Below are 72089 nucleotides of genomic sequence, written 5' to 3'. Positions count from 1 at the left end.
TGTCCATGTTCAATGTCCTGGTGTTGATTGTGTAGGGGTAGTAAGAGTCAGAAGGGAGATCAAGGTCATGGGCAATGGGGCAGTCAGGTGGAGCTGGCACAGCCATGGGGGGAGCATGAACTGAATAGACTAAGTGTACCATCCAACAGAACATAATGCTCATGCTGGGCAAATAAAATACCACCAAGGAGGACCAGCCCTTCCCCTGACAACAAAACAATGGGGCAGGAACACCTGGTCCCAAGCAGAGATTCGGCCAGGCCTGGGCTCTACGGGACCCATGGGCCAGGAGGCTGGCCTCGTTGGGCAGAGCGTGCAAACCCTGCATAGTCTTGTTTCCTTTCCTGCAACCTACCAGCCAGGCCAAGTGTACATTTTCAGGCTAATGATCTATGAGGTTGCCAAACTAAACTTCATTTTCTGTTTGAAAGATTTTTCTAGTTTGGGACCAAGCACAAGGCTTGGCAATTTTACCCAGAGTTCTTCTTACACGTGCAGTAATAACAATTAACCAAAAGCAACCATGTGCCTTAGGGCATCCAAGCCCCTAGAATGTGCAAACGAGTCCCAAGGCAGGCGGGGAGTCAGGCGGGGGCACATCTGCTCATTTTCCTTTCCAAAATCATTGCAGTGCTAAGATCCCTCCTATGCTTGCCAGGAAAGCGCTGCCGGGTAACTGGTTGCTGCCAGCAGTGGCCGCACATGGCTCCCTAAGTAGCAATTCAGGGTGATGTCCCATTTGCCAAAGAACAGTTACATACATTGACTAGTAGTACACTTCAGACTTCTGCGGTTTGTGTGTACTTAAATAAAAATTACAGCCCACTCTTGGAAAGCATAATGAAAACTTGGTCTTTTTTAAGGGTTCTAAGCTATTTAATTGGTCCAAATAACATCTGTCCCTGAACCTTATACCATTACCCACCGAGTCACGGAGGAGATGCAGGTAATGCGGTTACTGCCTCCACCAGAGAGTGACATCACTGACACCTTGCTAAGTGGGTCCTTCTGTTCTTCTCCAGTGTCAATCCCTAGTTGCTTCCTTTCACAAAGCTTCTTATCCAACACACTATCGTTGTCATTAGTCAACTAATTAAAATGCCTATTAACATGGAGAATCGTAAAAAAGATTAATACTTACAACCAACATTTGACTTTAACCTAAAAACAAATGTACATTAATTTGCCAGGTTTTCCTTGTGCCAACAATCCCCAATCCTTCTCTGACCAAAGTCAACTAGAAAAGAAAGAGAAACTTAAAACACTTCCCCAAACCTAAGTTCCTTGACTGATTATAAAATAATCCTGGGCTTAAAAGTCAGCTGAGAGATTAGCTCATTCCACTCCTTTAATAGAACTGAAAATAATGTAAAATTGTTATCATTTTACAGAAGAGAAAAATGAAGTCAGACCAAGTATGTTAGCAAATCTGAGAGAGCTGTGAGTGCTTGCAACAAAGGGGTTGCCGATGTTAAATAAGCTCATCTGCTCTCTGGAACCCCAGACAGATTCAGGAATTAGACGCCCCGCCGCTGGAGAGTCATTGAAGGTGGGAGGCAGGGCACTGAATCAATCAGGAAGATTGATTAGATGTCATAAAAGAGGCGGTCAGACTTCCCAACTTGTCCAGCGGGGTAAGTGGTCCCCATGCCCACTCCCACCAGGATATGCAGGGGTCTTATTTGGCAGATGACATGGACAAGAATGGCTCCAGGCTCAAGGCTACCAGGGAGGTCGGAGGGCAGGGGCTGATGCCCTGCTGACATCAGGGCAAGGAGTAAAAAGCCCAGATGCTGGGCCCAAAGACCCCACCACCACGCTTGGGCAGAGCTCAGGCAGTCATCACCAGGCAGGAGACTGGAGCGAGACCGGAGGTATAATGTGTGCAAAGCCGCAGAGGCTGAGACCGACCGAACTGCAAACAACCAGGCAGGGAGAGCATGAGCCCTGAGCAGGGTGGTGGGCAGAGTCCCAGTGGCGGTGGGAGACCAGAAAGCTCTAAAAAATTTAAATGGCATGGCCATACCAGCACTGGAACAGGGTCGCTCTGGCAGCAGAGGAGCTCTCAATAATGAAGGAGGTAACACTGGGAATGAATGGTTGGGTCCAGGTGAGGGTGACAGCTCCTGAAGAAAGGCATATGCAGGAGGGAGAATAGGTTTGAGATGGAGAGGATGCACAGGAAAAGTTAAAATTAACAGAGTCAGACTGTCTCTCACTGACCTCTTGGTTCAAAAGGTAGGAGCCCAAGTTCCCAATGTTACCCCTTTAACCTCGCCAATTAATAGACCCAGAAAGACCTGGCTAAGTGAATGGAAAGAAATATTGCAAGTTGAGCCATGTGGTTGCTGTGAGATTTTAAACCAGTTGCCCATTTCTTGCCAGGAAATGTAATCTCATTTTGGGTTAGATGGATCCGCCAGGAAATACTCCAGTGTGCAGTGAAGCTGTGGAGTAGAGGTCAATTTTACAATTATGAAATAGCTAGTTTTCCAGAAACACCAGCAGTCACCCGTCTACATCCTCAAAGGGCAGCTATGAATATCACACCTGTGCAGCCTGTCGCTGGGGGACACATTGGGGATGATAATTCACGAATGTTGGGAATGCGAGGGTACGTCGGGTACACAGCCAAGTGTGTGCTGTGAGCTGGACAAGATGGGAGACGAAGTGGAGGCTCCTCTACAAACCTCGTCAGCTAGGGCTGGGCATCAAAATTACACTTGTGCCTCTACCACAGCCCTCATTGGATTTTCTCATGGCCTGGGCAGTTCTTGGACCATCATGGTCTACAAAACTGGCACTCTCCCCAAGAGAACTAAGTCTCCTTTACTTCTTCTACTTGGCACTGACGATGACTTTAGCTGTGACAGAGCAAATGCCAAAATATGAATGCCATCTGGGCTTTAACAGTTACTAACTAGAGCAATAGTTCAACAACGCCTTTCGACTAGGGGGAAATAACGGAGCTAGTGTCTTTAGCCAGTCTCAAATCAGTCCTACCCCTGACTCAGGCAAGGCTTAAAAGGGGCTGGGACTAGGAAGAGGCAATTCACCTGGGATGCAAACCATGAGGGGATCCCAGAAAACTCAGTGATCAAGATATAGAATATTTCCAATATTTCTAAATATTTAGAATATTTCCAATATTGCAAAAATTAAAATGAACATAGAAAAATCCATGATGAATAAAATATCAAAATTGTATACACAAAGATGCCCTGCCAAGCCATTCTGGAACCTGAAGCAAAGGAAAAAAATCAGTAATGCTGGTTGTTTACTTATTTAAAATTTGCAGATTTTGCTCATCATTGCATTCATTTGGATTTTTTAAAAATATAACATTAAAACATTTTAATCTTGAATACTGACTCTTTGGACACCTTCTTAAATCTCGTGCCAGAGACAAACAACCCACTCTTGGCCCAGCTTCGCAGGAAGTAATTTGAATAGTTTTACACGTGTTCACTTACAGCTTCGGACACCCCACCTCACCCCAACACACACACACACATACGCGCGCACACACACACACGCACGTATGGACATATACACGAAGGGGTTCGGAGAAATTAAAAGCCAGTCTTTGGAAATTGAAGCAGACATCCCGTCCATGCAAACAACTTTTCTCACTTCTTTTTTCAAGAGTGTTGCTGTTCACCTTTAAATACACACCTGAGATCAGCATTCGTAACAGAGCTGTGCACTCGGGTTGTGCTCACACACAGAAAGGAGGAAAATCAATTTCAATCCCCGAAGGACAGAATTACTGGTGCAGAAGGTCACTAAATGCTAGCACTTGCTCAGTGGGCTTGGAACAAGATCCTTGTTCTCATTGCTTCGCTGCACTTCTAGCAGAGTGGGGGAGGGAGGCCTGAAGACTGGCTCTCACCAGGGAAGAGAGCGATGTCGCTTGTACAAGCCACAGGATAAACACTTAAAACAGCGAAGGGGACACGGCAAACACATGCACGAGCAATGTGGAGTCCCAGACTGACGTTCGCACTCGCACCTAACACTCTGGAGAAATTGGCCAAGATTGGCCCAACCAACTGAAAATATTATTGCTGTAATTCTTTCGAGGTCACTTGTCAGACTGGGTTGTCTACTCCTGAAGGGCTTGCTGCACAAATCGGCCTTCCCACAGAGACAGAACTCAGGGCTGTGTCTCGGGGGAACCTCTCAGGCCCGGTTGCCATTTTGCTCACGCTCTTCCCTGCCAAGAGCATCTGATTCAGGCCATGTGAGGTCTGCAGTGGACATGGGCCGAGCCCGGATCCTGTGCCAGTGGTCACGTAGCCTGAGTCCTTCCAGATGTCGGCACACTGGTGCCATCTCTGCCACCTCAGAGATGACTGCAAATATTTGATTGGAAAGCACAACAATGGTAACATGATCAGAAGCACGGAGGGGCAGTAGTCAGGAGAAGGTGGCCAGGCTTCTTCTGCACACATGTTCCCAGAAGCACACGCATTCTTCGCCCAGTACGAGGAGGAGGGTTCAGCGGTAAAAGCCAGAGCATGGAAATCAAACAGATCTGCAGATGTGAGTCCGGATCCTGCTCCACACATTCGCCATGGGGCCTTGGGACATTATCTGACCTCTCTGAGGTTCAGTTACCTAATCCATAAAGTGGGGAAAAGCTGACGGATGCAAAGTGCCTGGTGCGAAGCCCACGATCCCCACGTGTGTACTGTGCCCTTTCCCCAGCAAAGACCTGCCACATAGGACCTCTTCTCCCCTTCTCTGCACCAATCCCTTTTCTGTGCCCAGAACCGCCAGGCTGCTCTTTCTTCCTGTTCATTATGGTTGAGGCTTGACCTAGCCTTCTCTTTACTAAGCATCTGGCATGGGGGACAATGGGATTTTTATGAGAATAAAGGAGCCAGGTGAGAGCATCCCATTCCCAGCTTGCATGATTTAGGCAAGGAGGCAGGGAGAAGAAGAGGAAACTAAGGCACATCTCTTCCTCTCCTCTCTCCTCTCTCCTCTGCTCCTACCCAGTCCTGAGGACCAGAGCAACCATGAGAGCGGGCCTACTGGGCTGCATCCCAGTCGACCTGCTGCTATTCTGAACTAGCTCTCAGGAGGGCCATGAAGGACACGCAGAGACTGAAGCTGAAGGAGGTGGCTGGACACTTTCTCCCACATCCTTGTGGGGAAGGGAGGTTATAGGAGCCCGAAGGAATGAAAACACTGCCCCAAGCGACAGGCTCATCAGGAACTCTAGTGCACATGAGCAGAACATAGGCTGACCTTGTTATTTGAACAAAAAGATTTATGCGGTGGGAAAGGAAATTTGAAATTACAGACGCCCCCCGCCACCCCAAATCTAAGCTATATGGCCATCAACCTCCACAGGCTTCCTAGGGAAGATTACCGGGAGACTGAACCCGATGGGTCAGGCCCATCCTGGGATTAAGAGTCACAAAGACGACAGAGAAAGGCTGTACAACCTGCGAAGTCTCATATGGGCGGGGCATCTTCCTGTAGTGACAACAGTTGTGTCTGGTCCCTGCTGTGGTTTTTGGCTAACGTTGGGGGCAAGATGTTTTTGAATAGGGCACTGGGGTGGTGGAAAATGCCCCAATTCCAGGAACTGAAAGCAACAACAAGAAGTTATTATGTAGGGAGGTTTTATTGGCAAGAGGGGCCTTTATGACTCCCAGGGGCCCAGCGGCTGCAGTCTTGGGAGCAGCAAGTCAGCTTCTTGCGGCCTGAGCAGGAGGGATGGGGGAAGCAGTTGCTTAGCCAGTCCACCAGGTGGCAGCACAGAGAGCAGCAGTGGCCGGACCAAGAAGACAATATTGACGGCGGCCAAGGGCCAAGGAGAGCCTCGGAGGCCCACAGGAACCGCCGGTGCGCGGGATACCAGCCCTACTTGGTGGGGAAATGCAGTGTCAAGGATAATTTTATTTTTAACAGGGTTGTTACTCATTCCTTGGTCATGAAGAGCCTGGAGAAATAAAATTATACTCAAAACTTGTTAGGATTTGTTCAAAAAAATGAAAGCATAATGAGTTATTTGGCAAAGATCATTTCTGTCTGGGTAAATTCGGGTTAAAAAACATAATGGGGGTTCAGAGGTCACTTTTTTTTTTGAGACAGGGGTCTCACTCTGCCACCCAGGCTGGAGTGCAGTGGTATGATCATAGTTCATTATGACTGTTACTTACAGCTCACTGCAGCCCCAACCTCCCGGGCTCAAGGGATCCTCCTGCCTCAGCCTCTCAAGTAGCTGGGACAACAGGCACATGCCACCCTGCCTGGCTAATTTATTATTATTATTATTTGTAGAGACGGGATCTTGCCATGGTGCCAGGCTGGTCTTGAACTCCTGGCCCCAAGTGATCCTCCCACTTCAACCTCCCAAAGTGCTGGGATTACAGGCATGAACCACCATGCCCAGCCCAGAAATCACTTTCAAAGAAAGTAAGGTTGCTGATTTCACCTCCTTTGGGTTCAGCTGAGGCTGATGTTTGGCCTTGTCTGAGAGGAGTGACTTCTTGCTTTCTTTATATTGCTTTGCTCTTAGCCTGTGAAGAGGATCCATCCACAGCTCGAGCTGCCTCCCTGTTGCTCCCCATTTCTGGTTCCCCAGGAGATGAACCCTACCTTGGAGAGAAGAGGCAGAGAAGGAAGAAGCCCCACTGCATACGGTGGGCCCACTGTGGCCAGGCTGCTGCTGCTGCCAGGAGCTCTCGGGGGTGACCCTAGACAAGGAGAATCTTCCCAGGGAGATCCTGGGAGGGGCTAACTAAAGCCATGTAGAGTAGGAAGCAACTTCTCGCCAAGCCACAGTCCAATGGCAGGCTCAATTATGCAGCCTCCTTCAATGGAGCCATCTCCCCTAGCCTCGCCTTCTGCCCCTACTCCAGCTTGCCGGGCCTATGTTATTCGCTTCCATGCTCCAAAAGAACAAAACTACTTATTGAGCAGAAGCAAATGCTACTGATAATTTAACACGTACTGCACACCACACCTCTACACAAATATCAACGCATTTAGTTCTCACAACAAATCTATGAGAATATCATACCCACTTACCAGATGAGTAAATTGAGTCACCTGGATTCTAATTCACATTGAGTGACTCCAAAGACTATTTTTTTCACACCAGTGTGTAAGCCATCATCTTTCTATCGTTTTATGTGTTACCCCCTCTGGGGACCGTTTGCATTTTTTTTAAAAGGAGCCTGAAAGGGGTAAGACTAAAGATGAATATCACATATAATCTCCTGCCACGAATGTCTGCAACCTCACCCATGCCAGATGAATGGTATTTCCAGACTTTGGGTCTTAATGTCTATAGATTTTTTTCCTTTTGCTACACTTGATCTAGCACCATTGGCTTCTGGGTGCATTCTTTGATTTTCTGATTTATTGTAGGGATCAAGAAATGCAATGTGTTAAATACATTTGCACAAGTGCAATTCAACATGTTAAGACAGGATTGACCTGCCAAAACATCTAAGTGTCTGAGAACCATCAACACCTGCAATGCCAGAGGACCGCTGTGATGTCCCTGTCATCACCATTGCACTCTGACCTCATCTCCAGCTGGAGCACACCACAGCCACAGCCCAATCCCTCCAGGAAATCTTCCTTCAGTTATCAAGATGGTAGTATGTGTTTTTAAGTGAATGATCATTTTAACAATCCTGCATTTGAAAGCTTTCCAATATTCAGACCATTATATTAGTTTCTAGGGCTGCCATGACAAAGTACCTGAAACTGGATGGCTTAGAACAACAGGAATATATTCTCCCTTAGTGCTAGAGGCCAGAAGTCTGAAATCAAGGAGTCAGCAAAGGCCATGCTCCCTCTGAATCTGTTCCAGGCCCCTCTCTTAGCTTCTCGTGGTTGCCAACAATCCTCGACATTTCTTGGCTTGCAGATGTATCATTCCAATCTCTGCCTCTGTCTTCACAAGGCCTCCTCTTCTCTGTGTGTCTGTCTCCACATTTCACTCTTGTTATAAAGACACCCATCCCAATCCAGAATGATCTCATCCTAACTTGACTACATTTGCAAAGACGTTGTTTCTAAATAAGGTCACATTCACAGGTACCAGGGATTAGGACTTCCTCACATCTTTTCTTGAGACACAATTTAATCTACAACAACTACCTTTTCCAGGCATCAATAATCAATCACGGCCTATTCTGGTGGGCACACTAGATACAGCGATCCTCCAGGCAGCCGGCCTGGCTCTACCTACCAGCAATCAGAGCTGACGCCTGCGGTGAAGCCGATTTGCCATCACAATTCTCACTAAAAGAATGAGTGTGAAACGACAGGAATCTAACATGTGACGAGCCTGTTGGGGAGATCGTGCCAGCATCCTTCAAGCCTGGGTGCGGGTGGCCAGTCCACTGTATGCATAAGGTGAGTCCTGCTGGGGAGGGAGTCATCACACCGTCTCTTTGGTCTGGCAGGGGCTATGTACGCCTGACCACAGCCCTGGGTTCACAAGGGAGACATTCCTGCTGCCTTTTCTGAGTTCTCAATCCACATGCATTGTAGTATGGCCTGGTTCCAACTTCACTCCACGCATACATTTCTCCTTCCTATACTCCCTGCAAATTGGAAATAGTGATACACAGCCATCTCACAAGGCTGTTGGGCAATTTAATTAATGTTTATAAAGCACTCTGAGGTCTTCAGATAAAAACTGCTGTGTAAGTGCAAAATTGTTATTAGTTCTCAGCCTCCTGTCCCTTGACTTCTGACATGGGCTTTTGTTGTTCCTGAATGGGAGCCGTTTTATGGGCTGTCCAGCTGGCTCTTTTGGGTACATAGGCAAGTACATACACATTTGCAGATTTTTTTCCCCTTTGAAAAAAGCATTCCAACTCTGTGGGACGTCTCAAAGCTTTTCAATGTCTGAATTTATCTCTACTTGTCTCTACTAAGTACTGTAATCTACAAGAGTAGATTGTAAACAGGCTACTTTTGCAGAGTGGGGGAGGTGGGGGGAAATGGTCAATTTGAAGAAATAGCTCCTCTTATAATGAAGAATAAAACAATATCTCCTTCTCATGCAGAATCTAAATGAACCACTAAGTGGGGTCTCTCTCCCTTGCCCAGAGGGATACCGTACGTGTTTATGCATTGAAAAGAAGAAAAGAATAGAAGATGTGCTTCCAGTGCCCATGTTTTGCCGCCTTCCTTCACCCTAACTTCTCAGGAACCATGGAAACAAATACACCCCACCTAGATGATGTTTTCCTGATAGTCCTTTGTTACCTCACTGTGCGCTGCCTGGGATCCCATGGGGAGAATGAAATAAAAAAGTGGAAAAGAAGAAAGATATGCCTACAAGTGAAATGTCTTGTCTCTGAAGGACAGAGTGGGGCTCGTGTGTGATTTATCAAGCTCCAGGGTCAATAAACAATGTTATATTCCTTTTCCTTTTCCCTAAGACATATTCATACCCATCCCATGTCACTCAGGCACAACCCGTCACGTTCCCTTGAAGGTATCTTTTGGTTGATCATTATGCTGTTAGCAGTGTTTGTTAGCCAATTGCTGGAAGATTTTATTTTATTTTATTTTATTTTATTTATTTATTTATTTGAGATGGAGTCTTGCTCTGTTGCCCAGGCTGGAGTGCAGTGGCGATCTCACTGCAAGCTCCGCCTCCCGGGTTCACGCCATTCTCCTGCCTCAGCCTCCCAAGTAGCTGGGACTACATGCACCCGCCACCACGCCCGGCTAATTTTTTTGTATTTTTAGTAGAGACGGGGTTTCACCAGTTAGCCAGGATGGTCTCGATCTCCTGACTTCGTGATCCGCCTGCCTCAGCCTCCCAAAGTGCTGAGTTTTAAAAAATAATAACAAAAACATACAAGCAGCAGCTAGGATCATAAGAAAACCCAAGGCTGGCAATTGAAAAGACAGGTGCAGGAGTCAGCTGGGGCCCAGCCCTCCTCTTCTCTTCCATTAATGCGGTGCTTCTTCAGGCTTCCCCTCAGTCTCCTATGCGGTCCTCCCACCTCCCATCTCTTCCAGCTCTTTCATCCTTTGTTTTCCTGGTTATTATCCTAAAATTGGATCTGACAATGTGGCTCCCAAACTCAGAATCCTTTGACACTACCAGTGTACAAACTCTACAATATCCATCTTCCCTTACTGCCTTCTCCCTCCTCCACCTGAGCGGAAGCCACTCCATGCCCACCTAAACTCCCATACGACCCTCTGTTCAGCCTGCTCTCTCTTTTCTTGCCTTAGAGACTATGCCCTCACCATTCTCACTGCTCTTTCCATTGCTACCATTCAAAATTAAGTCCAAGCTCACATGGAATCAGCTCTGCAAGGCCTCCTAAGGTGCTCCCAAAAGAATCCAGACATTGCCACAGCTCTTTTTCTGTGTTCCCAGTAATCTTCATATTTCATATATCGCTCTCATGTTTAGTAAAACAAGTAACAATGCACATGGCTCTGAGCTCACTTCTCTTTCCAGTTGGTTGTAAGCTCCTTGAAAGAATGTGTCCCACTAGGTTAAGTATTGCACAGTGTCTACAACAGTATTGTATCTGGAGTACATACTCAGCCAACATAACTTGTGTTTAATTTTACCCATTCAACACACACACACCACAGAATGCCAGGTGGTAGAATCTTAATTTCGTACATACTTTAAATGTACTTTAAAGGTGAACATTAAAAACTGCACACATCTAGTCTTGAGAAGACAATAAATAGCAATAGTAGACCGCGACCAAATAACCGACTGCATTCAACCAACCAATTGATCCCATCTGCCTCTGCAGACAATCGGTTACAAAATTATGGGGGACAATAGCTGGTGAATTAAGCACATAGCTCGTATCCTAAGATTTTTAGGCCTTTGGCTATTTTGACATAGGAAAGATGAGGTATTAAACAATGATCCAGTTAATGCCACCAAATAAAGTTGCCAGTGAGGAAAGAGCTGGGAACCAGATTGAATTATTCCAGACTCTCGACTCTCACTGTGCTGTGAGGTTGAATACATAGCCCTTGCTTTGCTGTCTCTATATCCAGAAGTCGCTGTTATATCTCTTCCCTTGCAACCCCAGCAAATAATCGGGCTCTGCTGGATTCCATGAGTGTGGCTCAGTATATTCTATGAGGAAATCTCCTAAGTATTATTATAAATATGAAAAAAAACACAGGCTTTCTTTTGGAAGAATGTGGAGCTGATAGCCACATCTGCATCTGTGTCCTGGGACATCCCAAGGCAAAATTACTATAACTGTAGAACTCATTTCGTAGACAAGGGGTAACCTTGAATACAAAGCTTTCCCTGGCAGTGGAGATGAAGAATAAATAGGGTCCGTGATCATCTGCCTTCCTCCAAAACATCTTCATAGGCCTCAATCGAGGCAGTTGAGACCAGTTCACTCTCCTTGACAAATTCTGTCCTCCATTCTCTTCTATACCCCCTTCTTTCTCCATGTCTCTCTCTCTCTCTCTCACACACACACACACACACAATTTTTTTTTTTTTTTTGAGATGAAGTCTCTGTCACCCAGGCTGGAGTGTAGTGGCACAATCTCGGCTCGCTGCAGCCTCCGCCTCCCAAGTTCAAGCGATTATTCTGCCTCAGTCTCCTGAGTAGCTGGGACTACAGGCACGCACCACCACACCCGGCCAATTTTTGTATTTTTAGTAGGGACAGGTTTCATTATACTGGCCACGCTAGCCTCGAACTCCTGACCTCATGATCCACCCGCCTTGGCCTCCCAAAGTGCTGGAATTACAGGTGTGAGCCACCACGCCTGGCCACGCACAAACTTTTTCTTACACCAAAGACAAGGTCTGAAACGTTGAGACCACCTGCTCTCAAATTTCCATCATGTTTCCAGCTTAATTCAGTCCAAACTGACAAAGGGCAACCCTCCTTCCTGGTGTGTCCTGTACTGTAATTCTAATGGCCATGAAGAATTTACTACACCCAGTATTAATCCTCCGAAAGCAACATGACTCCTTCACCAAGCCAATTCATTCCTTTTAACAAAACCACTTTGTTGAAGATTTACAGTTACTGATACTTTCTCTGCTACCCTTTTCTCCTTTCTTGTTCTAATATCAATCAAAGGCTTACCTTTTGCTAGATACTAGGCTTAGTGCTTCTATATATTATCTTATTTAATCCTCACAATAAACCTATTAGGCAGATACTATTCTTATTTTAAAGATCGGCCAGCTAAGGCTTAGAGGGGTAAGTCCTCTGCCCAAGGAAATATAACTTCCAAATCTTGAAGCTGCGCTACAAACTCAGGTGACTAGGAGCTCTGTGAACTCTCAATTACCATGCCCTGGCACTTTTGGAAAAGCATTTGAGAACAGACTTGATTCCATTGAAAGCGAATCCACAGCTTTTAGAGACATTTTATGTGTATTCATCTTTGTAAAGAGCCACCCACCTATGATGCTTTTCTAACTATTACAACTACATTGTAATAGTTACATTACATTAACTACATTAGACCACATTGCTCTTAACATTTGAGGGGAAGGGACCTATTTGAGAATCTCGAGTGAAACCCATGAATCCCAGGCACAAAGCCCCTGACGTTACACATCTTTCTGAAGCAGAAACCCTCCCACCATCCCTCCCACCTCTGACCATGCATGTTAGTATGAGCTGCTCGTGTACTGGGTAGCAACGTGGCCCCAGGATGGAAGCAGAAGCATCTCTGGGAAGGAGGGTGCTGCTTACAAAGCTCTGTGTGCCAGCACGCCCTCCCTCCAAGAGAGACTCAGCCGATCTTTCAGCTCTCATTTTGGATTCTGATTCTCAAACTGGTTTACAGACATCCTAGCACTCATCCCAAAGTCAGGATTTTTTTATTTGTATTTGTATTTTTTTTTTAATTTTTATTTTAAGTTCATGGGAACAAGTGCAGGTTTGTTACATAGGTAAACTTATGGGGGTTCGTTGTACAGATTATGTCATCACCCAGGTATTAAGCCTAGTAGCCATTACTCATTTTTCCTATCCCAAAGTCTTATGAGTTGAATATAAAACAGAAAAACACCCTTTCTTCACATGCATACGTTTAATAACATGAAAGCCACAACAGAGGCAAAAACACTAAATCAACTTGGTATCCATTTTACTCCCTAATATTAGGGGGACAGTGAACATATAACCCAAGCAATAAAATGCCTTTGGAAACCAAGAAGGGAAGGGCCCAAGTTTGATCAGAGAAAGCCAACAATAGTTAAAACATCCATGCAACATTTCGTGAAGTCCCTTCTGCCAGTGGCTCCCGTGTGTCCGTATCTTGGAGTGCGTTAGGCTACTGTTTCAAGAACAGACCACGAACCTGGCTTCCTCACTTCCCCAAAAGAATTCCTACAGAAGGCTACAGGAAAGGCTTCTTGGTAATCTTCTTTGTTTCACACGATGGAAAACATGAGAAATGGACAGCACCCCCTCATCCCCACAACACCACCATCATAGCAAGGATAATGGCTCCGTGGAGTTTCGAATTTGTATAGTGCTTTATATGTTTTCAAAGAATGTTCACGTAGATGATCTTCATCAGCCCATGCAACAGCCTTGTGGTTTACCATGGAGAAAGCAGACACCAGAAGGAACTTGTTCAAGATCATGCAGCCAGATAGTGGGACAATGGGGCGAGCACCCAGACTGCACCGTCAGCCCAGCATTTCCAGCCGGCCACTAAATAGCTCTCTATCCTGTCACCCTCTCCGACTTCTCCCTGTCTATGTCCAGGCTGCCTGTCAGTTCACAATGCTATCTCACTACAGATACAGATTTCAAAAGCAGAAAAACACAAACCCTTCTCTGACAAGTACATATAGATATAAAAATAAATGTGGCACTCTTCTTTATTGCTGCTTTATGGATGTCTTTCCCAGATGAAAAGACCCTGCTGGGGAATAGTTCATCGACCTGTTATTTCTTTGTACACAGATTACTCCTTAGTAATAGCAGGACCTTCACACCAGGAAATTATTTGCTAAATATTTCCCACTGTCTCACAGCTTGATCTGTCAATTTCTCCCAGACGTAAAACATCTGGGCTGGTACAGCAAAACACAGCAAATTCAAAGAGATGTCCCCAAGATGCAGAAGTGGAGAGCTGTCCTCAGGAGTCTGTCATGGGTCAGCTGGGGGCATTTATATTTCCCAAGACCCTTTTCCGGCTGCATCTCACCATAGCTTTTATATGACTGAAAAAGTGTCCAGGAGGTTGACCAGATAGCTGCATACATCGCTGAAAAGGTGGCCATGGAGAAGCAGCAGTGGCCCCATGCTATGTGGTCATGTGATGGTTTTTGAGGTCTGCTCACAGCAAATGGGGTGGGGTCCACTTCCGGATGTTCTCAGTGAGGTGAAGGACTTCACAGGAGGATGCCATCTTCAGCGTAGGCTCATTCTTCTCTCCTCCAGTGTGACAGACAGGCACACCCCTGAGCCTCAGCTTCGGGAGGAAGAATCCACAGAAATCCTGCTCATACCAGTTCTGTCTTGTGAAGAGTCACTGGCCCCAAATGCTTATTTGGGGAGGTAACTGGGAGAAAAGCTCGTTCCATGCCAGCTTTAGAGAAATCTGGGAAGATACTCTGTAGTCGTGCAAACTTCTAAAAAGAAATGAAATAAAGGTGAAGTGAATAATTGGAAAAATTCAGCAGTTGCCACCTCCTTTTAAACTCTGTTCACTAAGAGCTGGCTACACAACCCATAATGGAAGCTCCCATACTCACTGCCTCATTCACTCCACAAGGGATTTGTACCAACCATGTCACTGGCGTCTCCAAACTTGGACCAGGAGATTCACTAATTGTGGTCATTTCAACCCCCTACTGTTAGGTCTCTGTATGGAAAGTCAATGCCCACAGAAGAAGGCATTTGCAAACAAGAAACTAAAGTCATTCATGTTTAAAATATACTGCCTGGTAACTCTACTTATCTTCTTATATGCAAATAACCCTAACATCCTAACTGTAAGCTCCTTGAGGGCAGGAACAATGTCTTACACCTTTTTATGCCCTGTACTGTGCCTAGCATAATGCCTTGAACATAGTAGGTGCTCACTGGAGTCTTTGATTGACTGGTATCTCAAACAGAAAGCAGAGAGATGAGTGCACAGCCAGAGAGGCAAGTAAGTGAATACAGAGACACAGTGAACAGCAAGAACCTGTCCTGGGGTAGCTCCTGGGTGAGGTCTGTCCTGGCCCCTAGGTAGCCAGCCCTGCCTGGTGGATGGAGACAAGGGGGGCAGATCACTTTCTAGAGGGGCCAGACACACATGTGGCCCTACTCTCCCACAACCGTGGTCAACGCAGGTGAGCAGCCATGCAGAAAGAATCTCTGAGGGCTTTTAGCTGGAGCCTGCAACCAACAGCTCATGGGCATGTCTAGGTGCCCAAGTACCGGCCAAGCCATCCTCCACCCCAGAAGCCTCCTGCTATGCCCCACTGCTCTGGCTTCTTGGGCTTAATTCGTAAGGCATGGGCAGAAATACCAAAAATAAAAGGGGAGAACCCCCATGAGAAAATAACTTGAAGGCAGCCAAAGGAGGCTGATCTATCCCCTGGCATCCCTGGGGCAGTGGGGCCCACTCCCTCAGCCGCAGGAAGAGCGAGGCCTCTGCTCTGGGATGGGGGGCCCTCAGCGCTGCAACTTCTAGCACTGAGCCTACAGGGCCTCTGCTCTTTCACAGAACCCCTTGCCACTTCCCAAACGCCCTTCCTATATCTTACTTTGTTTTTTTTTTTCTTTTTTCCACAATGCTCTACATGTAGCCACTAGACAAATGCTGGAAATATTTCAGGTAGCTTCCTGTAATGATTCTCCCAGTCTAGGGGCCTCCAAAAGTCCAGGGTTCAAAGAATAATCTCTCTCACCATTATTAAATGATTCACACTGTCTGCAAAAGATATTCGGATGGTGCCCTGGGTAATCTTTTAATAACAGAAGATGTTTTAAAAAGATACTTACGCAAGTGAAAATGATGAGTGTTAAGTAGAAAATAACCAGAGCCAGCAGCAGGACAATCTCCGCTCTGTATTTCTTAAAAGTCTCTTCTTTATGCTGTGCAGGGCATCCTTTAAAAAAGTAAGTGACATGGGAAGCCATTTTAACAGGATTTTTCTACCATGAAAAAAAGCTAAGAATGCTTTGTTCCTCAGTCCTGGAGTCCTGCTTGTCTCCTCTTCCCACCACCAGGACGAACGACAGTAACAGTGGCAGGGATGGTGACAGCAGCAGCAGCAGCAGCCAGTGTGCACTGTTGCTCTGTGTCGGCTGCATGCAACAGGACTTGCACACAGCATCTCCCCAAATCTTCAGAGCAGGCCTGGGTTTCCCGTTTTACAGATGAAAGAGCTGAGGCTCAGAGAGGGTCAAGGACCAAGGGCCAAGGACCAAGGCGGCTGAGCCAGGCATCTGGTCCAGGCTTATCCTGCGGCCTGTCTGCCTCCACTTCGGATGTCAAGCCTTTCCTGGCTTATTTTGTCCTCCTACCAGATGAACCACCACTTGTTAAGCCATAAATTATCTTAACCTCATTAGCGTTGGGTAGACTGTGGTGTGTGCTCACCTCATGAGGATTCAGGGACTATGAAAGGAAGAAGGTGAGCTGCCCTGCTATTGCCAAAAACGTCAACAGATTTTTGTAGAATCGGTCAAGCTCTTTCTGCGAGGCTGCCAGCATGGGTGGTTGGAAGAATAGCTCCCTCAGGGTTGTTAAAGGGTGTGGTGCAGCACTAAGGGAGGGTAAGAGTAGCGAGGCCTTTAGCCCAGGAACAGACGTGAAGGGAGGTGCCTCTCCCCACTCAGGTGCAACACCCAATGTGCTGTTTGGGGAAGCAAGCTGTGCTCTGGCTATAGTGTGCTTGCAAGCAGAATCTGCTCGATGCCCCAGGCAGGAACAGGTGGAGTGCAAGTGAGTGGAGGGGGTTCTGCCATTGGAGCCTATGGCTGGATCTCCAGAGAGCTGTCGACCCCTGAAAATGGATTCAACATTTCGTGCAGCAGTCTAGGGATGGATTCTCACAGCCGTGGGTAATAAGAGCCATCGTCCTCATGGTCCCTAACATATTGATCATGCAGTTTATCCCGGGCACCACATTCAGCATTTTAATGCAACTTCTCATTTAACCTTCACAACAAGCCTATGTTGTAGATATTGCTTCCATTTTAGAGGTTAGAGAACTGAGGTTTAGAGTCAACCAGTGATTTGCTCAAGGTCACACGCTAACAAAAGGCAGAGTGAATATTTGAGCCAGATCTAAGGGACTGCAGACTCTGATCCCTTAAGTTACAGGCAATATTGTCTTGGAAGAGGAAAAGGAGAGAAAATCAGCTGTTCTCTTCATTTTCTATCCACTCCCCACAAAACATGCCTCCCCTCTCCACTCTCCTCTGCAAGGTTCCTCTCATTCATGTGAATATTCATTGAGGGCCTACTATGTGCCCAGATACATCAGAGAAGAAAATAAAGAGGTTCTTGTTCTCTTGCGAAGACAGACAGTAAATCAATCCATAACATGCCAGTTGTACTAAGTACGAGGAAACAAGGAAGCCAGGCTGAAGGGCTGGAGATCCAGGAGGGCCTAAGAGAAGTGTGTGCATACAACACTGAACAAAAAGCACACACTGCCCCTAAACAGGAATTGTACTCTTGCAGGGTAATAATATCACCCTAAGTCCGATTCCTTTCAGATCCTGGACAGAAGGAGAAATCAGCTGTTGTACGGAATCAGGGGCTCTGTGACCACACTTTTATCATTTCCAGCCTCAGCCCCTAACAAGTGTTGGGCAAAAGTCAAACAAAAGGCATCATTTAAGCCACAGAAAGAGAAAATGGAGACATGCTTGCAGCGGATTTTCACTTTCAGCCACAGATGTGATCCAAAGCTCTAGAGCTACACTCCAAGAGAGAGGATCGATTTGAGGACCTGAAGGAAGTACACATGCATTGTGCAAGAAGAAAACAAGTGCAGCAGGTCAGCTCACCTGTCACTCTCAAGATCACCTTGCCGCTTAGGTTTCTCTGCCCATCCGGGTCCTGCAGAGTGCATCTGTATGCCCCCGAGTTGCAGCTGGTAGTGTTTCGGATCTTCAGGGAATAGCGCCTTTCACTGGGGGCGTCGAAAGAACCATTTTGCCCCTTCTGATGATAGTGCTGACCCCTGAGGTGGTCTTCCTGAGGTGTCTCCATCTTCTCTTCACCGCCCTCCAATAGCTGTGAAGAAGGAATCATAGCGCATCACGGTCCACTGCAAGCACTCCAACTCGACATCAGTGTTTCCATTTTGTTTTCAGAAGATCCAGCCTCAACTTATGTTTGTAAAACAAGACATGATGCTCTTGTGTGTGTGTGACCTCTGCGGGAGGAGAGATCTATGAAAATTCCTAAGGCTACATCTTCGGAATATATCAGTACTGTATCTCATGATTCTATCATGAGTATTCCAATTTCCACCCTATGTAAGAGAGAGTCACTGTTGACATGACAGTGATATGCTGTGTGTGAATCTTGCTGGATTATATTTTGTGTCTATGTATACATGTATAGATAGGATTGTTCTGTATTAAATGTTCTCTTGTTTTCTTCAGATACCAACTTAGCCACTGAATGATTCCTATTTCTGTATCCCAGCCTTTTATTTGGAAAAATTCCTACATCTGTTATGATCCTTGCCAGACAATTCAACTAAAATCAGATAGGCAGATAGGCAGATGAGCAACGCCTCCTGCAAAGAGTCACCTTGTTCCTTAAGGGCTGTGTCTCTGTGTGGTCATGCCTGACGTTGCCAAATGTGCCACACCTTTTCTCTGTACTAGGGCAGCGAGACAGCTGAGAAGCATGCTTTATAGTGAGTGTGTCAGATCATTTGTTGGTCATATCAAACTCCGCGTGGAAGGGCAGTAATAACTGACTTCACTGTACTCAGGACAGAGCAGCCAGACTTGGGTAGATGCCCAATTTAGCCAGACGTTTCATCTGGCTGGCTTTCTGTCTTTTTTTTCTTTTTTGAGACAGGGTCTCGCTCTATCAACCAGGCTGGAGTGCAGTGGCTTGATCAGGGCTCACTGCACCTTTGGCCTCCTGAGTCAACCTTCTGGTACTCCCACCTCAGCCTCTCCAGTAGCTAGGACTATAGGCATGTGCCACCATACATGGCTAGTTTTGATTTATTTTTTTTTGTTTTTTTAGAGGCAGTGTCTTGCTCTGTTGCCCAAGCTAGTCTTGAACTCCCAGACTCAAGCGATCTGCCTGCCTCGGCCTCCCAAAGTTCTGGGATTACAGGCGTGAGCCACTGCGCCCAGCTTGCTTTCTGTGAATTCTTTGTGATCAAACTGGTGGAGTGTCTTCAGCATCTTCCACTGCAGAGATTAGGTTCATACCACATTCACCATTAATTCTCTCTTTCCTAGACATATTTTTAATCTGCCTAATTAACTTGCTAAGTTGCTCCTCCATTGAAACACTTTAAAGCTTCTAAAATGAACTTACACATGCAGCAAAGCAAATCCTTGTTTTCAGCCTGCCTGGGTGGCCCTTCAACATTGACATCCCCTAGCAGTACCTGAGTTTCCCTTTGTGGTTGGCTGGGGACCAGCAGGGAGCCCAGGATTAAGTGACATTCCTTACCTGTCCCTAGCATGATAACTGCACCCAAGAGCCACCTTAGGGAAGGAGACAGAGATTATCAGGCCCCACTGCCACTGTCTTTGCTTGCACCTATCAATGAGGAATCTCCTGTTCTGGGAGCACCCTACAACTCTTCTCTGACTTTTAGGAAGGGACTCAGTGCAGGGAAAGAGATAACCAAGGAGTTAGGGAAATAGTCTGAGAAGCGACTCAGGAAAGAAAATACACACACACAGGCACGTGTGCACTCGTACACACACACACACACACACGCACACACACACAGTCATTTTTGCGTCTTTTATTAACTCAGGGCATGCACCACAAGGTCACCAGAAAGCTCAGGCTCCAGCCCTGGCGTCTGTGAGCGTCCCTGCAGAGTGGGCTACAGAGACATCTGGTGGCAGATTGATCGCTCCTGCAAGAAAACCTGCCCAGCTCCCTCCTAGCCCTGAGCTGAGACGAGTGGCTCTTCTCAGGCCAAGTCTGTGGACATAAATCCCATTTCTTGGTGGTCCTTTTTGTGTGGAAAGATTCCTTCCTAAATAATCAAGAATCTATGGGAGGAAGCTAAAAGACTGGGGCCCTTGGTATGCAAAAATAAAGCACAAAAAGGAGGTGGGGCCAAGGAAACTAACGGTGTCCAACTGATTCCAGAACACATCTAATTTAGCACCATTTTTCCCTTTTCAAGCCTAAGTAAACCATAAACTGCAGCCTCGTTATGGGCTCACACCACTCCCCTCTCCCTTCCGCTGCCCTGGCAGAACTGCTTCTTCCTACCAGGCAGGGCTTTCACAGATCAGAGGCCGAGGCCCATCCAGGGCCAATCTGTGCCTAGGATGGCCTGAAAGGTCAGTTTGAAATTATTAGTTCAGCCCAGTCCCTGCAGTCCCCATTCCAATGTCCAGTCTTGCTTTTCTTTTCTTAAATTAACCTCCAAATGTGAGCATAGCTGCAACAACCATTCTGAGATTATTCACCCATAGTTTTCTACTGGGGAGCTCCTTTCCCATCCAGCAACCCCTCCCTCAGCTCAGAGAGGCCCATCTGAAAGTCAAGACCAAAACTGTGAACCCCTCTGGACCTGGGAGAAACCTAAACTATTGTGTCTATTTACATAAAGATGGCCCCATTATTGTGTTACCTGCTGGGAATTGTTGAAGCAAAAAGGTGCTGGTGATCAAAACCGGCTGGCAGTGACTTCTGCCTATTTGCAGAGAATTCATTTTAAAAATCAGCAGCAACACCAATAAAATGTAGTGTATTTGATGGTTAGATTTGCACGGGCCTCTGGCAGAACCGTCAGTGGGCCGCTAGTTATTTTTAAATGACAAAACAAAGGCAGGGTGAGCCATAAGAACAGAAAGAACCAAGGGACAAGGCAAGACAAAGCACCCTCAAAGCAACCTGCAGAATTCTGATGAGCTGAAACATCACTGCCATCAGTGGGATCGTGGCAAAATATCTCAATTCTCACAGGGTCATCTTCCAAACACCCCTTTTCCTAAATGACCCAGAGAACTATCGGCAAAACCTGGGAACTCCTGCCAAACTAATGAACAGCACCGTGTGCCTAATAACCAACTACAGCAAAAAGAATTCCCTGTAAATTCACACACTGCAGCTGGAAATCTTTCAGAACCCTCCCTCTAACCTCCAGTTTTAGGGATATACATTTTCAGCTAAACTTTCTCTTGTGACCCCCAGCTGTAGAACGTGGGGTTTGTCCACAGCTGCAAAAGTCGTAGTCGTTTTTCTGTTAATGTTGCATACTCAGAATGGGGGTGGGGCCCTAGCAGGACCAAGGGACCATATGCAGAAGCTCAAATCATTATCATCAGATACATGGCCAGGCAGCTATCACCCTGCTTTATCGGATGAGCTAACTGTGGCAGAGGCACCACCAAAAACTGAAGGAGAAATTTCAGTGGGAGGAAAATGGAGTAACAGCAAATGGGCCATCCTCACTTTGCTTTGTTTTATGAGTTCTCATAAACATTGGAGCTGGCTCAAAATCAACCACTGGCAAGAACAGCTCTTTAAACATTCCAAATCTAAAAGTGTTCCATCGCTTCTCTGCAAAAGCATTTTAGGAAATAGTAATTTATAACAAAAGGAACCCTCAGATTCATTCACAGCCAACCATAATTGACAGGAACTATTTAATGCACCCTTCACAACGCTAATATTGTAGTACAGTGCGCTAAAGCACAACACAATTTCAGCAAATTAATTACTCAAAACACTCATCCCAATCATGTTTTAAAAATCCACATGTTGTGCATTAACTTTTATGCTGACAACTCTATCATTTTTGGTTGAGCTGGAAAAGTGCAAACGTGAGACATCTCATTTTCAGAAAGCCTGGGGACTGTGACTTGTCTCAAGGCCTCCAATTTGACTAAATCATTTAAATACCATATTCTTTCTCTCAAATGGAGATTTGACCTTAAGGAAACCACAAGCCCTAAATTAAAATAAACTCTCTTTCATCTGCAGAAGGCTAAATCAAGCAAACACAAGTACTAATTTTATGGGCACGTGAATGGAGTCATTTTTGTTTTTTTTTTTTTTTAATGATGAATGAATTTGAACTAAAACAAAAGACATAAAATAAATCATCAATTACGGCTGAAACTGAACCAATATTAAAACATCCAATTGTGGAAAGCGTTTTTTTTTTTTTAAGTTTACATAATTTTATCCAAATATATGCCAATCTCTTACATTACCATATTTGAATCTAAGAGGGTGACAGTTTCATTTTATAGCAAAAAAAGAGTTTTGATCACAAAATTGAAATCTAAATTTATCATACATCAGATTTGTTAAGAATGCAGGGCCAGGCACGGTGGCTCACGCCTGTAATCCCAGCACTTTGGGAGGCCGAGGCAGGTGGATCATATGAGGTCAGGAGTTCAAGACCAGCCTGGCCAACATGGTGAAACCCCGTCCCCACCACAAATACAAAATATTAGCTGGGCATGGTAGTGGGCATCTGCTAATTCCAACTACTTGGGAGGCTGAGGCAAGAGAACCCAGGAGATGGAGGTTGCAGTGAGCCGAGATCGTGCCATTGCACTCCAGCCTGGGTGACAGAGTAAGACTCTGCCTCAAAAAAAAAAGGGGGGAGAGTGGGGGGGAATGCAATAGCTGCCTACCTAAAAGAAAAAAAAAGTATAAAAGCTTCATCTAATGATTTGATAAAACATATTTAAGGGTATAGATTGTAAGGATTTAAAGTTAGTATTGAATTAATCTGATGTATTCCAACCACATTGAGCAGCTTTTTTTTATTGCATTTCTTGTGCACTAACATTCATGTACCTTCGTTTCTAACTCAATTAAAGTGCCAATATAATTCCCATTCATCATAAAAACAGCTCTTTATAATGTGCAAAATAGTTTGGCTCGGAGGTTGATGTCATAATGAGGGTAGAATGTATGAGCATTAATATCTTTTTTTCTATGCGTAGTTTTATTAGAAAAATGATTTTCCACTTTGAAATTTACTGGGTCTAACAGGCAGAGCTGGATTTATGGCTGTTAACAGAGTTATGAGTATAGCAGAGGCAACATAATTAAGAGCACAGGCATTGGCATTGCACTGAGCTGGAACCAAACCCCAGCCCTCCCACGGCTACCTCTGCTCTTGGCCAACTGACTGAACCACTCTCAGGCTTGGATAGCGCCACTGGAGTCTGGGGGTGATCACATCTCACTGAGCTGGCGTCAAGATACTTATGATGATGTATACAGACCCTAAGCACCGTATCGATCACACAGAAAGCCCTAAAGATGTTACTACTCTCTCTCTCTCTCTTTTTTATAGCCAAGGTTTCACTCTGCATACTAAATAGTTCCCTGAATATTAAGAAGTATGGAAAAAGTATTTACTGAATGAATGCATGCACTTTAGAAAACAATGAGAAAGTTACAAGAGCACTAGCTTTGGAATCAAAGCACTGAGGTCAATCCCAGCGTCTCCATGCGCTAGCTGGGTCATCTTACATACGTCACTTCACCTCTGAGCCATTTCGTCATCTGGAGCTCCCTTACTTGCTCATGGGGTTATCATAAGAATCAAGTGAGAAAACACAGAAAAGTGCTATATAATCGGTAATGCTGGTAATAGAAATTATTCTTATATGTGATAGCTTTCCACACCATCCACCCTTCTGTCATTTCCTTACCAATGACACTTCCCATCTCCTCTAGGAAAGCTGTCCTAGAAGTCCCAATCTCTGCTCTAGGGAGAAACTGTTTTTTCCACATACAGTGTCTTCAAAATATCCACAACATTCTGAATTTTTTAAAGCACCATCATAATAATGTAGCAAAGCCCCTTTGGAATTGAGATTTGAAGGCAATGTTGGACCCTTCATTGTTCATGCCGATCATCTCTCTTCCATTAGCGTCCCGTGGGGCCTGCTGGACCTGGAAGAGGTACCATGACAAGCTCTGAGTTCACGTCCTCTGAAGAATTCCACACCTAGGTTCTAGAGGAGGCAACTTAACTCAGGCCTGGTACCCCATGATCATGGAGACTGGCTCTGATAGGCACGTGACCCAGTCAAAGTCCCTTGAGAATACTCAGACATATGGTGAGATATTTGAAGAGAAACACAGTCTTCTCCTTTGCACTTGCTTCTGGAAGGTTATACAGGTTGAGCATCCCTAATCCAAAAATCTGAAACACTTCTGCTCCCAAGCATTTCAGGTAAGGGATGTGCAACCTATCCAACTCTGTACTTATTGGCTATGATCTGGCTGTTATGTGGAGGCTGGACACAGAACCAATGTAAAGGAAGGCAGAGTTGAGAGATGAAGAGTCACCAAGTCCTGGGGACATTCATGAACCTCTACGCCTAACTATGTGCATTTGCCAGGGCTGCAGAGCACCACAAACTGGGTGGCTGAAACAACAGAAATGTATTCTCTCACAGTTCAGGAAGCCAGAAGTCCAAAATCAAGGCGTTGCCAGGGCCAAGCTCTGTGAAGGCCTTAGGGGAGTATCTGTTCTGTGCCTTTCTCTTAGCTTCTAGAGGTTGCCAGCAGTCCTCGGCACTGCTTGGCTTGTAGACACATCACTCCAATCCCTGTGTCTGTCTTCACGTAGCGTTCTCCCTGTTGTCTGTGTCAGTGTGTGTTTTCTCTTATTAGGACATCATTCACACTGAAGTAGGGCCCGCCCTAGTCAGGTCGGACCTCATCTCAATTTGATTACATTTGCAAAGACTCTATTTCGAAAAAAAGTCACAACCACAAGCATCAGAAATAGGAACTTCTGATCTTTTGGGGGGGGGGTATAATTCAAGCCACAATGCCAGCTGTATCTGAAATGTGAACTGCATTTTGATTTTTCAATTTTTTCCCATTCCAATTATATATAAGCCAATATATTTCCTTTTCCTTAGGCTAGTTTTGATTGGATTTACAATCCCTCACAACTGAAAGACTCCTAATGATAACGCACCCTGCACCACCATGTAAATAAGGGTGGTACATAGGGGGCTATCGGCACATGGCTCCAGACTCGAGGTCAGTCCTGCTTTGTCCCTTGGGCTCACATGCCTCCCACTCCTTGGGGAATGAGATCTCAAGGCCTGATTTGAATCAGAACCTCTGTTCTCCAGAACTGCTAGTCCAAGGCGATTATGAACTGTTTATGGAAACCAGCATCCTTCTTTTCCTAAACGTTTTCCCTATGTGGACCCCTAATCCTAGGCAGCTACCAGCTCTTCTAGAATCGGTAACCTTGATTCTATCAGTAAGACCGATCCTAATCCATAACCCTGAGGACTGCTGGCAAGCACTAGAAGCTAAGAACTGGAACAATTCTCCAAATTGTCCCAATTTGGGACATACAGTAGACTGGTCCTCCAAGAAAGCATCAAGTGATATTAACAAGCCTTGGGCTCCCAAGTCTTTACTAGTTCCACATGACACACAGGGAATTTTTACCCAAATATACCTCAGTGCAAAACAAAACAAAATGAAAAACAAAAACATGCTTATGAGTATAAAGGAATCTTAGGGAAGTATTTTCTGTCCAGCTCTATTTTGAGCTAATGATTGTTGATAACAAAATTTAGGGTTCTTCCAGGAGCAGCCAGGAAGGGATTATGGAAACAGCTTTAGATGAAGGAAACTTTTTTTAGGTAATCAATCTGCTTTTAGTCTTGCCCTACATAAAACTTTCCCTTATGTCACTGAGACCTTCTCCAAACTTCCTCTTCTTTGTGTAGTGACATTGCCAAGAACTTAGCTAAGACAATTCAGTCCTCATGTGACTCAGGTTCCCCCTTTTATTAATGGAAAACAAGTTGGGTTTTTTCTTTAGTTTAGTTTGTTTTTTTTTTTTTTCCAATTGACCTTTCAGCTGCTTTCTTCCTCCCTCCCCACTGTCAAGCTAAAAGATTTTGGCAACTTGTGCTCTGTTCCACTATAGTCCAAAACTCTCAGTGATCCACCATTCTCATCTAGATGGACTTCTTCTATAGCCCCTCGGAGGCAGCCTCATTCTTCCTTGCCCACTCTTCCTCAGAACCACAGGGACAGGACTGGTGACCAAGAGAAAAGAAGGAAAAGAATGAAGTCTCCCTCTGACACTCATCTTCTAAGAGGAATCATATTCTATCCATCACCAGGAGAAATATGTTTTGCTTTAGGCATATTTTGCATTATGCCATTCTCCGTGCTTAAAATCCTTTAATGGGGTCAGGTGCAGTGGCTTACGCCTGTAATCCCAGCACTTTGGGAGGCTTAGGCAGGTGGATCACCTGAGGTCAGGAGTTCAAGACCAGCCTGGCCAACATGGTGAAACCCCATCTCTACTAAAAATATAAAAAATTAGCTGGGCATGGTGACAGGTGCCTGTAATCCCAGCTACTCGGGAGGCTGAGGCAGGGGAATCGCTTGAACCTGGGAAGTGGAGGTTGCAGTGAGCCGAGATCACACCATTATACTCCAGCCTGGGCAACAAGAGCAAAGCTCCATCTCAAAAAAAAAAAAAAAAGGTCCTTCAGTAGCTCCTTCCTACCAAAAGGATAAAGTTCAAGTCATTATCGTTGGGCATTGGAGGCCCCTCACAATCTGTCTCTAGCCTACTTTCTAATGTTATTTCTCAGCCATCTGCTGTTTAAGTCTCCCTTCTACATCACTGGTTACCTCAATGGTTCCCAGAAGGTCTTAGTGGATTCCCATGCCTTTGCTCAAGATGGTCCTCTGGCAAAAGTTCCACATCGATCCTGAGATGGCCAATGCCAGGCCCAGGACGGGCACGCATTTGGGACTTAGAAATATTTACTAAACAGTGAAAGTGTAAATATGAGAGACATCTGAAAAGCAACTTTACATCTTTCATGGTTTGACCTAGGGAGGAGCCCATAAAAGTGATTCAACCAGGTCAAGTACTAGAGGAGCCAATGGGGACAGTAAGATTTTTTTTTTTAATTCTAACATACATTGTTTTCATAATTCAGTGGTTCTACATTTAATGTAGAAATGTTTCCTTTTTGTCCTATAACATGTTCTTAAATCCATCTTACAACAGAATCATTCTAGAATCAAGGAAGCACAGTGTTCAGCACTGGCTCCTCCGTGGGCCATGAGGGTCTGTGGCTATATAAATTACATCTGCCCCAACTGCGTATCAACTCTAGGCCTTCCTAAGGCACTCTGCTCTCCTCAGTATCCCTGGTTCTGTAGCTCATTATCACACAAGATGGTAGAGACAGAAAACATAACTCCACCAAAAAGAAGTTTAGCGACATGCGTGGAAGACAGCCTTGAACTTTGGAAGTGGTCTCATGCAAGCCATTAACCTGCTCTCCAACAGCTTCCTTAGTGTTAATGTCAGAAGCAGAATACTCCATGGATGGCCCATGGTCTGCCCCAGCTGGGGCTCTTCTCAATATTATAAAGTCTATTTATAGTAGACTATTATCTGAAGTCACAGTCTTACTTCCCTTTTCTCCCTTCCTTTGGAAATCATCTGAAAAGGGCACTTGTCTTGTGATGCTTCACTGTCCTCACCCCCACAGCATCACCCAGAGACAACACCATATATCCTCTTTCGTTTTGCATCACCCGTAGGCTGTCAGGGCTCCTAGCATGATACAAGAAGGTATTGCATCTCTGGGATAAATGACCACTCGTTATTAACCTTAGTGAATATCAACCAAGCCCAAAGTACTCCATCCAAAGTCGTCCTCTCTCTCCAAACCTACATTAATGAGTGTAGACACAGCAATGCTTTTCATGAAGTACAGATGCAGCCCTTTAATGCACGGCTTTACTCCTCAGAGACATGATATTGTGCTATGCCCTCTTATGCCAGAATTTAACCACAGGTCATGGCCAGCGGAAGAAAAGTCATGGATAAAAATCTATTAGCATATTTTCTCAAAATACCTCCTCAAAGAACCACATCTATTACAACTTTCCTTTTCTTTTTCTTTTTCTTTTTTTTTTTTTTTTTTTGTAGAGACAGGTCTCACTACATTGCCCAGGCTGGCCTCAAACTCCTGGGTTCAAGCAATCCTCCCATCTTGGCCTCCTACAATGCTGGGATTACAGGCATGAGCCTGAGCCATCACACCCAGCTTATTACAACTTTAAAAGATAAATCGATTGGCTCATGCCTGTAATCCTAGCACTTTGGGAGGCCGAAGTGGGAGCATGGCTTGAGCTCAGGAGTTGGAGAACAGCCTGGGCAATGTATTGAGATCTTGTCTCTACAAAAAATTAAAAACATAAAAATTAGCCAGGTGTGGTGGTATGCCCTTGTAGTCTCAGCTACGCTACTTGGGAGGCTGAGGTGGGAGGATTACTCGAGCCCAGAATGTCGAGGCTGCAGTGAGCCGTCTTCATGTCACTGTATTCCAGCTTGGGAAACAGAGTGAGACTCTGTCTCAAAAAATAAAAATAAAGCTAAATTGAGCTACTATCCTAATGAACATAATTTATTAACTTTTCTATTTCTTCTCAATCACCCATTCTGCCTTAAAAAGTATAAGGGAGGAAGGGATGAGAGGAGGACCTTTTGTTGGATCCCAGTTAAGAGGACATGGTCCATAGAAGAGAGGAGCTGGGCCAACAGGAATTGGGATATCTCTGTCCACTTTGGGCTTCACCTTTACCCTCCTGCGCATGTCTCCATTAAGTCCCCTCTGGCCCATCTCATTGCATCTTTGAAACAGAGAGAATAAAATGAACACTCTTCCTTCCCAACCCTAATGTTGCAAACAGATTGGATGCTGTCTGTTTTGAGTTTTCTGGTCAAAGGCATTGATAAAAAACACATGGTTTACATGGGTCCTTTTGTTAATTACAAGTAATCAGTGCCAAATGGACAAAGGCAAGATGCTACATGGTGCCGGAGGATTGAGTGGTGAATGGAATTTTAAATTATGAGTCATTATAACCATACTTATGATACGCAGACAGCCTGTAGAATGTACTTAAATCTGGGGGATGGTGAAAACCCACTGCAAGGGACTCTGCTTTCCTTGCTCAGCACGAAGCCCCCTCCTGTGCTGGCAAAACAGGTTTTACAAAGCCAGGGTAGTGATGATGAAGTGAGGCGGGATGGGATAAGCTGGCTCTGGTCACTAAAATGAAATTCCTCCCTTTACGACTACCCCTCCACTTTGATGAAACATTTTACAAGAAACTTGTAGAAAAATGACCAGATGCTTAATCTTCTGTAAAATGAAATATTTCAGCATTTCAACACTGGCCTTATCTCCAGAACACTCTATCCATTTTTGTTATATAAGCACAATCAATGCAAAAGTATAATTATTGGGCTGGAAAATAATAAATACGTACAGAATATGCTGAGACCTGTTTTAAAAAAAAAATGCTTAAAGGAACATTACATGTCACTCTCGAGGCACCTGATTCATTTATTGGTCTAGCATAACTCTCTTATCCACGAATCTCAATCACCATTTATTTCTCAAAAAGTAACTACAGTATGACTTTTCATTGGCACTATTCCATGGATCAGCAGGAAAAAAAGAATGCTAGAGACTGCCGTCCCTTTTTTTCTTGACAGAGTTTTGAAAGACCTTCAGGGTCAATCTTGCAAGAATTGTGTCCAATAAACAAGCTCATGCGTTACAGAGTTACATCACCAGCTGACATCCAAGCTGAAGTCCAAGGTTAATTGCTATGGTTTAGTGGACCATTCCGAACAACCCTGTGCAAGAAGCTTTCACCCCAGAACTGTTTGAACTCTACAGTCGGAAATTTCATCTACTTGTTTCATGAGTACTTTTTAATTACTCCCTGGGGGTATTAATAATGTTTTCTTTCTTTATTAAATAATTACTCTCTGGAAGGGATAGTGGTTTCATGTTTTCCCCCTTCTTTGAGATAACTAAGTCCCTGCCTGGTTAGCCCAGGGGCACTTTGATTTTCTTTACTTTAAGTTATTAAGGTAGAAAACAGAGATATCAAGATAGACCTCTAACAACTCAGGATTTGGAATCAGACTGTTTGGTTCAAATCCCAAGTCCAATATTTAGCCAGTGCAACAGTGGACAGGTTATTTCCCTCCCTAAGGCTCAGTTTCCTCACCTGTAAAGTAGGAACAGTAACAGTACTGATCCCTAAGTCCATTCTTCCGATGGATGGAAATGGATAAGGTATGTAAATATTTACCTTGGAGCTTGGCATGTGGTGAGCATTCAAAAATTGTTTTTACAATATTTTTAAAAATACTATTGTTTTGACTATGAGAACAATTTTGGAATTGTTGTGTTTGCTGATCCTACAGTAAGGTACAAATGAAGTAAGAATACTTAACACCTTACTTTTTTTTTTTTTTTTGAGACGGAGTCTCGCTCTGTCGCCCAGGCTGGAGTACAGTGACCGGATCTCAGCTCACTGCAAGCTCCGCCTCCCGGGTTCACGCCATTCTCCTGCCTCAGCCTCCCGAGTAGCTGGGACTACAGGCGCCCGCCACCTCGCCCGGCTAGTTTTTTGTATTTTTTTTTTAGTACAGACGGGATTTCACTGGGTTAGCCAGGATCTCGATCTCCTGACCTCGTGATCCGCCCGTCTCGGCCTCCCAAAGTGCTGGGATTACAGGCTTGAGCCACCGCGCCCGGCCAACACCTTACTTTCATATACAATACAATGCTCTGAGGCAGCAGCACCATCGCTGTTATGCATAACTCATGAGGTGCTGGGCTGAATTCACAGAGCACCTTTGCAATTTATAGGGCAAAAATTAGGTGCCGTGATGAATACACAAAAGTATTGGTACAGCCACTGCCCCCCAGGGAACTGACAATCCGGTTAGGAGACACACACACAAAGAGATCACCGCAATGATGCCTTGTACTGTTAACTGGCCAGAGACACGTACAGGTTCTTATAGTATCTTTTATGGTGGACAGAAGAAAGCCCTGCATTTTGGGGAAAGCTACAAGTGCACAAATTTGCCCCCACCGTAAGACAGCAAATCAGTAAGAGCTACAGAGTGAGGTTGGAATATTATATTCATTTGGGTTAAAATGGAGGTGCAGTGGTAGCAGTGGCCTGACTTAAAGAAGGACCAGTGATATCGAACAGTAGCTGCTTGACTTTAGAATGACACCATCATTGCCATCTTAGAATCTGAGAATGTTTCAGTCAAGAGGAAACCTTGAAAAAGCCTCCTTGCCACTCAGTCCTCTTACAGCAGGAGCAGCAAGGCCTGTTCTTACACATACGGTCTCCGATTCATGCATCCACCTGATGCCCTCAGGGCTGCCTCTCTCACAGCCGCCAGAGGAAGGAGGAGGAGGGCTACGGGAGGAAGCCAAGGGTATCCCACAAAGGCGATGACCACTGATAACTACCACGGATGAAATGGCCTAAGTCACTTCTGTGTCTTAGCCCTTCATTTCAAATTGCCCCCTCCCCCTCCCATGTATCATGGGCATCACAGTCACAAAACACAAGAAATCAGAAGTCTGGAGACATTCCCCTTGTCCAATGCCCAAATCTAGGTCCCTGTTGCTTTCCGCCTGACCTGCAGGCCCACAACCACAGGTGGCCTCCAGAATTAATCCAAACGAGAGAGTCCCTGCCCTTCCAAAACGTCTTAAGTGGATCATTCATCTCAGGCCACCTTCAGGGGCAGGAAGGGGATTGAGGTCTGTGGAGAGCAAAACCTAAGTCGGCCCTGTACCTGGATGCGGACAGGGTGGGGAAGGCGCGACGGGAGACTGGGTACTCCAAGATCAGCGGCGGGAGACGCCCCCCGCCCCCACCCGGCAGCCACAGAGGGTCGCCAGCCTCGGGGAGATGGTTCCCGCTGCCTTCAAATGAGTCCACCAAACCCCAGCCCGCGGGCATCGTAGCACTTACCTTGACCCAGGAGACGGTGTAGGGAACCTGCGGATCCCAGGGGGCGGTGCAGGGCAAGTCCACATCTTCGGAGCAAGCCACCTTCACCTCCGGCGTCGCGGGAGCCAGGCTGCAGGCTACAAGAAAGAGAGAGTGCGTCGTGAGCAAGCGACCGACGGGAGGGGGTGTCGTGGCGGGGCGGGGGGCGACAGGCGCTCGCGGGCCCTACCGCAGCTCAGGAGTAGAAGCTGGAGGCCGCGCGACATGGCTGGAGCGCTGCGCCGCTGCCACGAGCTGCAGGGCTGTGGCGCGCTGGCGCCGGCTGCCCTTTTATGCCCGTGCGTTCGGGAACTTCCCTGCGCGCCAGCCCCGGGGATTCCCCGGCAGGCAGCGGAAGCGGGTGGCCCGCCCTCCTAGTACCACTTAGGCCGGGGCGCCCCCGTCGCCGCCCCCTTCGCCCCCGTCCCCGCCCCCGTCTCCCCCGCCGCCCTTGCCGCGTGCGCGTCCCCGTCCCCGCGCGCCCGGGTCGGGCGCCCCAAGTTCGCGTCGCTGCCGCGGCTGGCAGCGGCGACAGCAATCCCCGCGTGACGCCCAGCGCTGGGGGCTTCGCAGACCGCGCTCGCGCGCGTGACGCTGCCTTTGACCCGCAAAAGGAAGCCGGGAACTTGGCCATTGGAGCGGGATCTGCCCATTTTACAGAGGCCAAACCAGATTCCGAGAGGGTGGGCAACTTCCTCAAAAGCCCCAGCCTGTCCTTGGGAACGTCACTGGTGAACCCAAGTCCTCACTCTTCTCCAGAATCTGTGATAATTAAAGGCACGTTAGATTTCCATAGGAACATACAAGTCTGTAGTACTTGGCTCCCTGCCTTCCCTGGGAGGTTGTCGGTCAGTACTGTCCTACCTGTTTGTATCACCAAAAGAGAGTGTCTCCTGTTAAAGTAATAATTACACATACACATACACAACATTTTTGGAAAAGAAAATTCTAGAAGACAATGAAATTACCTGTAATCCATCCAGGAAGTAACTTCAGTTAACATTTTTTTATGTTATGAAATGTTTATAACATAACATAAAAATATTTATAACATTTAAGTCAGTGCACAGATTGGTATTTTTAACGGTTTATTCTTCCTGCTATCTTGTAACCTACTTTCTTTTAGCTTAATAATTTGCAAGCAGTTCCACATCATTAAAAACTTCCAACAGCATCATTTGGGTCCATCGTTCAGCTGCACCATAAATTAGAATCGATTAGTGTTAGACATACAGGTCGTTTCTTTTTGTATTACTAATATTAGAAACAATGCTGTGATTGCTATGGGAAACTTCAGTGTAGATAAATCTTTGCTCTAAAATTGCTTATTTTCTTAGAATAAATACCTCAAGGAAATTGTGCTAGGTGAAGGGGAGTTTCCAATTTTGTTAAATATTGCCAAAAAATTACCTGCAAGGAGGTGTCTTCAATCTATATTCCCATCTGCAATGAGAGTGCCTGTTTCCCAGCACTCTTGCCAACACACACTGTTATCCAACGTTTCTATCTTTGTCCATCCAAGAGGTTAAAAAGAGTGGCATCACTATACCACCAGTTTTAATCTGCTCTTGGAAGTGGTTGTACAAATGTACAGTCCTACCAGCTTGTGTACCTTTTCCCCAGCAGCCTCACCAAACTAATTTTTTTAAGTATGAAAATGTTAAGCATACAAAATAAGTGTAGAAAATATAGAATTGAACACATCTGTATACAATTTATACTTGAGAAATAAAACAGTACTAACATTTTCGAGACCCTCTTTTTTTTTTTTTTTTTTTTTTAATTTGAGACGGAGTCTTGCTCTGTTGCCCAGGCTGGAGTGCAGTGGCACGATCTCAGCTCACTTCAAGTTCCGCCTCCCGGGTTCACGCCATTCTCCTGCCTCAGTCTCCCCAGTAGCTGGGACTACAGGCGCCCACCACCACGCCCGGCTAATTTTTTGTGTGTGTATTTTTAGTAGAGATGGGGTTTCACCGTGTTAGCCAGGATAGTCTTTTGAGACCCTCTGGTGTGTCCTCTGCCAGATCTCATACCTAGGCATTTATGCTTCTTTCCAGTTTTTCTTGATTACAAACAATGTTGCAGGGGAGCTGAAAGTCTTCCAACACTCTAGCTCAGTAATTACACTGCACTGTTAAGTATTGCCATCTTATTATCCAAAATGCACATGCCCATTTACACTCCCCTCAGCAGGTTTTATCATGATCAGATTTTTTTTTTAAAGGTCTCACTATGTTGCCGAGGTTGGTCTCAAATTCCTGGGCTCAAGCAATCCTCCCACTTTGGCCTCCCAAGGTACTGGGATAATAGGTGTGAGCCAACATGTCCAGCCAGATTTTTAAAATTTCTGCCTATCTAATGAGTGTGAAATATTAGATCCTTTTTGCTTAATTTATGTTACAATGATAACATACGTTTCAAGAACATTGGATAACCTTTTCTGAGGATTGTCATTCATATCCTTTGGCCTTTTCCGTGAGCGCTGTTTATAAAATCTGGGCCAAATCCTTCCTTGGTTATAGCCATGCCAAATCTCTTCTCCAAGTTTAAGATTTGTATTTTCCATTTTGTTTATGATATCTTTAATCTACCAAAGGGTTTTTAAAAAATATTTTAATGTGGTTAAATTTATTGATCTTTTTGTTTACGATTTGTGCTTCTGGCATTGTGTTTAAGAAATCTTTTCCTGACCTGAGATCATAAAAATATTATCCTTCATTTTCTTCCAAAATTTTTAAAGTCATGCTTTTTCATATGTTGGTCTATAATCCATTTAAATATGGTTTAATGTAGTGATCTTATTTTTTCCATATGGATAACCATTTTTTCCAATGTTGCTTGCTAAAAGTCCTTCTTTCCCTACTGATTTAAAATGACATCTGTGCTTTATACAAATTTCTATGTACGAGTGGGCCTGTTTCTAGACTCTATTCTGCCTCTCTTTGTGCTAATATCACACTTTCTTATTACTACAATTTAAGTCTTGCTGTGGTGGGAGTGAGTGAGTCCTCACGTGTTGAACTTCATCTTCAAAATTGTTCTGGTGGCCAGGTGCAGTGGCTCACGCCCGTAATCTCAGCACTTTGGGAGGCCCAGGTGGGTGGATCACTTGAGATTAGGAGTTCAAGACTGGCCTGGGCAACATGGTGAAACCCGGTCTTTACTAAAAATACAAAAAAATAACAAATACAAAAAATAGCCAGGCATGGTGGCTTGGGCCTGTGGTCCCAGCTACTCGGGAGGCTGAGGCAGGAGGATCGCTTGAGCCCAGGAGGTCCACGCTGCAGTAAGCCGAGATTGTGCCACTGCATTCCAGACTGGGTGACAGAGCAAGACCGTGTATCCAAAAAAAAAAAAAAAAAAACTGTTCTGGCATTCTTGGTTCTTTGTTCTACCTTATGTAAATTACATCAATTTATGAACCTCAAAAAAAACTCATTTGAATTTTAGTAGGAATATATTCAGTTTATAAATTGCCTAAAATCAATGTCTTTAGAAGTCAGTTCTACAAATTCATCTCATATTGTGTACCTTTCCATTTATTTAGGTCTTCAAGAATTTTTTAAATTCTATATATATTTATATATATATAGGTTTTTCACATCTTTTGATTTCTTCCTGGATACCTTCACATTTTGTGTTGCTACTTTCATATATATATCTTTTTAAACTATATTTTTCTAGGGTTCCATAGCCAGCGAGTAGAAACTTCATTTCTTATTAATGTTAACAATGTGTTCTTAGACTTTCCATTAAGTCACTTGTTGAATTATGAATTACTTAGAGGGTTTTTAAAAAAATTTCCTGATATATGGTTTGGTTTTTATTTTGCTACTGGTGTCTAACAGTTGACGTTGCTCAAGAACAGTCTGTATGATTCTTTGTTGCATATCAAGGATTGCTTTGTAGCCTCACAAGTGATCTTTTGGTAAGAGTGGCAGGTACTTGGAAAGAAAGGTCTTTTTGATCAAGTTTGTTATGGTGTTGCTCAGATCTTCTATATCCTTTCTGTAATCATAAACTACCAATTACTGAAGGAGATGTGTTAAATTCTCTCCTGTGACTACAGAATTGTCCATTTATTTCTGAAATTTTACCATTTTTTGGCTTGGTATAATTTGATGCTATGTTTTAGTGTCTGCAAGTTATGTTTTTCCAGTGAATTGTTCCTTTTTCTCTTCATTTATTTGACTTTTTTTTTTCTAATATTCCTTTTTGCTTGAAATACAACCTTGTCTACCTTTTTTTTTTTTTTTTGAGACGGAGTCTCGCTCTGTCACCCAAGCAGGAGTGCAGTGGCACAATCTCAGCTTACTGCAACCTCCACCTCTCAGGTTCAAGCAATTATCTGCCTCAGCCTCCCAAGTAGCTGGGATTACAGGCACCCATCACCATGCCTGGCTAATTTTTGTATTTTTAGTAGAGATTCACCATGTTGGTCAGGTTGGTCTCAAACTCCTAACCTTGTGATCTGCCCACCTCAGCCTCCCAAAGTGCTGGGATTACAGGCGTGAACCACCATGCCCAGCCTGTTTACTCTCAATATTACCATCCTCTGCCGCTTCCTTTCTCTGGATTAATTTTTTGCTGGCATTTTCCATACTTTTACATTCAACATTTCTTTGTCTTTACATTCTAGTGTGTCCTTTTTAAAGTATATTGTTAGATTTTCTTCTATCCAGTATGACTGACAATCTATCTTGCTAATTGAGGGTTGAATTTTACTTATTTTGTGAATTCTGCTGTATTAGGATTTATTTTGGTCATTTTGCTTTACACTTTATGCTTAACCTGATTTTTCTCTGCCTCTTCCTTTCTTGCACCTTTTTATTGACCATTAAACAAAATCTTTTACGGCGGGGCGCAGTGGCTCACACTTGTAATCTCAGCACTTTGGGAGATTGAGGCAGGCGGATCACAAGGTCAGGAGATGGAGACCATCCTGGCTAACTTGGTGAAACCCCGTCTCTACTAAAAATACAAAAAATTAGCTGAGCGTGGTGGCGGGTGCCTGTAGTCCCAGCTACTCAGGAGGCTGAGACAGGAGAATGGCGTGAACCCGGGAGGCGGAGCTTGCAGTGAGCCGAAATCATGCCACTGCACTCCAGCCTGGGCGACAGAGTGAGACTCCATCTAAAAAAAATTAAAAAATTAAAAAATATATATTTTAGCCCGGGCATGTTGGCTCATGCCTGTAATCCCAGCACTTTGGGAGACCAAGGCAGGCGGGTCACATGAGGTCAGGAGTTTGAGACCAAACTGAACAACATAGTAAAACACCATCTCTACTATAAATAAATAAATAAATAAATAAAATTAGCCGGGTGTGGTGGCACGTGGCTATAATCCCAGCTACTCGGGAGGCTGAGGCACAAGAATCACTTGAACCCAGGAGGGTGCAGTGAGCCAAGACTGTGCCACTGCACCCCAGCCTGGGCGACAGAGCCAGACTCGGTCTCAAAAAATAAAATAAAAATAAAAATATGTATTCTATTGTGTTCTCTCTACGGGTTTGGAAGTCATGAATACTGTTTCTCTTATGTGATTACCTTTTTATAATTTTTAAGAAGCATACTCGATTTAATAAATGCTAGAGTTAATTAACATTGCCACCCTTTTCCCTAAAATGCCCAAATGCCCACACTCTGCCCATCTCATCTACTATTATGACCAGTACCCTCATTCCACTTTGTTTTTATACTCCCTAAGCAGTCTTTTTTTTACCTTAGATATTTGTTGAAATTTATCTCATATTGTACATCTCACTGCTTCTTTCTTGGGTCCATTCCTTCGGAAGTGTATTCTTCATTCTTTTAGCTAAGGTCTTCAAGTGGAAAATGCTCTCTGTTTTTGTCTGAAAATGTTTATTTTGCCATATCCTTGAATCATAGTGTAGTTGTAAGTTGACAGTTATTTCTTCTCAGCACTCGAATATATTATTCCATTGGTCTTCTGGCTTCTATTGTTGCTACTGCAAAGTTCCAGACAACCTGATAACTCATTCCTTTGTAGGCAATGCTTTTGTCTTTGAGAGCTTCTAAGATCTTGGTGTTTCTACTTGGTCTTTTTTTTTTTTTTTTTTTGAGATGGAGTCTTGCTCTGTTGCCCAGGCTGGAGTGCAGTGGTGTGATCTCGGCTCACTACAACCTCTGCCTCCCAGGTTCAAGCAATTCTGGTGCCTCAGCCTCCTGAGTAGCTGGGACTACAAGCACGTGCCACCACGCCCAGCTAATTTTTATGTGTGTTTTTAGTAGAGATGGGGTTTCGCCATGTTGGCCAGGCTGTTCTCGAACTCCTGACCGCAGGTGATCCACCCACCTCGGCCTCCCAAAGTGCTAGGATTATAGGGGCGAGCCACCACACCTGGCTGGTCTTCTTTTAGTTATACTGTGTTGTGTCCAGTAGAGGATTCCATGTTATTGAACTTGCTGTGGTTCATCACTTTCATTAGTCCTCATTTATCATGTCTTGAACATCGAATAGGTGTGGTTGGTCCTTCACAGTCCACACTCGTTGTCAGTCAGCCCTTCCTCTGCATGTTCTGCCTCTTCATCTTCCTGCACTGGCTTCTGAAGATTCCTCAGATCTTTCTTTCCATTCATTAGTTATTTATTTGGTAATATATAATCTTTGACTTAGTAAGCTTTAAATGATTTTTAAATTTCTGAGTTATATTTGATTTCTTATTTAGCTCAGTCTAATCTTTTTGGTGATGTCTTATTCTGTTATGTTCTTTATTATTATTATGCTTCTTTTATGACTTCTCATTTTAAACATGCTTATTTTTAATCTACCTGATAATCATATTTTATCTGAAGTTGTTGGCGGTTTCATATGCTTTTTGTTTTGTTCACTAACTATTGGTTTTGGGGGATTTTTTTTTTCATGTGTATGGTAGTTGGGGTTTTTTTGTTTTTTTTTTTGTTTTTTTTTTTTGGTTTTGTCCCAAAGACTGGAGTGTGGCAGCACAATCTTGGCTCACTGCAACCTCTGCCTCCCGGATTCAAGTGATTCTCCTGTCTCAGCCTCCCAAGTAGCTGGGAGCCACCACGCCCGGCTAAGTTTTGTATTTTTAATAGAGATGGGATTTTACCATGTTGGCCAGGCTGGTCTCGAACTCCTGACCTCAGGTGATTTGCCCACCTCAGCCTCCCAAACTGCTGGGATTACAGGTATGAACCACCATGCCAGGACTGTATGGTAGTTTTTAATTATAAGTTAATCTTTAATTGGGACTTCATGTGAGGGTATGCTAGGAGGCCTAGGATGGGTGTATGGCCTCCCAGAAAGGTTTTATTTTTGTTTCAACCAGGTTCCCAAAGATATTATCAGCATGTGGCAGCACTTCGTATTAATTTCTTGGTGGGACATGTCTTAGACCACTCTAGTAATATAAATTTTAATATCATATCCATGTGAGGGCATATTAATTATTATAAATTAATTTTAAGGGGAGCTTTTTTTCTTTTTCTCAAGCAAGCTTCCCTGTCATCTCCCTGTGTAAGCAGGCAATGGTTTTCAGTTCATCCTTACACCAGGGTCTCAGTTCCAACTCCCTACTCTTCTGGGACCCAAGCCCCTTCTTGTGTGCCTGCTGGTCATGAAAGCCTAAGCTCCTTGATTTAATAAATTCTAAAGCGAATTCATATTCCCAAACCAGATTCCCAGCCTGGCCAACTGTCCTCCCCAACCTTACCCCCAGCAGCCCCAGGGCAGCTCAGGCTGGTCATAGTTCTTCCTCCATTTTTGACCCTTCAGTGTTCCCTTACTTTTTTGCAGGTGCAGCTAGGCATTTATTAGACTGGATTCAGCATTTCTAGAAATTTGCAACAGCTGTTTTTCATATTACATGGAAACCTATGTTGTTGAAAAATAGAAGTATCCAATCGGCTGCTCAATAACCTAAAAGCTTGCCGTCACAGGAACCCCTTCTTAACCCACAGAGCTGAAACACCAAGGTATATTTTCACACATAGCATATACTTCGTCATGTCCTCATACTGAGTATGAAGAGATTTCTGATGAAGGCCATTCCTGAGGAAGCATTTTCAAGCTACCTTACCATAAAAAAAAACAGACAGTATTTCGCAGCATGTGTCTGGCATGGGGGTGGGAGTGGAAATTCAGTGGCTCTGAGTCCTGACTTGGGTTCTTCCTTGAAAGTATGAAAGGAGCTTACCCGTATGTTGATCTTCGCTTTCAGTGAAAAGGGAAAAGAAAGGTGAATGCAGAGGAAGAACTTCTTGTCTTTCTGAAACCACTAGTTGTCACCTTCATGTTTTCTCTGCTGAGACTATAAAAAGAGAAAAACCCAAAATCATTAGAAAACATTGTGGTTACGCATTCTCACTGCCAAGGCAAGCATTTGGTAACCTTGCGCAAAGACAAAGCTAGCCAGGGCCCCCTGCCTTTCTTCTGACCCTCAAACCTTCCTGTCTGATTGCAATTTGCATCACGGCCAGGGCTTCGTCGTTTAATTTCTCTCAGAGAGTGTCCCGACGGAGCGTGGCAGAACATTGTGAACCTAGACATTTGAGAAGCTGGTCAGAGTTTGGGGGCCGGGGTGAAAGCTCTAGAATGTTTTATTAGTTCTCTCACCTGCCCATACCAAGGCAGGGACTCATGGGGAACAGGTGTGGAGAGAGGGAAGTTTTAATTCACTATTAAACATTTACTAAGCAGCTGGTAAGTGGTGCATAAAAAAAGACCATTCTCAAGAAGTTTACACAGTAGAATACGGTTTCGTTTCTTTTCTGGAGTTGCGGAGGGGGAGCATCTCACTATGTTGCCCAGCCTGGTTTCTAACTCCTGAGTTCAACTGATCCTCCCACCTCAGCCTCCCAAAGTGCTGGGATTTCAGGCATGAGCCGCAGTGCCTGGCCACTGAATACCATTTCTCACAGTGGGCCTTGCCTGCCTCTCTGGAGTTCTACAGTTTCTCTCTGAGGGTCTGTGGGGAGTGGGATGCCGGGGCAGAAGGTGGTTCTACAAGGAGGGAGAGAATTAGTGGTGGGAGAATTCGGGGAAGGAGAGAGGATTAGTAGAAAAAGGAAATGAGAGTAAGGCATGCCCTTTAAGAAAAAGTCCCGAGGGAGGGGGGCCAGTAAACACGTTTCTGCTGTCTGCCTTAGACAACTGTCAGATGCTGAATGGATCATAAATAGGCAGAAAGAAGTTTGTGATGGGCTGAAAATAGCTCACCTGATGACTGCTGCCAGCGATAGGGACAAAACCCCTGGTACTCCCCAGGCACCCAGCTCTCTCCACCCAGCCTCTGACTTCCTGGCTGGACTGATCTGCAGGATGAGGAAGTTCTGTAAAAGGGGAAGGCGGGGGTTCCCCTCTGCCCCAAGTGTGCCTTCTGAGCCTTCTTTCCAGAGAAGGGCTTTTGAGTGAAAGGAATGCACTTAACCTAGGCCCGCCCACGGACTACCGCAGCAGCTGCCCCTTGTTGAGCTCTGGCCGAGAGTCAAGCCTTGTGTGCTCAGTCCCTTCTGATTCTCCTCTCCCCAGCAACCCCAGTGGAGAGCTCTTATATGCTGGCCTCCAGGTGTCGGGTCCCCATTCCCACAACCCTTCCCTCAAGCCGGTAGAACCTTCGCGAACACCCTCCACTGCTCCCGGCGCTCCCCAGCGTTAAGACCTGAACACCCATGGGCCATTGAGAACCACAGAAGGACTGGAAGGAAAGCCCAAAGTGTGGCTATATAAATTGTGTTTTTAAATAAAATTTCCCATCAGGTTTTTCCCTGAGGGCTACTTCTTAGTCACCCTGTACTTTCCAGCTATGGGCTTGTTTGTTCACTGAATGAACCAAATAAATAGAAATAACTCTTATTTCTCATACTTTTATCTTTGCTTTCTTTTTTTCTCTTAGAAACTAAAAGCCGGCCGGGCGCGGTGGCTCACGCTTGTAATCCCAGCACTTTGGTAGGCCGAGGCGGGCGGATCACAAGGTCAGGAGATTGAGACCATGGTGAAACCCCGTCTCTACTAAAAACACGAAAAATTAGCCGGGCGCGGTGGCGGGCGCCTGTGGTCCCAGCTACTCAGGAGGCTGAGGCAAGAGAATGGCGTGAACCCGGGAGGCAGAGCTTGCAGTGAGCCGAGATCGCGCCACTGCACTCCAGCCTGGGCGACAGAGCGAGACCCCAACTCAAAAAAAAAAAAAAAAAAAAAGAAACTAAAAGCCTGTAGAGAGAGTGCCCATCCTCTGCCAAGGAGGAAAGAGGGAGGTGAAACAATTCCTTTGCTGAACATGAGGAAGAAACCGCATAATCCAGCAAGTGGCACAAAAACAAAACACAGAGATATTGGTCTCAGGCTTGATTTCAGGCACTTTAGTGGAAAGTCTTTCCACAGGCACAACACAGTCCTTCAAGGACCATGTAAAGAGAGCATTTGCTTTTTTTTTTTTTTTCTGAGACGAAGTCTCACTCTGTTGCCCAGGCTGGAGTGCAGTGGTGTGATCTTGGCTCACTGCAACCTCCACCTCCCAGGTTCAAGCAATTCTCCTGCCTCAGCCTCCCAAGTAGCTAGGATTACAGGCACCCACCATCATGCCCAGCTAATTTTTGTAGAGACAGGGTTTCACCATGTTGACCAGGCTGAGCTTGAACTCCCGACCTCAGGTGATCCACCCACCTTGGCCTCCCAGAGTGCTGGGATTACAGGCCTGAGCCACCACACCAGGCTGCTTTTTTTTTTTTTCTTTTTTTTTTAATGGCAGGAATTTCTATGCTGAAATCTCCTACTTGTATGCTTCTTGCTGTACCTTTGAGCTTGCTTGTCCCTCTCTCTAGAAACTTCCTGCCCAGAATCACAGCCCAACTTCCTCATTCATTTCACCCAAGTGTGTTCAAATGTCACTCTTCCAAAAGAGTCTCTCTTGACCATCTATCTAAAAGATCTAAGCCCTGCACCCTCGCTGTACCTTGCCTTAATTTTCTCCCACAGCACTTTTCTCAATCTGACATTATCACACATATTTGTATGCCTATTTATATTTTGTCTCCTCCACTAGAATGGGGATGCCATGTCTTATTCACTTCCTTTAGTCTCAGGTCCAAGAATAACACTGGGCATGTAGTAGGTGCTCAATAAATGTTTGCTGAATGGATGTATCAATGAAGACAGATGTACTTGAGATAAATATTGTGGCAATTTGCATTATCAGCTTTCATTTTCACGCCTCCTTGTTTTCATGCTGTGAAAGTTGAGGCCAAATGTTAAGTCAGGGGACCCGCACTTCCAACGTCAAGTTTGAGGGGTTCTCAAAGCCACCCTTGAGTGTGATAATACACTGAAGGGACTCACGAAGTGGCTGAAAGCTGTTATACTCATGGTTACTGTTTATTACAGAGAAAGAATACAAATTAAAACCAGCTGAGGAAGAGAAACCTAGGGCAGAGTCCAAGAGAGGTCCCATGTGGAGGTTCCAGGCATTCTCTTTTCATGGAGTCATGGACAGTGGTACCTCCTCCCAGCCGTGATGTGACAATATGCATGGAATACTGCCAAGCAGGGATGCTCACCTGAGCCTCGGTGGTCAGAGTTTTTATTGCAGCTCAATCACTACTGCCCACATGGCTGACATGATTCTCTAGTTCCTCCACAGGCAAAGCAGACATCACTACCTCCACCAAATGCCTCCATTGCATATCATATTTTTAGACTGTCAAGTGGTCAATGCCCCTAGACAAAGACATTTCTATCAGTCTTGATATTCCAGGAGCCTAGGGGTTACCTCCCAGTAGTGAAGGGCAAAGGTCAGACCTCTCTTTGGGTAAAGTTAATTCTTGACTCACACATGCCTTATAAATTTGCTGTGCCCTTAAGCTGTGGGTGGGAATAACTCCCCCAGCTCTTGACCTTGGGTTTGTCTCATGAGCAGTGCAAGATCAGAGGTAACCAAGTCCATGCACATTTGTGTCTTTTCATAATGTCAGACTTTTATTGATGCTATTTCAATCACAAAAGCCACTAGCTACATCAAATCCCCAAGGAGGCAATTCTCATTAGTACTTCCTGTTCACTGGGCAGTCAGAGTCACAGGCATACAGGCTGAAGCCACTCCACAAGTCAGTCTATATTGCAAATTATACAAAATAGTACACCTAATCAATATATAAATGTTACGGGTTAAACATCTAAAACAAACCAAATAACATTTACCATCAAGAGAAAATAAATGGGAAAAAAGGATTAAGAACCAGCCCATGAAGAGCAACAGAGACAAAAAGAATCTCCTGGTCTGGGCCAGGCAGTCCAGTGGTCTTGCGAGGAACACCTTTGATGTGGGTAGAGCCTTTCATGGAAGATGCCAGAGCCTTTCATGGCAGATGCCAAGGAGCTTACCTCGAGTGACAGCAAGACAGTGTTGATTAAGACAGCTGTTTCAGCCAGGTGTGGTGGCTCACGCTTGTAATCCCAACACTTTAGGAGGCTGAGGCGGGTGGATTACTGGAAATCAGGAGTTCGGGACTAGCCTGGCCAACATGGTGAAATCCCATCTCTACTAAAAATACAAAAATTAGCTGGACATGGTGGCACATGTTTGTAATCCCAGCTACTCAGGAGGCTGAGGCAGGAGAATTGCTTGAACCTGGGAGGCAGAAGTTGCAGTGAGCCGAGTCTGTGCCACTATACTGCAGCCTGGGCAACAAGAGTGAAACTCCTCTCAAAACAAAACAAGACAAACAAAAAACCACTGTTTCAAGCGCTGAAGTCCTGCTCCTGCCCTTTTTATGGCTGCAGTGTCCTCTAGTGAAGAATGATAGTGGAAGATTGTGCTTATTTATGTCCTTATCTGTTTGGATGCAGTCTTTATTTATTAATTTATTTATTACGCAAAATATCTTGTCCCTGTTGGCAAGTGCCCTATGAAACGTAAGATGGAGTTTTTTTCTAAGATTGAGTCACTTATATCAAGGGTGCTTTATACAGTTTGTAGTGTGACTTCTTGCTCATGGAATGAAGCACAAATCAAGGTGTATTAATTCCACTTTCTCTCCTTCATCTCTACCATCATCATGAGAAGAACAGGTCCAGCCTAGCCCATTAGTGCCAGGAAGAAGATGAGAAACATGTGGTGCAAAGCCACCCCACCCCCAGTCTGAACCCAGCCTAGAGTCAGCCTTCATCTCATGGGCCAACTATCTGAACTCCACAAATGCCTTCTGCTATATGCTGCTGAGATTGTGTGATTGGTTTTTAAGCAGCATTATCATGGGTATAATTAACTAATAAAGGCATCAAACCCTTAAGGACCACTTATATTTTTCTATAAGTTTGCTGATCCTATTAGAACTCCTTTGGCTTTCATAGAAACAGGGTAGCTTGAGAAAATGGGCACAAGTTGACGTGGTTTGGATGAAAGCAGGTGGTGAGGGAGGAAGCTTGCAAGGTCTAAAGCAGTGATTGCAAACACAGTTACCTACAGGGGCAGGAGGGTTATGTGAGGGAACAAAGAAAGCCTGGCAATAAATGTGATCCATGTGAGAAGAAAAGCAATAGAGAAGTGAGGACTATGGCAAACTGAACAGTAATCGCCCATCTAAGAGAAGCCACCACTTAGCTCCCACCAATTGTTGCTAATAGGAAAATGTTAACCAGTGTCAAATCTTTCAAGCTTTTATTTTCAGAGAAGTGGATATAGATATTACATGAAATCTCTTAAATGCTGCAAATGGTTGATTTTTGTTCAAAACACTGTTGCAAGACAAACCAAACACACCTATGACTGTCTGTATGCAACTTCTCATTTGTGTCATGATGTACAACATCTGGTGGCAGCAGGCTTGTCTGGGACCTTAAGGAGAGGACCCTTGACGGCCAGGGTCAGCATGAGGTGACCAGTTGCCTTGTGTGCAGCTGGATGATGGGTTTTAGTTCGGAGAGGAAAAATCATGCAAAGCGGAGAGCAGGCATAACAAGTGGATACCAAAGACAAATTTCTCCACCATTATTTGGCCCGTGGCTGTTCCTATCACATCTTAATGGAGCCACTTGAGGGTTCTGAAATTATTGGTTAACAGTTTTCGATGGTGGGGGTGTAACACCCATAATAATCAGGCAAGAAGCAAAGTAATTTACATGCATCACTCTCCGTAGGGTGCTGCAGAATGTTTCAGGAATTCGAGCGACATCAGCGGCAGCACAACATAAGTAACCTCTGCCTAGGGCTCAGGGGCAAGGTGGAAGGTGCTAACATAGCCCCTCCATATGCTCGCCCCTCACTAGGTATTGCCCCAAACACTGACCTTCCACCGTGTTTGCAGAATTTTGCTCTTCGAAACAGAAAAGCAAGAGGTGGGCTTCTTTTCCGTTGGTGACTAACAGCTATGGACATCAGCACCTACTCTTTTTTCTAAGGTGGAATGCAGCTGTAGACACAGTAGAGCTGTCAGTAAGTCCTACAACTGCCTTTTGAGGTGTTTATTCTCCAGTCACTGGTCCTGATGTGAGCTTCTGTCTACTCTGCAGGTGCAAGAATTATTCCTGAGACAAGTCACTTGTAACCTGATATTTGTTTAGCACCAGGTTGTTTCTTGCTCTTCATTTCCTTACTGTCTTGTAGCCCGGGGACGCTGCAGACATGATGGCTCTGAGGAAGGCCAGGGAAGGTCTCCCCCACATGCGCAGACCTGAAAGCAGCTGCCGGCAGGAACAGCAGAAATGACAGAACATTTATCTCTTCCTGCAATGGGAACAAGGCCACTTCATACGCAAAAGCACCTAAGCTTGCCTAAGGGTTTTATTTTTAAGAATGTATATCAGCAACGCCACTGAAAGCACATTCTGCTGGTACCAGTAAGACAAAAGAAACAAACATCCACTGAGTGATACTCACCAGACATACACATCACACCATTTAATCCTGATGATGATTCTGATGGGTGATATTAAAATGTCCACTAGTATACATGAGGAAATTGATGCCCAGATATCCCTGACCCAAGAGACCACTGTTAGATATGGTAGGCATACATCTTGAACGTTCCAGATTTTGAGTACTGTGTTCCACAGTACACCTTCTTCCCCATGGGATGTCACTATGTCATGAGGCCAGTGAGGAGTCCCCTATCCCCATGCTCTTTTAATATCCTACAGAATTTTATAAGGTATTCTATAAATGCCCTCTAGGTACCACAGGTGAGCATCAAGCCAAAAGGGAAGAGTTGAGTTCAACTTTGTCTCCGGTCATTTCCATGATAGGGAAGCAAACAATTGAAAGCTCCTTGACAACGGTATTTTCAGTAGCTTACATGAGAAGATTATGATGTCGCAAAGGTAAAGGCAGCCTTTCTCATGTCTTATGTCTAGCCGAATAGACCTTCCCTGAAGATTCAAACATGATATCACAGTCAACTCTCTACCATTCCAAAGATAGGTTTGTGTGGGGACACAAATCCAGAAAGTAGATCTGTACAAGGAGGCCAGCCTGCCAGGAAAGAGAGAGGTCAGGTGTCTGGTAGCAGAAGCCAAGATCTCATCAGGCTCTGAGTGTGGTCATTTGGTCCAAGAAGGAGTGGGGCAGGCAGTGAGGGTGCGAGGAGGGCCCAGGAAGGCAGGAGACCAGCATCAGGGATGTGAGAGTGTGTGCCAGGGGCTAAGACTGGGGACAGGAAAGTCAGGCCGGGGAGCGAGGTCAGATCCCTGACCCTAAGGACTCGGAGCAACTAAGCCAGAGTCAGGCAGGACCAAGACCACGCAGCTGAGCCAGAGGACTTCCCACGGGGTAGTCTGGGTCAGACTCAGTCCCCAAGACCCCAAGCTGATTTTGATAGCCTTTATTTATCAAAGGACTGGAATTTAAATAAAATACTTTATTTATCCATTGGCTGGCATTTTTTTTAAAACAGTGTTTAGGTTCAAAATATGTTCTCTAAGTGATGAGACTCCTTTATCCCACCCACGACCTCAGGTTACTGAGCAATAGGAGGGTCCTGGGCTGCTGCCTGTGTCTGGATGAGAAGAGCTGCAACTCCAGGTCTGTGCATTTGAGGACATGCCTCTATGAGGGTGGGTATATGTGTGGTTGTGGACATATGGATACGTGTGTGTGTCTCTCTGTGCATGTTTGTGTATGCGTGTTTCCTCAAGATCTGAGGCATCTCTTGCAGATGGGGGTTCAGGACTGGTAATCCCCAAGCATCACTTCTCTCTCTGTGAGCAGAGGAACTTGGAGGAATGTGTGAATGTCTCCAACCTCACCTCTGTCACCACTACCCTCTTCCCCAATGATCAGACCCTGTCCATCAACCTTGGAACCCAGTCCTGAGACTAAGAGCTGGTGGTGGGACCTTGCCTCTCCTTCACACAAAGACCTCCTGAGACATGGCATGGAAACAGAGGTGGCTTTTCTCCCCTGTTCTCCTCTCCTTCCTGTGTGAGCATAGGTCAGGGGATCCCAAGTTCAGGGCACACTTTTTTTCTACCCCAAAAAGATGGATGTCAATTTCCAAATTATTATTATACAACTATGACTTAAAAAATGAATCTAGCCAAGTGCAGTGGCTCACGCCTATAATCCCAGCACTTTGGGAGGCCGAGGCAGGAGGATCATCTGAGGTCAGGAGTTCAAGATCAGCCTAGTCAACATGGCGAAACCCCGTGTCCACTAAAAATACAAAAAAAAAAAAGAAAGAAAATTAGCCAGGCGTGGTGGCATCTGACTGTAATCCCAGCTACTTGGGAGGCTGAGGCAGGAGAATTGCTTGAACCCAGAAGTCGGAGGTTGCAGTGAGCCAAGATTGTGCCACTGCACTTCAAACTGGGCAACAGGAGCAAAACTGTCTCAAAAAAAAAAAAAAAAAAAATCTGACCTTTATTTCTAACATCTTAAATGGTCATAGATTATCATCTTTAATTCTTAGTAAATATCCGGCTCTTACATCCCATACACACCATTTGTCACCTCATACATGGACCCCATCCTAAGTCCATTAATTATTTCTGCTCCCTGAAAGACTGATTTCCTTGATACTATCTATTTTCCCTTCAGAACGACCGGGGACCCTTCCTTCCTAGGGACCCCAGGTAAGATCACCCTCAGCGGCACAGCCAAAGCAACACTGGAGTCACCGGTTAAATAGGGCTCGTTAGGAATGTGTTACCTTCCGAAGGTGCTCAGGTTAAGTTCACCTGGCAGGGACACCTACAGTCTTCAGAATCTGGCTTCAAATGTTTTGGGATTCTCAGGAAGTCTGGATGGAAAAGGAAGCTCAAAGTAGGAGGGTGTTTTTCAACCCTTGCTCGCTCTTGGAGAAAGAGCTGAGGCTTTGATTTGGGACCTAGGGCAGGTTGCTCAGGTAGGCAGGGATCCCTGTGGTTTGATCCAGGTTTTTGCCTATTTGACTCTTTCAGGGTCGAGGCTCTGAGTTCCATTATGACACTGAATATACTCTTCATTCATCTGGTCTACACTGCAGAGGAATCCCAGGCTCTTTTCACAATGAAATTCATGCCAGTCTTTCACAAAGGGCTTTCTATGATCGCCCTCAAGGTTCTCTGCCTCTGGGTTTTAAGAAATGATAAGCTCTATAGACAAACCTCTTAGACTTAGACTTCACAACTAAATCCAATCCTGGAAGGTTACCAGGGAAATAGACTGAAAAGGGGTGTGGGGAGATTTCTGGGAGTGTTAGGACTAGGACTTCCTGGTGCTGCAATTCTGCGGGTCCTTGAAGAAAGATTGATTCAGATGCTGCTGTCTACCTGCTCTCATCTACATGATGATGATGCTACCGCAGTCATCTCTAGCCTTCCAGCCACTGCCCCTATTCATCACGAGTTCAGGATCTGGCTCACTGTCTCTCTGCCACCACCACTATCATCATAACTACAAAGATGACCCACTCTACATTCTGGCCCTTCTGTTTCTTATCTCCTTGTTGACATCTTTTCTTCTATTCCACTTTATCTACCCACTCCCAAGATCATTTCCTAGATCAATATCCGGGGTCATTGCTTCCCTTTGCATAGACTCCAGCATTTCTTGGGATCTCTGATCCATTGGCACCATCATCTTTTTCACATCTGTCCCTCTTACCCAGCTTGGATCCAGGGCCCATCATTCTGCTCCCTTGCATCCATGTCCTTCCACACTTAACCCCTTGTCCCATCTGTCATACTTGTGAGGCTAACACCCCAAGTCTGCTTACACTTACCTCCTTGCCTACTCAGCTCCCAAACCTAAGCCATCTACAAGGCTGGTGGAAAACACATAACTAGGCCTACTTCTTCCTTTATATGTATGACCGTAAAACTCAAGTGGGCCCCAGCACCATCTGGGTAGTTCCCTGGTCAACTCACTCTGCAATCCCCCTGCGCAAGATGACTATTTCTCATCTTCTTTCCTCTCCCCACTCAGCTGTTGACCTTGGTTTTTATTTCACCAGAAAACAAAATCAGAAGAGAATTCTTCTTATCAACAAATCTACCAACTTCCTGAATCTGTGTTCTCTGGCTCCTTTCCAAGACCTCTCCACTTGTGCCTACCAAAGGACTTCGCAATGATCTCCTCTCTCTCCTGACCCAACTTGCTTATTCTCATCAGTCTACATATATTCTGCAGTAACTCCTTTCTTTAAAAAAAAATTCTATCTGGGCCAAATGCAGTGGCTCATGCCTGTAATCCCAGCACTTTGGGAGGCTGAGTGGGGCAGAACGCTTGAGCCCAGGAGTTCGAGACCAGCCTGGGCAACATAATGAGACTCCATCTCTACAAAAAAATCAGCCAGGCGTGGTGGCACATGCCTGTAGTCCCAGCTACTCTGGGGACTGAGGCGGGCAGATCCCTTGAGCCCAGGAGGTTGAGGCTGCAGTGAGCTGAGATCCCACCATTGTATTCCAGCCTAGGTGACAGAGTGAAACCCTGTCTCAAAAAAAAAAAAAAAAAAAATTCTATCTGAACAAGGAGTGGTTCTACACTGAATTAGTATGCACTGTGAAGCACCTATAATGAAAACAGTGTGGTACTAACTGATAAAAATACAGAAAGATCAATTAAATAAAATAAAAAGTCAAGAAATAGATCCAAATGCTTATAAAAATCCAGGTTATGTAAAGGTGCTATCTCCAAATATCCCCAAATCACTGAGGCAAAGATAGTCTTCTTAATACAGGGCACTCAAACAACTGGATAGTCATTTTAAAAAAATAAAATAAATTAATATCTATTTCTCACACTATCACAAGAATAATTGCCAAATGAATCAGAGACCTAGATGCAAAATGAAACTATACAAGTACTAGAATAGAACATGGGTGAACTCCTGTATAATCTGGATAGGAAAAGATTTTTTAATATGACCAAAATCCAGAGGCTACAAAGGAAATACTGGTAAATATCACTAAAAAAAAAACAAAAAACTTTTTTTAAAAAAGGCATAAACATAGTCAAAACATGATGACTGTGTTTTGACTGACAGAAAATTATTTGCAGATGCTGATCATAAGGTTTTAAAATTTTAAAACTTCTAAAAATTGAGAAAAAAGACCAAAAATCCTAAAGAAAAATAGACAAAATACATGAACAGATAATTCATTAAAAGAGAAATAACACTGGTCCTTAAACATATGAAAATGTGTTCAAATTTACTTATAGTAGGACTGGGCACAGTGACTCACACCTGTAATCCCAGCACTCTGGGAAACTGAGGGAGGCAGATCACCTGAGGTCAGCAGTTGAAGACCAGTCTGGTCAACATGATGAAACCCCGTCTCTACTAAAAATACAAAAAGTAGCCAGGCGTGGTGGTGGCAGGCACCTGTAATCTTAGCAACTAGAGAGGCTGAGGCAGGAGAATCGCTTGAACCCGGGAGGCGGAGGTTGGTTGCAGTGAGCCGAGATTGCACCACTGCACTCCAGCCTGGGTGGCAGAGTGAGACTCTGCCTCAAAAAAAAAAAAAAAAAAAATTACTTATAGTAAAATGTAAATTAAATGCACATTTTTAACTCATAAATTGGCCAAAAAAAAAGTTCAAAAGCTTAACAATACGCACTGTTGGTCAGGCTAAGGAAAAAGACTCTCTGGTACATTGCAGGTGGGACTGTGATATGGTGCAACTCCTGTGGAGATGAACTCAGTTACATCTAACAAAACCACGTATGCATGTACCCTTCCACCCAGCAATTCCACTTCTGTAAATTTGCCCCAAATATATCCCTTTCACTATGTAAAAATACAAATGCCCAAGGTTATTCATTGCAGCAATTTTTTATAATTGCGAAATATTGGAAGCTACCTAAATGCCTCAGTATAGAGTACTGAATAAAATATTGTACACACACGCAATGAGGTAGTAAGCAGATATAAAAGTACGTGGAAGATCTCTGTGAAATGATATGGAATGATTTCCAGGAGACGGTATTGCGTATAAAGGAAAGGTACAAAAGAGTATGTAGAGTGTGATATCTTTTGTGATGAAAGAAGGGAAATAATAAGACTTGAGTGCTCTTTTTTTTTTTTTTGAACGGAGTCTCGCTTTGTCGCCCAGGCTGGAGTGAAGTGGCACAATCTCTGCTCACTGCAAGCTCCACCTCCCGGGTTACGCCATTCTCCTGCCTCAGCCTCCCGAGTAGCTAGGACTACAGGCGCCTGCCGCCATGCCCCGCTAGTTTTTTGTTTTTATATTTTTAGTAGAGATGGGGTTTCACCGTGTTAGCTAGGATGGTCTCAATCTCCTCACCGCCCACCTTGCCTCTACAAAGACAAGCTTCTTGAGCTTCTCTCTACAAAAAGAAACACGGGAAGAAAAATCCAAAAAGTCTTGTAGTTGTTTTCCTCTAAGGAGTGTGAGGGAATAGGATGGAAAAAACATAGGATGGACTGATGCTTCTCTAAGCATGTTTTTCTTTTTTCTTCTTTCTTTCTTTCTTTTTTTTTTTTTTTTGAGTCGGAGTTTCGCTGTTATTGCCCAGGCTGGAATGCAATGGTGTGATCTTGGCTTGCTGCAACTGCTGCCTCACAGGTTCAAGCAATTCTCCTGCCTCAGCCTCCCGAGTAGCTGGGATTACAGGCGCCCACGACCACACCTGGCTAATTTTTGTACTTTTAGGAGAGGCGAGATTTCACCATGTTGACCAGGCTGGTCTTGAACTCCTGACCTCAGGTGATCTGCCTGCCTCGGCCTCCCAAAGTGCTGGGATTACAGGCATGAGCCTCCACACCCAGCCTGAGCATGCTTTTCTATATTGTTCTGACTTTCGAAAGCATAGTCACATTCTACCTGGCAAACAATAAAATTAAATCAATAATGAAGATTAACACCCAGTACTATTTGCCGTTCTTTGGGCAACCATGCCTTTTTTGGGGGGAAAGCACTCATCCACATCCTCTTCCCATGTGTGTTTCATGGGCCTCACCCATATGTGGGGTGGGCATGTGACAGTCCTGGCCATTCGGAGCCACATTTCTCTGGCCGTGGGGCCTGGCCTAGGAGTGGGCGCATAACACAACTGAGTCAGTGATTTGCCATAGTCTTTGGCTGCCACTGTTCAAAGAGAGGCCACCTTCCTCTTTTTCCCTGCGCTAGCATCTGGGAGGTAGCAGATCTGGAGTAACCAGCAGCCTTCTTGGCATCATGTGGAGCCTTGAAATGAAGCCGAAATGGAAGGAAGAGAGCAGTGCTAAGAGGGGTACAGACCAGTTCCTGCAAATATTGTTCAAGCCCCTGGATCAAGCCCCTGCCCGTTTTAATGAATTGCATAAACTAATCATTTCAAGTTCTTGCCTATGCCTGCTTGAGTTAGGTTTTCTGTAACATGCATTCAAACCATCTCAATGGATACATTAGTTCAAACCTCTCCTGTTATTGGTGTGGAATCTGAGTCTCGGTAGAGTGAAAGCACAAGCCCAAAATCATGCTGGAGGATAATAGCAAGGGTGGCGCTAAGACTCAGAACCTCTGGCTCCAAGTTCAGATGACACAGTCAGTGTGGCAGACGGCCTTCACCCAGGGGACAGCTTATGTCCCAGGTGGAAGAGAGAGAGAGAAATCAAGCTAGGCCCCCTCCCGTGGCCTAATATGTCCCAGACCTCCAGACTCAGGGTTTATGAGAGTTGGATGAAGCTTCTGTTATTATAGGTGTCAGCCATCAAGATGTGCACTGAGGAAACTCAGCAACTGGGAAATCAGCCACATGGCAGCAAAATACATGGACTGGGAGTCAGAAGATGTGGGTCCAGACCCTGACATCCACCCACTTGCGTGGATGCGTGGGCTTCTGCATGTGAAGGGAGGCTAATAATAGTGCTCCCGGGAGTTGAAGGACTGACGCTTTGGAGAGTCCTCTGTAAGCCAGCGTCCTCCCCCAGCAGTGCTCAGGCCTGGAGACAATCCACAGGCTGTTTTAATTGGCCATCACAGAGGTTTTTTTCAATGCAGAATTCTGCCTTCTCTTGACAACAAACAAGCAAGCCTTGAGAACACCTGTGGAGAACTGTGACCCACATGCCTCTTTGTCCAGGCAGGAGAGGCTGACATGCCCTCAATTCTCCTTCACCCGCCCCTACCCAGTGCAGCTAGAAACCTGGGGGTATGTTCCAGTGACCATTTAGGATCCCACACTGCCATAGTCCGCACACAAGAGAACTCTTGCTCTGCAGCCAGGTGTCTTCCAAAACAGGGAAGCAAAGGATTCACCCAGAGGCCGGTGCTGTTCCTGCCCCAGCTTCCAAGCTGCTCACCCACCTCTCTCGGCACAGGACCGCCTGGCCCCGGGGGGCCTCTGAATTCACAGGCATAACTGTAAATGCAAATTGGCCCGTAAAGCTCATGGATGAAAGGAGGAAATGAGAATTAGGACTCAAGTTCTGTTGGGTGAAATATAAAACCTGGGGTATCTACTCAGATAAGATTAAAGTGAGTTACTGGCGGGTGGACCAATGGTGACCTTCAGGAATCAACACAGGGAAGTAAGTTTAGAGGCCAAGAAGGCAGCCACGGGGTTGCCAAGCAGGGGAACTAGCGATGCTGACCACCTGTGGCTGAGCGCTGAGGCCAAGCCTCCCAGTGCTAGGCACAGGTACAGCTGCTGACATTGACCACTAGGTACAGGAAACCAGGCAGACCTTTACAAAGGCTGAGTGACATCCTGGTGAGCTCCCATGTGGAACCCACAAGAAGCCACGTTTAGTCTCGCAACATTTATGGGGAAGTTCCCCTGAACTGACGTTTAAGCTTTAACAGAGGAAATCAACGTTCTCAGTAAATCTGGTAAAAGGTCTATGGAAACTTAGTTAAATTTCAGCCAGAGACATCCCCAGTGGGTGGTCCAGCCAGAGCTGTCCATTACGCAGCTCATTCCATACAAAGCCCTTGTTCTCAAGCTTGGCTAAGGCCTCCTATGAGAGAACACCTTCTACACCAGAAGCTATAATTAGATGCCCTATGGTAGTTTTTAGCCCATGTTTTGAAAATCAGCACAGTCCCTGAGCTGAGGTGGATGGTGGATGTGCTTTGAGGAGATGGGACGACATGGGGTGTGTTCATTTGGTTATTCATTTACTGGGTATATAGAGATTCCAAGCCATTATGTGTAACACCGTGGAGCCCACAGCAATGGACAAAATGGAGCAAGTCCATTTTGCTCCCTGTAGAGCAAGTCAGAGGCCAGTTGGGGCCACGTGTGTGTCCGGGAGCAGGAGGGCAATGGGGATCCCGATGCCTGTGAGATTCCCTGCTGTTCTTTCTTGGTGGGGCCCGACCAGAGAATGTTGCCTATTGAAAAACATTTCTTTGTAAGGACTTTGTAAGCAGACGTCTCCAGCTGGGAGCAACTGAGGAATTTTTAAATCAGGGCCTTGATCTGCTCTTGTGGCACTGCCTGAGGCTAGCAGCGTCCCTATAACACCAAACTGAATTCTAAAAAGAAAAAAAAATCAACTGATTGCTTCCAAATACTGGGATGCTTATGGGGTGTGTGTGTGTAAAGTTACCATTTATTACATACTTTGTGCTGGATACTGTACTGGAACTTATATGTATTTTCTGATTTAATCCTCACAACAACCCTTTGAGGTAGCTGGTATTATCCTCATTGTACATTGAGGATACTGGGACATAGTGAGGTTCTATAACGCTTTAGCTTCACCTTGATTACTTCTAAGGGCCCTGTGATCTGTAGGAGAACATTGCAAGTAGAAGCTGGCCTTTGTTTGGAGGGCAGTTGACACAAATCAGAGGTCTGTTTTTTTGTTGTTGTGTTTGTTTGTTTGTTTGTTTGTTTCAGACGAAGTCTTGCTCTGTTACCCAGGCTGGAGTGCAGTGGTGCATTCTTGGCTCACTGCAATCTCCACCTCCCAGGTTCAAGTGATTCTCCTGCCTCAACCTCCCAAGTATCTAGGATTACAGGCATGTGCCACCATGCCTGGCAAACTTTTTTGTATTTTCAGTAGAGACAGGGTTTCGTCACATGGACCAGGCTGTTCTCGAACTCGTGACCTCAGGTGATCCGCCTGCCTTGGCCTCCCAAAGTGCTGGGATTACAGGCATGAGCCCCCGGGCTCAGCCAGGGCTCTGTTGTTATACCCACATCATGCCCTTCAAGTATGCCATGCTGCCGGGTGTCAGGAACCAGGCTCCAAGGGGTGGTGTCTTGGCATCAATTAGACAACCAGAGACAACAACCCCAAAACAGACCTCTGGCCTTTCGCTCCTTCTCTATCTGCCTCCTGCTGGAGAAACCAAAAGAAGAACTTATAAAGGCTGTCATGGGTCTTTTCACTTGCGGCACTGTGATGCCTGGCCACTGTGGGGTTTTGGAAAGGGAAGTAGCACTGACGTCATAGAAACCCAGAACTGAAAAAGACTTGAAATGTTCATCTTGTCCAGACATCTCAGTGAGACAAGACACAGCTCCCTCTCCTTGCAGCAGTCCCTGAAGATGCAGAAATAGTACTCTACCTCCTTCAGTTATTGCTGCCAGGGCTTTATCTCCCAAAGAGGGAAGATTTTTCTCCCAACTCGAGTTCTCATTTAACTCCGGTATACTGTGTTTTGTTTGTTTGTTTGTTTTCAGCCAGGAAGGTCCACTAGTCAGTATTAGACCCCTCACAAACTTCCAAACTCAAAGATAGTGGTGGAAGTGACTATTAGTCTTTTCATTTCAGGCCAGTTAAACACAGTTATCTCCACCTGCATCCTTCACTTGGTTCCTGTACTGTGCGGGTTTTTTGTTTTTGTTTTGTTTTTTTTGTAAATCTATACTGTTTGCAACTTTTCACTATTTTTTTCAAAAATGTGACTGGGGTACATTGAATTTTTGTTTCCCATTCTCCATTCTCTCCCTGTTACAGAATTCTACACCTGTGACCTTTGCCTCGTGACTTTGCAGTAGCTCTCACTAGAATGAGAGCAGTGTTTTTCCTCACCCCATGGAAGCTTGGCTCAGCCATAGGCTTTGCCTTGAATAACAGATGCTAGTGGAAGTGATGTAAAAGAGGCTTTAAATGTGCTTGCATGATTTCACTTGGCCTGTTGTATTTCTGCCATCACCATAAGAAGACTATGCCCCAGGTGGTGCCAGTTCCAGAACAAAATATATAAAGTAGGCCCAAAGTAGACCTGGAGCCTGGAGCCATGCCCAGCAGAGTCCAGCCAAGATCAGCTGAGTCCCTGCCAATCCACAGACCTGTGAATAAAAAAATGAATGTTTGTGGTGTCAGCCAGTGAGACTTGGGGCATTGTTATACATTATTGCGGTAGTCGATGACTAATAAAATTGCCAAAATAGGTTTGATTTGGACTAGAGATCAATTACTACCCACTCCTCAAATCACCTCTTTTGTGACATCTTCCTTGGTTCCTTTAGCCTCTCTACAACTTAACCACCCCAAATCCTTCTTTTTGTGTCCTATATTTGGGCCCCTGTTCAGAGTTAATATAACGTTTTCTAGAACTCAGCCTGATATATTACTCGATACTTGCATGTTTGAAACCTTATCGACAAGACTATAAAGTCATTGAGAATGGGGACCATGCAAGTACAGGATGGATAATAAAATACTCTTATTAGGAACATTCTGTACTATGATCTCTCATCTTTGGCAGAATAAGGCTTCCAGATGTTAGCTGGAAACACATTACCATTGTATTCATGGAATTAGCATAAGCTATGCACACAGTAGACATAAGAGGCATTCAAATATTTATGGAGTGTCCGTTGGAAAAGCAAAAGTAACTGAGTTGTCAATCAGATAAATATTTCTGATCTATTAATACTCAATGTCATATGCCTTATCTTTTTTGATAAAGATAATATTGAAATTATCAATTCCACAAGATATTGAATATAAGCATTTCTCTTTCCCAGCCAAAATATATCAATAGAAATAAGTGAGAGAGAGTGAAGCCACCTATTTAAAAGGCCTGTGAATCACTTCTCGGGCTTTTGGTGAAGATTAAGTTTAAAAGGCCTATGAAGTAAAACCTTATGTAAAGCAAATGTTTACTTCCCATTTGACAGTGCTCTATGTTTCATTTTTATTAATAAAATACACTTTTGTGTATGACAGCTGATCATATTTGATTTTCATATTCTATATTTAAGACCAGAGAATATTCTTCAGAACCACATTTTTTTTCCCACAGTTTAGTTTCAAATGTAGTATAGTTCCTCTTTTTATAAAACAAGTCAGGAAGGTTTGCTTTTTTTTAAAGCATTCAATGAAAGGGTGTTTTTTTTTTTTAAATACAAATCTACTTTTCATATACAGGAACTTTCCAGACGACTGGTCAGATTACTACATTCACATAGTACATTGATCTGGAGTTCAAAAAACTACCAAAGAACAATGGAATAAGCCTGCTTTCCCCCCAGGTATGGGCATGGCTATTAAAGCACTACAACTGCTTTTGCAATATGCCAGAAATTATACAGCCAAATGAATCTTGTTCCTTCAAATCAGTCACCTTATTCATTTATTCCAAAGAATTGCCGGTAGTCAAAACTGTGCTGAAAATATTTTTATGATTTCCTTCAAAGCCTACTATACATTTAAAAAAATATTGTTAACGGCAGCAACTCTTTGTCCTTTGGGAATGAATGTGATTTTGGAAACAGAAAAAGTCATTTGGAAACAAATTTAGTAAAAAGAGCAATCAAGCTGGGTGATATAAGGAAGAAATTCAGATTTGTCCATCATCTCACAGCCCAGAGATAACCACGATCAACGTCTTGGCATATTTTCTTCCAGTAAGTGTCTATGTACATATTTTAATGCAAATAGGGTGATGTCACGTGTGCAGATTTGCATCTTCCCTTTTTTCTCCCCAGTCAATATTCCCATTATTCCTATTTTGCAAGGATCAGACAAGCTAAGTAACAAGCAAACAGTCATACTTCAGGAAGTGTTCTAACTTCCAACTTCTTTCAAAATGCATTGAGGCTGAAAAAAGGTGAACAATTATACCAAAAAAAAAAAAAAAAAAAAGCCTGATTTTCTATTCCCTATTCCTTGGTTATACTAGCAAGAATACCACTTGGTTATAACACCACAATGCATGAAAAATGAGAGAGAAACCAAGAGTGAGAGAAAAGAAAATTATGTGGTTCCAACAGAGAATAAAGAGAATGAGATGTCTTGCCCAAGTCAATCATTTATGTAGACAACATGTGTGTGTGTGTGCATGTGTATGTGTGTGTTTGTGTGAACATGCCTGTTATTAGCAGTCACAAAAGTTTATTCCCCAATGCTCAGCTATGGAGTAACATCTCTTGAAATCGAAGAAGCACTACTTAAGACAGGACTAGAGATGATGGAATGGCTATTTGACGTTTATCAGATCTTTTCAGAAACTGAGAGGGATCGTACTGTTTATACATGCTTTCTAGGCACACAGAAACCTAAGTCTGTTTCCCAAACTCCAAGACTGTACAATCAGTGAGTTCAGTATAGCCTCTCATCACTGTCTTGGACCTCTGTGGATCCAGTTTTGGGAGCAGAGGTTGGATTTTGCCTCAAACTCTCTCCATCTGGAATGTGTTCTGTAGACTTAAAAACAAGAGCTGAAAATGCTCAATCTCCACTTTGCCCCCCAACACCCACCAGAAGATCCTGTTAGAAATTCTCTTTGATTTGGTCCCACACAAGTTATTGCAATCTTCCTACTACAGTTGAGATGCCAGAAGATCCCTGTTAGGGACTGAAAATTTGTGTCTCTCCCCTTGCCACCAAATTCATATATCAATATGTATTAGGAGGTGGGGCCTTTGGGAAGCGATTAGGTCATGAAGGGAGAGCCCTCATGAATGACATCAGTACCCTTATAAAAGAGGCCAGAGAGCACACTCTTGCTGCTTCTACCATGCGAGGACATAGCAAGAGGATGCCATCTATGAACCTGGAAGAAGGTCCTCACCGGGTACTGAATTCGCCAGCACCTTGATCTTGGACTTCCCAGACTCCAGAACTGTGAGCAACAGATGTCATCTATAAACCACCCAGTCTCTAGTATTTCTGTTATAGCAGCTCAAACAGACTAAAACTATCCCCATTTTGCCCTTTTCTGCTTAAAACGCTTTTTTTGTAGAGCCAGTTTAGCCTAGAGGAGAAAGTTTCAGCTTTTGAATCCTACAAATTCTCCTTTTTCCACTTCCTCACTAAATCAAGGTTGGAGAGTGACTTCATCTGCCTCAAAATGAACTTTTTCACTTGCAATAAAGATGAAGGTATCAGGACATAAAATTATCTCACAAACCACACATTTGGGGACATTCCATAAAGCCATATCACCCCATTTGAACCCAGAAACAGTTCCACAGGTTGAGAGAAGAGACCAATAAGAATCAAGAGGGTTAATCATTGCAATATGGTTCCAGAATAAGCTCTGCCTCCTGCCCCTCTCCACCCCTTCTTGGGCCAAGCCAACTGAGAGAAGGATGACTGATAGGAACCCCAACAGCTTTAAAGACCCAAGAACACGTGTGAAACCTTCGAAGACCATAAGACCTCAAAGTCCCTTGAGCCCAGCATGGTGGGAAGCAATAGAGCAGAAATTGCTGGGTGGCGTAGCAAGGCAGAAAGGGACTGTGCCAACACAGCCAGATATTGTCCCTGCTTCCCACAAGGGCAAAGGAGTGACAAAGACAGCCAGGTCCACAGGGCCTCATCAGGATGAGGTGAGGGCAGCGGCAGTACTACACACATGGATGACTGGAGGCCAGGCAGGAGCGAGGACGCACAGGACCACGCCGGCACCGACAGGTGATAACCACGCCACGCCCCGCCCCACCACCTCCACCCTTGCAGGGAAAAAGATTAGATTTCTGAAACGCTTTGGAACGACAGCACTACACAGAAACTGAAATAGAAATTAAGTTTAGTCATAGAACGTTACATTTGTTGCAGTCCAATATGGGTACTCATTACATGAATATATATAAAGTGCCTGTGCACATGGCAGTTGCACAATAAATTCCAAGCATTATTATGATGACTATTGACCAGTTATATTTCTGTCTGCCTTCTCTTTCCTGAGAAGTTGAGGCAACCTTGAGTGCCGAAATAAGGGCAGAGCATCCCTAGCATAATAAATGTTGGAGAGCTATTTTATGTTTCTTTATATGAGTGATTGGGGGATTGCTGTATTCCACCTTCTCCGGTCTATTGTAGATTACATTATTCTTCAGTCAGTCTTCTTGCTCCTGGTCCATACTCCTGAATGGATCACATCTCCCCATCCCTTGACTTTGGGCTGGGCCATAGGATGTGTGTTGACCAAAGAATGGAATGTGGCACAATGGTGGCATGCCAGCACAAAGAGAGACTCAGAAGCATTGTGTCTTTTCACTTCCTGTCTGGCACTCCTATTACTCTCCATAAGAAAAGGATGCCCCAGGTGGCCACTGCTCCTTCAGCCTGGGTCTTAGAATGAAAAACACACAAAGCAGACTTGCACCTGACCTGAAGCTTACACCCAAACTCCACCAAGTCTAGAGGAAGCCAAAAAGTTTAGGTGAGACACAGCTGAGGCACAGCTGACCTACAGTCCCAGGACCGAGAAATTATTCATTTTCATAAGTCATTAAAATTTGGGGTTGTTACTGCAACAAAATTTGCCTAACATACCACCAGCTAAAAGTGCCTTCAGTATATTGAAGTAAAGAAAGAGAAGAAACGGAAGATGGATTGGGAAAAAAAGGACAAGAAAGCTTTAAGAGATGAAGGGAAATTACCTTTTCAGGAAGTTTTGGTCCAGCAGTGGTCCTAAAGATGGAATAGCAGCATTGCTAATAAAGAAGAAAGTGGGAGAGGAAACAGAGTTCTAGAGATGCTTGTGAACCTTAGAGACCCTGAAGGTTAAGATGGGTTCAGGAAAACATGGTTTCTTCACTCAGATTCACTACTCCTCCTTTAATTCTCAGCGTTATGTAGCACTCTCTCTATTTTAAGGAGTTTAACTCCCTTCCGAGCATTAAGCTTGGTAAATAAACTTGTATGATTTGCAATGAATTCTACATTGCTACCTCCCCTCTTTCTACTTAAAATGCAGCAGGAAATGTGTTTGATATTGATTTGGGTTTGCAATTTAAATGGTTCTTGTGTAGGTATTTGTCAAAGAACAGATGTTTTCTCCATGTGTCATTTGAGATGGGTTCAGTATGCTCAGGAGGGGACAGCTGATGTAGAGATCTCTCCCTGAGCAGTCGGGTTAGTTATAAATTGCTCTGTGGTTTTTCCTAACCTTGTAATGGCTGAAGTAAAACTTAGCATCTGAATAGTTAGCCCATTTATTTAATTTGATTTTGATTTTCCATTAAGCTCTAGTGATTTATTTAAATAGATTCTGAAATACCAAATTGAAATGTGAAGTATTTGGCCTAAAAGAGGATTAAGAACCAAAATATCAATGGAATAAAATCCATTTTGCAAACCTCTAGACCTGTCCAATAAATCGCTTGGGAGACCTGCGCGGAATTACTTCTTAAGTGGCTGCGAGCATCAATATTACTTTTGAGTTTCCTAAAACATAGGCTTCAAGTAACAGTTTCTTTTTTGGGACTGTGCTTCAAAACCTCACAATTAAAGTTCTGAAGCCCACCGGGCATGGGGGCTCACGCCTGTAATCCCAGCACTTTGGGAGGCTGAGGAGGATGGATCACCTGAGGTCAGGAGTTTGAGACCAGCCTGACCGACACAGAGAAACTCCATCTCTACTAAAAATACAAAATTAGTCAGGAGTGGTGGTGTATGCTCATAATCCCAGCTACTCAGGAGGCTGAAGCAGGAGAATAGCTTGAACCCAGGCGGTGGAGGTTGTGGTGAGCCAAGATCGTGCCACTGCACTCCAGCCTGGGCAACAAGAGGGAAACTATCTCAAAAAAAAGTTCTGAAACCCATTGAGATGTGAATCCCAAGATCTCCACTGGAAACTTCTGGAATCTGTACTCCTGTGACACCAAATCTACCTTACGGAGGATTTCCATCTCATCGTTACCCCCGAGGCAAGATGGTTCATTCAGTTATTCACAAACTTTAATTCAAAACTCATTAAGGTACAAATTTAATCATTCTATCAAAGCCTTAATTCCAAGGCTGGTATTTAATGCAGACAATGAGTGAGCAGCATTATTCATGACCAAGTGAAGAGCAAACACAAAGATATCTGCATCCACTGGGCTTTTCCTGATCTGAAACTCCTTTCAAAAATCACTGAATAAAGGAATAGACCTGGATTTCTTTTTATCGATCCTGTGGTTTTCACACGTTTGTACATTTTCATGGGCTTCAGTTCTATCATTGAAAAATGCGGGATTTGGATCTCTTAATCCTTAAGTTACTTTTAGTTCTAAATTTTATAACTCAGTATTTCTGGTTCCTTTATTCCTCGCCATCACTAATAAAATAGTCATCAGCAAAGAAAGAATGAGTCATACACTTCAGGCAAGGAAAACTGTCTGAAACCAAAAGGACTTAGAATCGGAATTTACCTGATAAATTGTCTTGAAAATAGCCAAATTCAAAATGGCAAAGCCAGAGCCCATGGCTATGGGATCATGTCTGAGGCAGTGGATAGGTCTGAAGTCCGCACATTTAATGAAAGCAGTGACTCAAAATTACCCTTGAAAAATCATGTAGGCAGGCACCCTATTGGAGACCAATCTGTGATCTCTCCAAACTTGCCACCAGGCCTGTTCTTCCAGCCAGCATTGGGACAGATCACTCTTTCTTTGGCTGAGAGCAGTTGGCTGGCATTTCATATGAAAAACGCATATCTCTGAACACTAAAATTGCCCTCAAAGAACCAATGTGCTTACAATGAGAGGCTGGTGGTCTGAAATCAGGTGAGAAAAGTGAAAACTCCTGTCTCCCATTCAAACCCACTTGGGACATTATTTTCATATATGTATACATATATGGGCCTGGGCAACAATAGTGAAACTATATGTATATATAGTTTCATTTTCTCTCTCTCTCTCTCTCCTTGGAACTAAAGCTGGCCCATAGTAAGCCTTCAGTCACTGATAACAGTCAATGGTTTTCCTCTGAGCTGAATGGCCCTCCTTTGGTTGACAGATTTACTGTGTGTTTCCCTTGTGCCATGCACCATACCTGATGCTGACAGTGTGGTGGTGAAAAGATACAGTTCCTGACTTTCAGGGTCTTATGGGCTCAGTAGGGAGAGGGGCAAATACTAACACATAGGAAGTGGATGACAAGATTAAGCTCAAGTGTGAATTGGAGGTGCCCAATCCAAGCTCAGCCAGGGCCAAGGAAGCTTATGGGAGAAGTGAGGGCTCCCCTGAGACTCGGAGAGTGAGTGTGCATGGGGAAGAAAAGTAGCCCAGCAAAGGGACCAGAACATGAAAAGGCTCAGAGGTAGACAGTGACTATTTAGAAACTGGAACCAGCTTACTGTGGCCAGTGCAGGTAAAATGTACAAGAGGAGAGAGGGAAAGAGGTGAAGCAGGAAGGAAGGGACCTTTCACACCAAAGGCAGTGAGTTTAGATTTATCCTGAAGCAAATAGGCAATGGTACAGTCATATTTCTTTCTCCCAAAGCTCTCTGGCTATAGAGGGGAAACAGGATTGGAGATGAAACCAAAGGCTGCCGCACAGGTGTGCAAGGCGTGCACTGCACAATAGCGCCTGACCCAGATGGCGAGTAAAGTGGAAACAGCAGGTTCTGTGCTTGACAAGCTGGGTGCTCTGGGGGGGAAGAAGTCTGTAGATCACATGAGAAATGAAAGTGACTGGAACTATGGAGACAGTGAGAAGTGGATGGATTGCATATACTGAAAAGGTACGAACAATAGAATGTAGTGGTTGATTGGCTGTGGGTGATGAGAAAGAGGAAGGGGTCAAGTGTTAGACCCATGCTCTGGTTTGTGCAACCGAGGGGATGATGATGTGGTATAGGGCCTAAAATTCACATATGTGCTGCCTTGACATCTGGTCAAATTGAGAGGGCCTTAAGTGGCCTGACTGCAAAATCCCCTCCTCATTGTTCTCCTGAGGATAAGTAAGATCCCCAAACCAAACAGCCTTCCTTTTCAAGGGGACCAGATGCATTTCTGCTTATCTGTGAGTAGTGGGTTTCAGTTCCCTGCCAGTCCATGGAGTTATTCAAATAAGCCAGTCATAGCCTCCTGAGGGAACCAGGTGCACTCCACCTTCTTGCTGCTACAAAGCCTGCCTTCATCCATAGCCCTTGGTTGTTCACTCTGCTTGGAGTGCAACCTCCCTGTGGCCCTGTGTGGCACACAGTGTCCTCCTCGTCCATGCTGTGAGCATATGGGACTAATACACTGCTGCGGGCCTCATCTGCCCAGTGTGCATGTTTGGCCACCCCTGTAATCCTAGGGTGGGAACCCCTCCTTCAGCAATGGGGCAAAGAAGAGGTGGTTAAAACAAATACAATTCTCTATCATATCAAAGAACACAAAGGGAGGAGCAGGTGCTGCCGGGGAGAGTATTAACAATTTCCATTTGGACAGGACGACCCCTTCCCACTTCCCTTGTCTCATTCATCTGGTGAAATCCAAAGGCTCCCAACTCAGAGCCACTTCCTCAGCAAACCCAGTTCATGAGATTCTCTTTGTTCAAATCCCAAGCATGCCACTGTTAGAAAACTTGGACTGCAGGCGGATGCAGTGGCTCACACCTGTAATCTCCACATTTTGGGAGGCTGAGGTGGGCAAATCACCTGAGGTCAGGAGTTCGAAACCATCCTGACCAACATGTAGAAACCCTGTCTCTACTAAAAATGCAAAATTAGCCGGATGTGGTGGCGCATGCCTGTGATCCCAGCTACTTGGGAGGCTGAGGCAGAAGAATCGCTTGAACCCGGGAAGCGGAAGTTGTGGTGAGCCGAGTTCACACCATTGCACTCCAGCCTGGGCAACAAGAGCGAAACTCGGTCACAAAAAAAAGAGAGAGAGAGAGAGAGGGAGAACTTGGACCACTACACCATGATAGTGCATGATTTCTCCTCTTCTCAGTGGAAATCCTCCCAGGCAGGAGCTTCAAGGACTTTAGGAACAGGGATGCACAGGAATCTTGGGTATTGTGTGCAGAAGATAAGAAGAGATGAGTTGCTCGGTCTTGTTGTCAGGAAACCAGGACCAGAGCATGGGCTGTGGATGAGTGAGGACACACACATGTTCTGTACTGAGCTGAAGGCTAAGCCAAGATGTGCTATGCTGGCTAAACTGAGAGAGAAATTGATCCAGCAGCACTGCTTCTGTGTGTCAGTGGAAGCAGAGTGGGCTGGGGGAGAGTGCTGGTGGGGAAAGTGAGCTATATGAATGGAAAATACCCAATCTGGAACCAAATCATCTTCTAGCTACAGAGGCAGCAGATTCTGAAATCATTTCGGGGGACACATTCCAGGCACTGCAATGGGACAGTGTGTGGATTTTTTTTTTTTTTAAACTACTTTCCTGGGATGGAGGTTTTATTTATTTATGTATTTACTCTGATATCCAGAAATCTGGAAGAATTGCACTGGCACATAAGTAATAATATAAATAACAATAGTATGAGCATGTATGTCAGGTACCTGACACCAATCTAAGTGATTTTCATGTATTTGCTCATTTTTCCTCACCACATCTCCCTGGAAAGGAGAGTCTATTAAATTCTTCATGTCATCAATACAAAAACCCATGCACAGAGACATCAAGTGATATGGCCAAGGTCACACAGCATCCTGGTCCTAGAACCCACACACTTAAACACTCTGCTGTCGTCTTCAGAGCTTGGAGCCATGTTCTATTTATCTCAGCATCACTAGTGTCTGTGTCAGAGGAAATGATCAGTATCCTTTTATTGAATAAATGAACGAAGGAATGGAACCTCATTTGTTAAGACATCGACACCCTCTGGGTGGCCTTTAGTCAGTGTTACACACAGTTGTAATTTAAGATGGTAGTGACAAGATCTTGACCCTAAAACTTCACGGTGCCTCACCTGCCACTCTGCCATTATGTCTGGGGATATTTGGTTTTTTTCTTGTTTGTCCTAGAGGCTTTTTCTTCTTTAGGAACCACATGTTAAAATGAGGGGAGGGTTTACGGTGCTGCTGAAAGTTGAGGACTGATTCATTCATCCCATCAACCCCACCTTGGCCTAGAGTATTATAAGGCAAATGGCTCCCCTTGAGGTAAGCAGGGATGCAGCAGCTAGGGCCCTCCAGACAGCTCCCTTAAGGACTGCAGCAATGCAGGAAAGGTGAACGTGAGGGAGAAGCAAAGTCTCAGGTTCTTGTTCACCTCCTCCCAGGGAAGTCTCCACCCAGTATCCACTTTGAAGATCTGGTAATTGTGTCTTTTACTTACAGAAAAAAAAAAAAAAAATAGCATTTCTTAGGACTGGGGGCCCAGATAGGAGAAATGTCAACTCCAAATTTTTCCCAGAGGTGTCAGTCAATGTCCACGGCAGAATGGATGCCTCAAGGCCCATGTTCATTCACCTGCAACTTCTGTTTGACGTCTCTACTCACCAGGGCTACCCGCTGCTAAGTCTAACCCAAGTACATGCATGTGCACAGGAATTGCTGTCAGTTGCATTGCAAAAAGGATTCGCCAAACCCCCCTCTTTCCCACCTCTTTCCCACCCCAGCCTCTTGATGTGGGAAGACACTTTTCAGCTCAGGTTTCCCCCATGTTTTTCTCTTTCACACTCCATTTATTCAAGGATCCTTAGTGGACAGCATTCCTGCCGCCACTGTCAAAGGACTTACAGTCCCTTGAATGTCCTTGCCGCACTGCCAATGCCTCTCTCAGTGATTTCCCAAGGTGGTTGGAAGATCCCTTTTTAAAGTTCTTGCTAATGACTTAGTAATGATTCTTTTGGCCTTCACAGGATTATAGAATATTCTAATAGCTGTCTACTGTCAGTTCTTAATTTCATTTCCTTTTAGTCTTTGGTCTGATAATCAACAACTATAACTACCATGTTAACAATATTTGACATTTTTAAAAGCCATGATGTTACTTTAATTAATCCTCACAACAACCTTATGAAGTAGTATTTTTCTCATTTTACCACTGAGAAACAAGGCTCAGAGAAGTTAAGTGACTTACCTAAGGTCACATAGTAAGTAAGTTGCAGAATTGGGACTCAGCTGAGACTGTGTCCTCTGTTGGGGCTCAGAAAACAATACCCTATCATGTGGCACTTTGACATACTGAACTAAAGAAGCAGCCTCAGGGTCTCTCTCTGACATAGCCCCAATTTCTTGCCTCTCTGAGCCTCTTTCCTGAAGCACTCTGTCTAGAATTTTATTTTATTTATCTATTCATATTTTATTTTGAGGCAGGATCTCACTCTGTTGCCCAGGTTGGAGTGCAGTAGTGCAATCATGGCTCACCGCAGCCTCAATGTCCTGGGCTCAAATGATCCTCCTACCTCAGCCTCCCGAGTAGCTGGGGTACAAGTAAGCACCAACATGCCAGGCTAAATTTTTTGTTGTTGTTGTAGAAACGAGGTCTCCTTACATTGCCCAGGCTGGTCTTGAACTCCTGGGCTCAACCGATCCTCCTGCCTTGGACTCCGAAAGTGCTGGCATTACAGGCATGAGTCACACCACCCAGCCTAGAATTTTCTCATCTGACTAAAAAAACTTTCCAAAAGAAACGTGATTGTCTTAAGAACCCCTCCCCGGCCGGGCGCGGTGGCTCAAGCCTGTAATCCCAGCACTTTGGGAGGCCGAGACGGGCGGATCACGAGGTCAGGAGATCGAGACCATCCTGGCTAATACGGTGAAACCCCGTCTCTACTAAAAATACAAAAACTAGCCGGGCGAGGTGGCGGGCGCCTGTAGTCCCAGCTACTCGGGAGGCTGAGGCAGGAGAATGGCGGAACCCCGGGAGGCGGAGCTTGCAGTGAGCTGAGATCTGGCCACTGCACTCCAGTCCGGGCGACAGAGCGAGACTCCACCTCTAAAAAAAAAAAAAAAAAAAAAAAAAAAAAAAAAAAAAAAAAAGAACCCCTCCCTAGGAATCTCATCAAATAATGGATGATTAATCACCAGGAAGATTAATAAGGAATGATTAATCACCAGGAAGAGAAAGGACTGCTGGTCAGCACCATACCCAGACATCCTTTCATCTGTTCTTCCGAGGGAAGTGCCTGGATTATCTGGAGGACATTGTCTGCATAATAAGACAACCTTTGTTCCTGTGCAGTTTTGCCTCTCACCTTCTGAAATTTGTCACTCCTATCCAGCTTCCAAAAATCATCATTTGCAAAATAACGTCTGCCTCCCGGATTTCTACAGAGTATTCAAGCCTCATCCGTCTGTCCCCTCTTCAAGTCTCATGCCTTGGTATGGCTCCCATGTCCATGTGCACGATAATGCATTCTGAATGCTTTTTTCTCTTATGAACCTGCCTACTGTAAGTTCATTTGCAGCAAACCTTTAGAGGGCAGAGGAGAAGCTTTCCCTTGGCCCTTACTCTTCCAAGGCTGGATGTCCCCTTTTCCAACACCAACCTCCAGGGTAAAAAGTAGAAATGAAGCCGGGCCCGGTAGCTCACGTCTATAATCCCAGCACTTTGGGAGGCCGAGGCAGGCGGATCACCTGAGGTCAGGAGTTCGAGACCAGCCTGACCAACATGGTGAAACCCCGTCTCTATTAAAAATACAAAATTAGGCCGGGCACAGTGGCTCAAGTCTGTAATCCCGGCACTTTGGGAGACCAAGGCGGGTGGGTCACGAGGTCAAGAGATCGAGACCATCCTGGCCAACATGGTGAAACCTCATCTTTACTAAAAATACAAAAATTAGCTGGGCGTGGTGGCACACGCCTGTAGTCCCAGCTACTCAGGAGGCTGAGGCAGGAGAATTGCTTGAACCCTGGAGGCAGAGGTTGCAGTGAGCCAAGATTGCACCACTGCACTCCAGCCTGGAGAAGAGCAAGACTCTGTCTTAAAAAAAAGAAAAAAAAATACAAAATTAGCCAGACATGGTGACGTGTGCCTACCTGTAATCTCAGCTACTCCAGAGGCCGAGGCAGGAGAATCGGTTGAACCCTGGAGGTGGAGGTTGCAGTGAGCCACGATGGCGCCATTGCACTCCAGCCTGGGCAACAAGAACAAAACTCCATCTCAAAAAAAATTAAATAAAACCAGAAATGTCAGGCAGATTCTGGGTTTTTTTCCTAATTAAATGGACTATTTCAAATACACAAAATAGAAAGACTAGAATAGCATTGTGTTAGAACCAGCTCTTACTACCAGTTCCTGAGACGTAAGCGTTAAATGTTCAGGAATGTTGCAAGATGCCTGTTAAGTCGTGGCTAGCTCAGAATTAGCCATGGTGGGAACCCACAGAAGTTGGCAAACAGTTCAAATGTGAACTTGCCACTCCCCAGCCTTATTCCCAGTCCATCACTACCTGTTCCGGTCACCCAGCTTCAAGAATCATTATCAACTGGCTAATGTTCATTTATTGCTCTTGTCCCTGATGGCTTATTTTGCTGCAAATCCTAGACATCTTGTCATTTAATCCATACAAACTTCAATGCATATCTCTAAATGATGAGGACTCCTTTTCTAACATATCTAAAATGACATTACCATGCCTAAATAACTCTGCAGTTTCTTCATATCATCAAATACCTAACAGAATATATTTATACAATTATTTGCTCAGCTCAGGATCCAAACTAGGGTTACACAGTGCTTTTTGTTAATATGTCTTGAGTCTCTTTTAATTCAATAGGTTTCTATTTTAGTTCACTGGGGTTGTAACCGCCCAAGGGAGTTGCCTGCTGCCTAGACAGAGCCAATTCATCAAGGCGGGGGAATTGCCATAGACAAAGAGTAATTCACGCAGAGCTGGCTGGGCAGGAGACCAGAGTTTTATTATTACTCAAATCAGTCTCTCCCAGCATTCGGGGAGCAGAGTTTTTAAGGATAACTTGGTGGATGGCAGGGGAGCCAGTGAACCAAGAGTGCTGATTGGTGAGGGATAAAACCATAGGGAGTCAAAGCTGCCCTCTTGCACTGAGTCAATTCCTGGGTGGGGGCCATGAGATCAGATGAGCCAGTTTATTGAACTAGGTGGTACCAGCTGACCCGTCAAGTGCAGGGTCTGCAAAATATCTCAAGCACTGATTTTAGGAACAGTTTAGGGAGGGTCAGGATATTGTAGCCTCTGGCTGCATGACTCCTAAACCATAATTTCTAATCTTGTGGCTAATGTTAGTCCTACAAAGGCAATCTAGTCCCCAGGCAAGAAGGAGGTCTGCTTTGGCAAAGGGCTGTTAAAGTCTTTGTTTAAACTATAAACTAAGTTTCTCTCAAAGTTAGTTCAGCCTACACCCAGGAATGAACGAGGACAGCTTGGAGGTTAGAAGCAAGATGGAGCTGGTTAAGTTAAAACTCTTTCACTGTCCCAGTCATAATTTTGCAAAGGCGGTTTCAAACCTGGCTGGGCGCAGCAGCTCACACCTGTAATCCCAGCACTTTGGGAGGCCAAGGCGGGCAGATCACCTGAGGCCAGGAGTTCGAGACCACCCTGGCCAACATAGGAAACCCTGTCTCCATTAAAAATACAAACAAATGAGCCCAGTGTGGTGGCGTGCACCTGTAATCCCAGCACTTTGGGAGGCCAAGGCGG

At 44.7% G+C, this 72089-nt stretch overlaps 1 protein-coding gene across 4 annotated transcripts; it reads right to left on the bottom strand.

The window, feature by feature from the left end:
• Window positions 1-12833: 12833 nt before the first annotated feature.
• Window positions 12834-41312, bottom strand: CD83 (CD83 molecule). Of its 4 annotated transcripts, XM_033216288.1 has the most exons (6): window positions 41215-41312; window positions 40193-40306; window positions 31996-32111; window positions 17985-18213; window positions 15966-16072; window positions 13032-14605 (listed from the first exon to the last, which is right to left on the bottom strand). In XM_033216288.1, exons 4-6 carry the CDS (start codon window positions 18187-18189, stop codon window positions 14477-14479), a joined length of 441 nt encoding a protein of 146 aa, XP_033072179.1. In that variant the 5' UTR covers window positions 18190-18213; window positions 31996-32111; window positions 40193-40306; window positions 41215-41312; the 3' UTR covers window positions 13032-14476. The 4 variants fall into 4 exon arrangements, with proteins under 4 accessions (XP_033072176.1, XP_033072179.1, XP_033072177.1 ...); XM_033216285.1 differs by lacking the exons at window positions 40193-40306; window positions 41215-41312 and adding an exon at window positions 32204-32551 and having other exon boundaries at window positions 12834-14605; XM_033216286.1 differs by lacking the exons at window positions 40193-40306; window positions 41215-41312 and adding an exon at window positions 32204-32551 and having other exon boundaries at window positions 13032-14602.
• Window positions 41313-72089: the final 30777 nt, after the last annotated feature.

The sequence above is a fragment of the Trachypithecus francoisi genome, unplaced genomic scaffold (genome assembly GCF_009764315.1).
Source record: "Trachypithecus francoisi isolate TF-2019V2 unplaced genomic scaffold, Tfra_2.0 Lachesis_group10, whole genome shotgun sequence".
NCBI classification, from domain to species: domain Eukaryota; kingdom Metazoa; phylum Chordata; class Mammalia; order Primates; family Cercopithecidae; genus Trachypithecus; species Trachypithecus francoisi.
This window is presented reverse-complemented; position numbering and strand designations above follow the sequence as displayed.

Excerpts from the sequence above, each read along its gene's own strand:
- CD83 (XM_033216285.1), bottom strand. The coding sequence starts at position 32,240 with ATGTCGCGCGGCCTCCAGCTTCTACTCCTGAGCTGCG. Across the intron at positions 32,112-32,203 it reads GCTTCTACTCCTGAGCTGCG|CCTGCAGCCTGGCTCCCGCG; the intron begins GTAGGGCCCGCG and ends TCTTTCTTGTAG. Across the intron at positions 16,073-17,984 it reads GGTGATCTTGAGAGTGACAG|GATGCCCTGCACAGCATAAA; the intron begins GTGAGCTGACCT and ends ACTTTTTTAAAG.